The 72,089-nt window shown below is 37.9% G+C and overlaps 3 protein-coding genes and 1 non-coding gene across 8 annotated transcripts; all 4 read left to right on the top strand.

Moving 5' to 3' along the window:
* The first annotated feature begins 24,739 nt into the window (after positions 1-24,739).
* LOC134659105 (uncharacterized) lies at positions 24,740-31,874 on the top strand. The gene is made up of 9 exons (XM_063514712.1): positions 24,740-24,856; positions 25,536-25,665; positions 27,268-27,378; positions 27,568-27,703; positions 28,503-28,588; positions 29,507-29,716; positions 30,831-31,035; positions 31,298-31,383; positions 31,657-31,874. Exons 1-9 carry the CDS (start codon positions 24,770-24,772, stop codon positions 31,854-31,856), a joined length of 1,251 nt encoding a protein of 416 aa, XP_063370782.1. The 5' UTR covers positions 24,740-24,769; the 3' UTR covers positions 31,857-31,874.
* A 1,902-nt stretch (positions 31,875-33,776) lies between these two features.
* LOC134659106 (endoplasmic reticulum junction formation protein lunapark-B) lies at positions 33,777-40,362 on the top strand. 5 transcript variants are annotated; one of them, XM_063514714.1, is made up of 10 exons: positions 33,777-34,148; positions 36,129-36,364; positions 36,818-36,950; positions 37,439-37,526; positions 37,987-38,105; positions 38,449-38,511; positions 38,976-39,105; positions 39,460-39,600; positions 39,976-40,050; positions 40,236-40,362. In XM_063514714.1, the coding sequence occupies exons 1-10, from the start codon at positions 34,122-34,124 to the stop codon at positions 40,313-40,315; spliced, it is 1,092 nt and encodes a 363-aa protein (XP_063370784.1). In that variant the 5' UTR covers positions 33,777-34,121; the 3' UTR covers positions 40,316-40,362. The 5 variants fall into 5 exon arrangements, with proteins under 5 accessions (XP_063370784.1, XP_063370787.1, XP_063370783.1 ...); XM_063514713.1 differs by having other exon boundaries at positions 33,779-34,148; positions 37,439-37,556; XM_063514717.1 differs by lacking the exon at positions 38,449-38,511.
* Positions 40,363-43,943: 3,581 nt separating this feature from the next.
* LOC134659142 (NAD kinase 2, mitochondrial) lies at positions 43,944-70,465 on the top strand. The gene is made up of 11 exons (XM_063514771.1): positions 43,944-44,063; positions 52,580-52,697; positions 56,548-56,712; positions 58,923-59,024; positions 60,340-60,448; positions 61,522-61,631; positions 66,121-66,256; positions 66,563-66,696; positions 67,220-67,356; positions 69,237-69,362; positions 70,347-70,465. The coding sequence occupies exons 1-11, from the start codon at positions 44,015-44,017 to the stop codon at positions 70,463-70,465; spliced, it is 1,305 nt and encodes a 434-aa protein (XP_063370841.1). The 5' UTR covers positions 43,944-44,014.
* Trnal-cag (transfer RNA leucine (anticodon CAG)) lies at positions 54,888-54,971 on the top strand. Its single transcript has one exon. It is a non-coding gene; the product is annotated as a tRNA-Leu (tRNA).
* Positions 70,466-72,089: the final 1,624 nt, after the last annotated feature.

The following is a 72,089-nucleotide window of genomic DNA, read 5'->3' as shown; positions in this document are numbered from 1 at the left end:
AGATGGTACGCAGATATACAAAAAGACTTACCAACAACACCGTGGTATTATGGCTTTAAATATACCAACAGGAAATTCGTAACATGCCTTAACCGTTTGCGTTTTGGTCATTGTTTGGTCCCAGCACATCTCAAAAGGAAGAATATTATTACTGATGATAAGTGTACTTATTGTTTTAAAGAAAATGCGGACATAAAACACGTTATATTTGATTGTGAATCGTTTGCCATGCAAAGGCTGTTACTTGTCAGTGTCATTAGTGATGTTGCTGAAGAGAACTCGTTAAGTGTTCCCCGCCGCGTTCAAGATTTACTATCTAACCCTGTATATTTTATACCAGTATTTAACTTTATTTCAAATACTATGAAAGAAATTTAATTTAATTTGATTGTATATATTATTTTATGTCTGATAAATTGCTTGTGTAAAAAGTTTCAAAAGAGTTAAGGCTAATTGATAAAATTGTTATTCTTCTGTGTACTAATTCATCTCATGTTGTTATGGTTATTCAATTGTATTCTTTGTAGCTATTATTGTGTATTTTATGGTTTTTATGTAATGTTTATGAATACGACTGAAGGACTTGTATCCATGGTCATGAAATAAATAAAAAAAAAAAAAAAAAATAAATAAAAAAAAGTATATGACTTCTGTACGTCAATGACATTTGATGTCAATTGTAATCTTGTATTTACGTTAGAGAATATTATATATTCATTTAAATATTACTTACCTATTAATACGAAGCGTAATTCGTTTAATACCTGAAAGTCTTAGTGTCTACACCTACTTTGTTGCCGTTCGTTCCGTCTATATGTGTGCGATTACGTGCTGTTCTCAATAATCAAGAAACAAGCCATAATCTTCAAGAATAAAATAACAGCAAGACCAGCATTTAGTACTAACTAGTTTTTGCGGATTTGGAGACAAGAGATGAAGCTTACAGGCTATTCAGGCTAATACCGCTGCGGTCTGGTTATTGTTATGTGTATATATCGAGTATTATATAAATTTACTATAAAATAACAATGTTTTATTTCAATGACATTATGTGCGTAGGTATGTATGTTTCGGTGATTATAAGAATTTTGTCCACACAATAATTGTGCAAAGCAGAGACTGCATCATGCTTTCTTTACGGTATAAGCGGTATGGTACCGTTATTATTTATCAATACCGGTTCGTTTTGAAGGTAAAACTATACCGGTTGAAATACAAAGTACGGTACCGGTATAAAATTACAGCAGGGACAACCATTTTTATAGGTGTACAGTCAGCTGCAGAGAAAAGGTACGACCAGATAGATAATTGTATGCAGGGGTGGTACCTTTTCTCTGCAGCTAGCTGTACCTAAACCATCATTGACCGAGCGTTGGCGAAGGTCTCCGTTTCAACTTGGGCAAAAATGCTTTCGTATGTCCGAATTCTTCTCCTTTGCATATCACATTTCTCAACTGATTCTCGTGAAAATTCGGTAGTCCGATATAATTATTCGGTTTCTTTTTTTTTTGAACAATTTAAAATAGGCAGAAATTGTCATAAAGGACTTAAGCGCCAGTAGGGTCTGTGACACTTAAGACCACTGCGATTATTAGGTACTTACTGGCCCCTATTTCACTACGACCACGGTGCGACAGTTGTCGACATCACTGTTGCTGACGTCACAGGCCTCCATAGGCTACGGTAACCGCTTACCATCGGACGGGCGATGTGCTTGTTTGCCACCAACATTTTAATAAATAAATAAACTCCATTATATTGCCACTAAAAAATTCTTATTTTGCGAAGCTAATGACAATTGTCACAAGAAACACGGCAACTGTATCGAAATTGCGACACAGAACTCATTTCCTGTCAAGACTTACCGAAAATTCTTTGAAAAATCTTGTGACAATTGTCACAAGATTTTTTCGCGAGAGAAATGTCTGTTTTATCCGATATAATAAAGTTTTTTTTTAATAATAGGTACAATGACGGTGGCAAACACGAATACGGCCCGCCCGATGGTAAGCGGTAACTGTATTATTAAATTGTACAACGGGACTTAATCGCGTATCTAAGTTTTAAGATTTACCTCCGACGTTTCGAGGACGGCGTTGTCCCCGTGGTCTCGGAGAAGACTGGCTTAAGTTGATATCAGCATCTTCTAACCGCGCGAGTTTATCGAACTACCCGCACTTGGTCTTGTTTATCCGCTTGAACGTTTTGCGGTTCCGTTGTACAATTTAATAATGTGTAAAAATCGTGAAAGTTTAAATCAGTGTTAGCGGTAACTGTAGTCCATGGATGCCTATGGCGTCAATAACAGTGATGTTTTTGTCGTACCTGTCACCGTGGTGAAATAGGGGCCAGATTACGCCGCGCCGCGTGGAACGTGAGGTGCATTGGGGTAAATGCATACCATTCACTTAAGGAAAATAATCTCCCTTATAAGATCACTCGTGTGTCTGCCATTTTGTTAAAGCCAATTTTCACCGTAACTACTGGACTAGTTCAATTGAAATTTAGTACACATATGTCAAGTAAGGAAGTAGTAAGTCGGTGATCCGAAGATGAGTAACGTAAATAAATGAACTTTTAACTTTGCGGCGATTTTTGGTATCATGTGACATATCAGATATAATACATAACTATAAGTAGGTGAGCAAAAATGTACCATAACCTAACTCAGAATTGTATTACATAAATACATATACAAAAAATAGTTCAACGCCAAAAGATTAATGGAAGACCTATGTCCTATAATAGGTGAGTTGGTCTTAAACAAAAAATATGCAATAAAAATGTGTAACTGTGGAACCCATAGTGAATCCTACTCGTACATGATCGGTTTTTATATTATGTACCTATAAGATATTTTCTACTTTATACTTTATAAGTGTACCTACATAATATTTACTTATAAGCAGTTGTCACGTAAAATATTTGTAGATTTTTTTGGAAGTATGTGTCACATCATCATCATCTTCCTCGCGTTGTCCCGGCATTTTGACACGGCTCATGGGAGCCTGGGGTCCGCTTGGCAATTAATCCCATAAATTGGCGTGGGCACTAATTTTTATGAAAGCGACTGCCATCTGACCTTCCAACCCATAGGGGGTAAACTAGGCTCTTATTAGGATTAGTCCGGTTTTCTCACGATGTTTTCCTTCACCGAAAAGCAACTGGTAAATATCAAATGATATTTCGTACACAGAGATGTGACTTATTTGAAATACTTGTATTTAAAATGCAAATACAAAATGCAAAATACCTATTTTGTATTTTGTATTTAAATACCTTTTGAAGAAAACTATTTTGTATTTTATTTGAAATAGTTTTTGGGACCTATTTTCTATTTTCAAAATACAAAATACTTTATAGTAGGTAATGTAGGTAGGAGTTACAATCTCCTCTGATGTTACAATCCTGGCAACTCTCTCATTCTTTTAACATGAAACTGTTGAATCAGAGGGCCTACCGCGAACCACGTTCGACGTGTTGTCTCTCTGTCGCACTTGTAAATTCGTACGTAAGTGTGACAGGGAGGCAACACGTCGAACGTGGTTCGCGGTAGGCCCTCTGTTTAGTAACGTCGCACATGATCACAAGCGTAACGAGTGGTTAAAAAAGTGGAATCTTGGGTGTTGCGAGGGTTTCAAGGTACGAGAGGAGAACAAACTTTTCTGCCCTGATGAAACACAAACGAGACGTTTTCATCACACTAACGAGAGGCATTATACTAGCTGTAAAACATTACAAATCTAAATTAATGCTTTTAAAAATTGTCCGTTATAAACCATCATCCATCCATCCTTCCGGTTAATATGAGCAAACAACTAGAAATTTGCACTTTAGATAGAGGACTGATTGACACACTGTTTTCAAAGAATAAAGAGAGTCTTTTCAATTCGGATATTCTGAGTAGGTAATACTTTTTAATTCAGACTAGGTATTCACTATTCAGAGTACCTTTTATCGCAAAGTATTTGTATTTTTAAAAAGTATTTTGAAAATACCTATTTCGTATTTTGTATTTTAAATACAAATTCAAAAACTATTTTGTATTTTGCATTTGAAATAGTATATCAAAGAAGTATTTGTATTTTGTATTTAAATACTTTTTATAAAGTATTTTTCACATCTCTGTTCGTACATAAGTTCCGAAAAACTCATTGGTACGAGCCGGAATTGCAATTCGCACGCTCTTACCGCTAGGCCTCCAGCGATTTTTTTGAAGTATGTATAGCACAAAAAAAATATTTAGAAATGTAACATTTAAGGTAGGTAATTAAAATACGGTATAAACATTATTGGAGAAGACTTGGAGGAAGTGTCATAGGGATCTACATTCGATGCGTGGAAAACAAGTTCTTTTGTCTAATTATAATCCATCGGCAATCACGCGAGCGCATAAAACGAAAATCATTTTTTTTTCACTCCCTAAAACTCCCTTAACCTAATAACAGTAAAACAAAAAATAAAATATAGAGGGTTACCAACCAGCCAAAGAATTATAAGTAGATATATGCACTTATCCCAACGCACCTCACGTTCTACTCTGCACGGGGTTCATTGCCGCTCCTACCGCCGTAAGTAACTATCAACACCTACATTATCAAGGCTACGATCGAAGATAATCGCTTCAGCACTGAAATAATACCGGTGGAATACCGGTATAATATTTTTTATTTTAATTGTATTATATATATATATATATATATATATATAATAGTAAGTAGTGTAAGATATTAGGGGTACATTAGCCAACACTGTTTCCATATATTTTCAAATTTTATTTTGTCCGCCTTAATTAAATTTTGCACCCTGCCGGAACTTTATTTATTTAAATTCTCATTTAATTGATTTTGAGCCTTATGAAAAGTCGTATAGAGTAGTAAATAAAATTTTACATCTGACTTAATGACATCTGGTTTTATTCGGTTTAACTTTAGAAAACGCGTATCTCGACAAAGCCATAATGTAGAAAATTGTCAACAACCAAATGAATTATTAGAATTTAAATACGTCACGTGTGACATGAACAGACAAGGAAAGCAAGATTAAATGTATTGTTTCTCTTTCTTCTTTCAATGGAACGCTTTTCCTAAAAGGAGGCCACTAAACTCAAAACGCTATCTTAAAAAAAAACTTGATGGGTCAGTGACCTGTCCCAGTAAAGTGAGGTAGTGTGCGTGAAGTGCGCTTGTGTGTGAAATGGGGTAAATTGACAGAATCTGAAAATTTACCCACCTCTACCGTCACCTTAAGTTTATTTTAAGTTAACCTTAGCTATAAGTTTTAAATTTAGATTAAGATGTACTAACAAAATATGGACCATGTTTGTCTGAAATAAATGCATTTTTTTTTATAATAGGTATGAAATATCAAAATAATATAGAGTCAGACCAAGACAAGTCTGCAACGATTTTGATAGCACACGCAGTGCAAGTGTTATTTTTAATTTTTAACGTCAAACTTCTCATGAATCTAGTATTACCAACTATGCGCATCTGTGACGTTATATATGAAAAGGGACCTTATTGTCGATGGCAGTTACGCCATTATTAACGATGCTCCGATATAAATGCAATGCCGCGCGACGCCGTGCGGCGTAAGCGCCATCGACAATAAGGTCCCTTTTCATAGATAATGCCCCATATAAAATCGTATGGTGAACCAGGATCTATTGAGGGTGCGCCATGTTGCGGAATTTCACTGGAACAAATTTTTTCATACTACACTGAATTGTCACCCTATACATGAGAATAACAGCGCCCTCTTGACAATTATCATATACCTATTACTGGTCAGGCTATAAATAACACTTGTAGGTACGTCTTGCACTGCGTACCTACGCTATCAAAATCGTCGCAAACTATCTCTTGAGATCTTTAAAGTGAAAATGGAAATACTACATAGGTGGCAAACGTCCGCCCTATGCTATATGGAGACTCCGTAGCCTATGGACGCCTTCAACTCCAGCCCCAGTTGGACCTCTGGACTCTCTGGAGTTACAGGCGTCCATAGGCTACGGGGACTGCTTATCATCAGGCCGGCCACCGACGTGGTATAAAAAAAATACATTTGTTTAAAATAGGTATTTTATTTTATGAAGAAAGAAATGATTGCTGGCTATTACTCCACCGACAAGAGCAAAGCTCTTAATAGTATGATGAATTGATGATGATTTTACGGCGCGTTTTTGGCGAGGTCCTTTTAGCATTTTTTACCTACTGTAATATGTTTGTACAAAACTTTGTACTAAATGAAAGTTTAATTAATTTAATAGAGTCTCATGAACACGAGTCGAGGATTCGAGATGTTCCCAATCGTTATCAGATAGCGAGAGCAAACGCCCTGAGCACACACGAGATAGCAGGTGCCAGTGTAATTCAGTGTATGGCACATGTCTTTTCTTTAAGAGGGAAGTAGGTATAGCTACGGTAGTACTATTAGTTATTCTGTGGTATAGCTACATATTTAATTACACAAATGGGTCTACCGCGATATAATTTCATTGTTTTTACCTTTAATTCCGACGTTTCAGCTGAGTTGCACCAGCTGTGGTCACGGAAAGACTGACGTCCCAACAAATGTCAACGGAGATATTAATAAAACACCACTAAACTACCCGAAATTAGTTAATAAAAATGTTCGGGGTAGACAAAGAAATTGCAGCTACCCGTCAAAGTTTAATATTGTCCACGGCACGACACGCAACACTCACAGTATCCGCACACTGGCCCGAAGATATATCCCATGGTTTCAATATTTGAATCACTGGTCCCCAAGTAGACGATAATTTGTATCCGTCCTCTCGATTGAAATTTTTGGGGTGTTTTTTAATTTCAATGGCCTCTCTCACGATCCGCGGATAATAGCGTCGCTCGTTGGAGAGGACTTTGGGTTTATGTAGCTCAATCCAGTGATTCATTCCTGTTGTCAGCAAGTGCTTAGCTATTGCGGATTTGTTTACATGGCGATTTTTAACAGCTGCTATGTGTTCCTTCACCCTCTCTTGAACGCTGCGCTTAGTTTGGCCAATGTACGCACTTCCACAACTGCATTCTATCTTGTAGACACCCGGATTCTGGTACGGAATGACATCCTTTGGGCTGCGTAAAAGACTTGCTACTTTAGATAACGGCGTGTATACAGTCTTAATGGAGAATTTCTTCAGTACTGATCCAACTTTGTCCGTTATCCCTTTCACATATGGGAAAAAGGCTGGTTGCCTACGCCTACTAACCTCCGGATTATATCGCGGTAGACCCGTTTGTGTAATTAAATATGTGTACAAAACGCGAGAGTTTAAAGTAGGTATAGCTACTCACAAATAGTAGTTTGTGTTACAAGGGATAAAAATGATATATGTACATATTTCCGTCAAGGGCGTACATTGAATCGTGAATGAAGCGATGAATTCTACAATACTCACTCACCTCACCTCACTACGTTCGGGATTCTAAAGTAGAATCCTGAGCGTAATGAGGGATTCAAGTGTAACGCCCAAGATGAAATAATTTTGATACCGTGTGACACATACCTACTGCTTTTCACATCAACTATGAGGAAATTAAAAAAATCTTAGTGTTGACACAATCTGATGCTTAAACAGATTATTTAAGGTAAAAAAATAATGTGCAAAAAAAGGAAAAATAGTGTGCTAGTACCTACAGAAAAGTGTTACTTTGATCCCTCCTAGCAGGGAGGAAAAGTGCCACTTTGGTCTCTCCTAGCAGGGAAGAAAAAGCTCTTTTCCGGATAGGTGGTGTGAAAAGGAACTTTTCTCATACAAAGACACAGAATAAATAATAGTACTGATACAGAAGATTCATTCTCTAACAAAACGCGTCTTTTACGACAGATACTTACAGATATGATCGGCGCAAGCGCGAGCAGGCGACCCATGGCGATCGTTCCGTAGCGGTGCGCCGTGCGCGGCAACTACTATGGCTAGACACCAAAATTGGTGTGGGCCGCATCGCATGTAGGTACATACTTGTAGCGAGTGAGTCATGCCTGCTACTCACAAAAGGTACTATTTTTTCATACAATTTTCATTTCAGGAGATAATGTTTTCCACTAACTAGAAATATTAACACGTCACTTTGATTTTGATGTAGATCGCTATTCTAGGTTTTACTTATTGCAAATTTTGGCAAAAGTGAACACCTATAAACCTAGTTTTTTTTTCTTGAGTTTTTCATTGTGTCAATAACAATAAGGTTTTGATTGCTAAAAATTTTAATACATACAAAGAAATTAGAGCGAGTAGATGTTTTACATACAGTACAGTTATTACATATTATGTAGGTATATATTTTGGGGGCGTCCGTTAATTACGTGAGTAAAACAAAGTAAAGTACTTAAAACTTCTTGAACTTTACACGTCAAGTAATATTTTTTCTAAATTTATATCCCGACTATAACGGTTCCGAGTTAAAACTTTACCGAAAGAACAGTAGTTGCTGTAACTGAAGGTTGTTTAAATGGGTTCACCAATTCGTAACACACGATGCACATACTGTCCTACTCTAACCCACGGAACTCTAAAAGCTCTAAACAGTGTAAATAGCCTACTGTTCAGGCTCAACCTGCACGAATCCAACGACATTCGAAATTAAAACTAAAGTCTTCGCGCCAAAGACGAGGTTAACATTTTCTATAGCTGGCACTTACGTTTCTCCATTATGAATCTTAAGGACGGTTTTCCCGTAAACGGTCGAAAACCGATAAGAAAATATGAATAATGCTACAGGTGTGACGTAACAGGTGTGAACGTATATAACAACGAACAACTAACCATGTCCCGCCATTTTACTTTAGGCGCCATCACGTGCGTACAATATTGTAACTTTTAAAAATTAATTATTGTTTAATTAGTGTGAATTGAATTTAAAATTTAATTAGGCAATTAATAATTATTTTAAAGTCAGTTTAAAATAGTTTTGGGCGTAATTACGTAAGTATAGATTATAAAAGTGTGTCAATTGATCGTCACGGCATGTCAAATAAAAACTGAAGTTTATAATTTATCAATTTGTAACTGATAAAATTACGAGTATTTTATCGTTTAATTCTTTAATTGTTTGATAATTTTGTTTTCTCGTGCTTTGTGATTGGTCACATGATAAGATCAGAATAAAAGTACCGACTTGACTATGAGATAAACATGTGATATAAGATGGCGGACCTTTTCAGTTTCATCGCTGAAAGCAGCTTCGGTGGTAAGAATTTTCATTTTAAATTCGATATTTGGCTTGTTTTATTTAGTTTACTTAACTTTTTTGCTAGTGTTTATAAGTTATATAGATAATTAAAAAGTTAAATATATTAAAAACGGGTCACTCACGTATTTTAAGATTTTTAAATTGAAAACGCTCGACATGTAAAAAGTTATTTCTTACTTAGAATTCATTTTTCCTTAGTTTGGTAATGTTCTAGCTAGTTATTTTGTGTAAGAAGGCAACACAGCTTTAAGACACATTTACAGTACCTACCGATTTTAAAAATTAATTAAATAATAGGAATATAAACTTTAACAATATTAGTTCTATTTGGATACATTGAGTAAAAATTTATATTTTCAGTCTCTGAAGTTTTTGTAAGTACATATGTACATATTTTATTTTACAAAATATTTCGAAGTTTTGAAAACTAAAAATTAAATGTGATGTGGTGATCGCTGGATTCCGAGACTGAAAATAGTTTAAGCAATATCTTTTCGGAATTTTTAGTTCTATCTTAACCAAACATGTCGGCGAAATGAATTCCTTTCGGGGTCACATTGCTGAGACTAAATAAAAACGTAATCTTAGATTAAACCGCAGTAAACTCCGTTTGATAGCTTATCAGTTCGTTCTATTTACTTGGTTAAGTGGCTCTTATGGTACCTATGGCTATTTTCTTTCGAGGTGCGAAAAACAGTTCTCATTACTTCTTCGTTGTCTTTAGAATACTTGATGATGATGACGATGATGTGATGAGGAAGTCATAGCCCATTTCGGTCACAGAGACATTTAAAAAACCTAGTGATAAAGATAGTTTCATGCCAATTTTACAAATGAACTAATCATTTATTTACAAACAAGATATATACAGTGGTATTACTAAAAGAATTTAAAAGCTAGCCTAAATCTAAAATAGGCCTTGTACCAAGGATGCTGGCGACATTTCCTCGCTGCATGGCAACGCTGATACAAATTAATATATAATCATTTGTCTAAAACAAAATACGACAAAAACTGTTTATAAATGAGAGATTTCAAATACGAATTTTTCTGCTCTACATAAACCAACCACTACTCAGGTTTGAACCTACGACATTTGAGTACCACACATATAGGTATGTAGTCCTAAGTTGGAAAAAGAATTCAGTTCGTCTATAATATCCTGTGATATCATAAAACTGAGTTAGAATTTAAGTACTAAGTTTCATACATTTATTAAACGGATTACTGTATTTTTCGTACAAATTCCTCTTTTTGCTAGTCAGTTAAAATTAATAATCTAGCATATGTCACCCGGGTCACAGACTCTGATCAACACCTCAATCACCTCATCCATTCCAGGGGGGCTAGCCAAGATGACAATATTTGATAGAAAACGCCAATTGAAATTTAAATGATGCAAGGAAATAGTCAAGTGACTTTTCATAGCATCCGCACCTGTCATCCCTTTTTAGGGTTCCGTACCCAAAGGGTAAAAACGGGACCCTATTACTAAGACTCCGCTGTCCGTCCGTCCGTCCGTCCGTCCGTCTGTCACCAGGCTGTATCTCACGAACCTAGACAGTTGAAATTTTCACAGATGATGTATTTCTGTTGCCGCTATAACAACAAATACTAAAAACAGAATAAAATAAAGATTTAAGTGGGGCTCCCATACAACAAACGTGATTTTTGACCGAAGTTAAGCAACGTCGGGCGGGGACAGTACTTGGATGGTGACCGTTTTTTTGCTTGTTTTGCTCTATTTTTTGTTGATGGTGCGGAACCCTCCGTGCGCGAGTCCGACTCGCACTTGGTCGGTTTTTAATTTTCATCTTCATCATCATCTTGGTCAGACCCTCTGTCCTGATGGAACGAGAAACAAACATACACTTCTTGTTCTTCTTATGGTGCCGTCTCCTGCCGGAGGTTGGCTATCATTAGCGCTATTTTCACTTTTGACGCTGCAGCTCGAAACAGCGATGAGGGGGCCGATTTTTGAAATGCGACCGCTCGATTTCGTGTATTTCGTTCAGTAATATCTCCACTACTAGGCATGTAAATTCTACTAATAGAATTGAAAACGAGTGGTAAACACCACTAGATTCCTAATTTCTATCGCTCGTATTTCAAAAATCAGCATTTCGCTGTTTTCCACCTATTTTCGAGTGACGAAATCGAGCGATCGAAATTCAAAAATCGGTCCCCTGGTGCTCATCTTGAACCAGCACCTGTACGGTTACCATCAGTTTGTCACTGACATAAACGCCGTCGAGAACGTAATTTACTTTCTATACATCCCGTTTGCATTTGCACTAATATGCGAGTGCGAGCGAGATGTATAGAAAGTAAATTACGTTCTCGACGGCGTTTATGTCAGTGACAAACTGATGGTAACCGTACTGAGGTTTTTGAGCCACGAGGTACGTCTTCTTCCACGTTTTCGTCTTCTTCTTCATACATACACACAAACTGCTAAAATCATAACCCTGTCTTTCAGTCGCAGTCGGCTAAAAGCCTTAATGTAAATGTCACGCACAGCGTTTATGTAAGTTAGCGGCCTCTCCTAGTGTAACAATAAGTATTTTGTAACAATATGTGGTTACATACCTGTAGTAATTGGTTTCACACACATATTGAGGGTCTGAGCTTATTTTGGCGAGGCTACTTATAGTTTGTTAAAGGACGGTCTTATTTCAAACATAGACAGAGAGAATTTGTCTTACACTAGTATCTACTAGCACCCAAAAGAAAAGGATGAGTATAGTTTTTTCTGTTCTTATTTACTGACAATTTGGTTTGTCCAACTATAACTTAAAATTCTACATAAGGGTCAATTTCACCAAACGAGCATTTTTGTCTAATTCCCATGGAATTTTGAAATACTAACATTACACAAAAAAAAATATGCTGATAATTTGATAAAAAATATAATAAACATTAATTTTCTTATGGGGTAAAAATATTCATAAAACTATAAAAGTTATTTCAATTTAAAATTTTGGTCAGGGCACGGGAATTAGTGTGTCCATGGGAATTAGATTTTACTAGCACGGAAATTAGAACATGGCACAGGAATTGTTTTCTTAGCTTATTTTGGTAGTTAAAACTATTATTTATGTATATTTTAATCTACAATAATATACTTCAACCATACTGAAGCGGCATCGAACATATTTATCTACTTTAATTTTAGTTTCGGACGACAAATCTACGAAAGTATGATACACTAAAAACTACGTATTTGACTAATAGTTTCCTTGATTTTAATGGCAACTAATCTCTCTTTCTTAGTAAAATATATATATTTCAAAACAATACTTTGAGTAGTTGCGTAAACATGTCCGCCTTACATACAAAACTATTCATTAAAAAGTGTCATTATGTATCTGCATGTAGATAGGTACAAGGTGTATGATCTGCTTTATGGCCGTATAGGAAATGATACTAAGAAATAAATAGGGGCACAGAGAGAAGAAGTTATTGTGTAAGTTAATCTGAAGAAATCGAATATGCTGCCTTCATAAATTCATAACACAAACAATTGTTTAACCACATATGAGGTAAGGTGGGGTAAGACTATCACCGGGGTAAGACTATCACAGACAGACAGACATGACGAATCCATAAGGGTTCCGTTTTTTGCCATTTGGCTACGGAACCCTAATAAGGTATCTAATAGTATTACGGTTTTAATACCCCCCTGGCATTGTCTAAAATAACCGACTTGGTTTCACATTACATCTCAAAACTTTTTTTGTAGTAGAAGAACTGCGTTGCGAGACTTGCATCTTTTTACATGTAATGTTTTTGATAGGATCCCATCTCTTTTTGTAGGCTGTCCTTCTTTTCAGGTAATCATACCCATACCATACTGATACTATGTATACACATATCATAACTATATACATCTTTATTCATACTCACATCGTACATCGTAGTGTACCTTTACTTTCCCTACTAATTGTAAGAACTAAAAGGTAAATTTGTTATCGCATATATTTCTATAGGATTACAAACTTATTTATGCAGTTATTAGATCTTTAGAACGTGACTAATATTGCAGTATTATTAGATTTTTATTGGCTTAAAAAGCTTAAACCTAATTACGTTTCAAATTTGGAACTTGTGGGTATGCTAGAAGTACCTTAGAATAATGATGATCGTGAGTGATTGTGTCAGTGACAAAACTAAGGGATTTTAAAGTGCATTAATTCTTAGATTACATGTTCAAATTCAATGTTATTTTGACCGTGCCACTTTTTTTTGCTCGACTTGGCGGCGGCACTGCCGTGTCCCCAGATCCTTTGTCCTTCCCCGGGCCTCAAACTATCTCCATGCCAAATATTATCAACATGATATTGGTTCAGCGGTTTAAGCGTGACGAGATAACAGACAGACAGACAGAGATACTTTCGCATTTATAATATAGTAAGAATAGGATATATTTAATTTTTCTTGTATTAGAAAAGCTAATTTATAACAACTAATCTATTAAACGAGCAATTCTTGTATATATTTCGGGGATCTCGGAAACGGCTCTAACGATTTCGATGAAATTTTATCATATATGAGGGTTTTCTGGGGTGAAAAATCTATCTAGGTAGGTGTTATCTCTGGAAAAACGCGTATTTTTGAGTTTTTAGGTAGGTAGGTACCTATATGTTTTCCAAGCAAAGCTCGGTCTCCCAGATATTTAAACTTTATACGGCATACGCTGTCAGCTGTCAAATTTACAAAAACAAAACATTGCAAATGTGATTCATTTTGTTTCATGTAACCTTAGGTACAGGTATTATAATATGTAATAATTCCAGAAATAGTTTTATGTTTATATAATATTTTAATGTTATAATATGATCAATGAATAAGGTAAGGTAGGGCAAGACTAACAGTACAAGGATTCCATACAAGTGATAGTCTTACCCCGGTGTCGTCTTACCCCACCTTATCTTACGTATTAAAATTGCCCGGGTTATTCGGGTCGATCCTGTATGTAAGTACTATAGTACTTATACTAAAAAACTATTCACAGATTTTTGTGCATTCTTTAAGATTTCCTTAAATGTAAAATAGAAAGATATACGTCGTATTATTATTACATATAATATATATTCAATGCCAATATATATAAGTAATAATAATATGACGTAAACATTGCCAATTAACTTACAGTGCCCCCAATAAAAGATTTGTTGACAATATATGTAATACTTTCTAATTCCCGTGCCACTTAATCAGCTGTTTTAGGTAAATTTGTTATGGGAATTAGGGCACGGAAATTAGAATTCGTAATAAAAAAATTCGCCAAAAATTTAAATCGTGTTTGACCAAACTGTTATGTTATCGCTTACATAAAGATACATAAAGGGCTCCTAAATATGACAATTGCTATTGAAAAGCTATGTGGAAAATAAAATTTATAAGGGGCATCGAAATTAGAAAAAAATTGTCGCCCACCCGGATTCCGAAATACTTACGCGATTTGCTCGAACACGCCGCGGCTTGACTTACATCCGCTTGCTTTGAGAGACAGCCGAATACTGCCAGTACAGGTGAGGCGGGATACGAGGCGGTTCAAATACAAACGTCGGCTGTCAGAGCCCTTTGAGTTTTGCCGACGAAATTTTACTCGCGCGCTCGGACAAAATTTAAACATCGATCACGAGTTATTTACCACAATGAAGTTAATAGTATATGTGCTCAGTGATAGTAAATATCATCTAGTTTAAGTATTTGACACTAAATTAGTGATACTAATGTAGAATTTTTCGTAGGATTTTTCATTATGCTCAAAAGTAGATTCCGGACAGGGCACGGGAGTAGTAATTTGAGCCTTTAGGTATTTTTATGTGTACTCTAAAAACCAACTAATCAGTGAATTCATATGGAACTCGGTGTGAAAGTGTGACTTCTTTATGTAAAAAAAAATTGGTAAGTATTGTGTGATGCTAACCCGCGATTTTCATCACGGACAGAAAAAAAATCGTGTTCAGAAATTGACCCATAAACGGCTCAAAAGCCTTTCGAATTGTATGAAATTTCAAACAAATACACGTCACTAAAAATTCGTTAACAAATTAAGTGTTCCGTCTGTTTCGTGTTTGCACAGCTGATATGACCCCTTACTTGGAGAATATAGTCTTTATTGTTTTGTAATAGAGTTCACTATGATTTATGAGTGGATATGATCCAATTGTGTTAAAATACGTGTGTGTCTAAGATCGGATATGATTCAGGAATGTTACTCAACTTTAAAACATGTTTTAAGAACAGTGCTGCCGGTTTTGAATTGCTTCTGAATCCATTAATAATATAAATATTTCTTTTTGAGATTATAATTTCATGGTCTAACCTAACGTACTTTAGAAAGTACAAGCGGATTTAAAATAAATTTATTTTATAAAAGCAACATTATTGCAGTCGAGATGTCGTTGAATGTTCAATGTTGTATCTTTAGTTCCAATGTGCATGCAAAGTACATGGTATAGGTTTATTGTATGTATGTATGTATGTATGTATGTATGTATGTATGTATGTATGTATATACTTTATTGCACATGGAAATAAAAACACGAGAAACATAGTTACAGAGTAAATTAAATACAACAAAGGCGAACTTATCCCTGTATGGGATCTCTTCCAGTTAACCTCCAGTTTATTCGTATATCATTTAAGAAAATTCTTTTAAAATTATAAAATTGGGTGTTACGTGGTTGACACTTTTATTAATTATCACTAGTTAGTTATCATTTCAGAGGCTTGGCCTTTCAAATGTATATATTTATTCTACAGTATAATCACCTAACTCAGTGAATTACAGTAAACCTAAGACAAACTAAACGCTAAACATTACCCGTCTCTTGTGAAGCCAATACCTCTTGAGCAACCCAAAGTGCTTCAGAAAGTACAAATTCACTTAATTTGATTAAGTTAAAAAAAATTAAAGTAACATAGTTGCATATGTTATTGAATGTTCATTTTTTTGTATCTTTAGACTTTAGTTTATAAATGCTATATAAAAATTTGCGTTTCTTTTTTGCTATTCGTTTTTAATTTAAGGAATTTATATTAAATTTGAAAAAAATAGGGGCAGAACTGGCTGACGACTTTGTCACTAAATGTATATATTTTAGTTATGCAAGAAGTAATAAAACAAAGTTCCCACCTCCCACCAAAGGAGCAAAGTTCATCCCCACTTCTTAGACACATGGCACACCAAGAATAAGCGGGCATCTCGCTCGTTTCTTCCCAGAACGTGCAGAATGTGGAATGACTTGCCTCCTGGGATGACATGGGATTCTTCAAGAAACGGGTATTTAGGGTTCTCAAGGGTCGGCAACGCTTAAGTGGCTCCTGTGATGTTGCTTATGTCCATGGGCGACGATGACCGCTTCCCATCAGGCGGCTCGTCTCCTCGTTTGCTGACTACATAAAAAAAAGTTGATATTTGTTGAAATTTTGGTTGTACCAAATGATATTAACTGCACTTGATGAACATGCGATTCATTCAACTGTTGAATTGAAGTGGACGCGAAATCTGACAGTTGTATATGTCGAATAGGGGCAATCCCTGGTAATCTGTGGGCCCCTTTAGGTTTCCGAAAAATAATACACCACAGCTTCTTAGTGAATTGCAGACCGGAGGGCGGAGACAAACTAAACGCTGAACATTACCGATCTTTTGTAACGCAAATTCCACATAAGCGTTCGACACACTTGATTAGTCGGGGCCGGTACATTACCATGTCAATTGGTATTGTCTATGAGAGGAGCTGGGAATAGTAATAAGTTATGTAACTGACCCATTTTGTTTTGAAGGTGTAGCTGTAGAGTGTGGTTAAAGATTGAATTTTAGCTCCATGACCCAATAGGCGTTTAAATATGAAAAATTTCATACACACTTTCACAGTTAGAGATAATACCAATATCATATTTATATATGGTAAATGGTAAACGTAATTTCTAGCTATAAGTTTTCTTTTTATATGTAATCCAGTGACATGTACATATGCCATATGCCATACGATAAATAAATATATATCTATTGGTAAAGGGTATCAAATGATAAGGTGTTTAGAGGTGCAAGTCGTAAGGAAACCATATGTCAGAGTGTTACAAAATTTTATATAAACAACAAAATAAATATAATACTTTTAATCGATTTAATAATTGTTGATTTAAAATTTAACAACCGACTTTGAGTGCTCTTTTTGAAAACGGTATTCAGGTAGGTAATAGGCATAAATATAATAAGTAAAATTACTTTGGTTAATAAAATAGGTAAATGTATATATAACAGAAATAAAATACCTATCGAGCTATAGGCACGTTTTTTTCTAGATATCTTTGTTCATGACTTCTAAAAGACACGCATACTATGTTAAGGCGAATAACGTAATATAGGTAGTATGTATTACCTATTTGTTTTTTAATAACTAGGTCGAACTGTATTCGTTTTATTGTTTTAGAGTCACGACTTGCGATTTATGACTATGACTTGAAAATCTTGAAATAATTGTAGACTATGTAAAGAGCATCAAAGGTCTGGTGAAGATTTCAAGTAGGGTTTCGGTACATTCTGGGTATGAGCTCTCATGAATCACAAAGGGCGGGCCCCACTTTCCCCCCAAATCCTAGAGCGAAATGGATAGGAACCTGAGGGGCTACCGCGAAAACCGGAATTCGCAAATTGCGGGGATCTTTCTCTTTTACTCCAATGAAGGCGTAATTAGAGTGACAGAGAAAAATGCCCGCAATTTGCGAACTTCGATTTTCGCGGTTATAGCCCAGTGCTTCCCAAGCCGCTCTGTCTTGGGCCCTGTGTATGTTAGCCTCTAATGTGGCTTTAGTCTTTGACCTTATTTTATCCGTCCAATAATAATAGGTGTGTTCGCCAAATCTAAGAAAGAGTTGCGGCATGAAAGAATATCCACACTATACCTTCACATCCACACTGTTAACTGTCATGTCGTAAACCTTATGCCAAAGATATAAGGTTCATCGATGGTTATAATAACTATAGTTATGAGCTCTCTGGACCAACCTCGCGAGTTTATTATCAGACGCCGTCTAATAGTGCAAACTGAGGTAGCACGAACGAACGTATCTTAAGATTCTTAAGGCGACTTGTTACCTCAATGTCCTATAGTATGTTGAACATGTCGTCTGCGTGACAAACTTAACATTAAAACACTACATTCTCATAAGACTGATCAACTTTTAGTTAAGTTACGATATTAATTTAATAATAATTAAATTAATAAATTTCTCTCTTACATTACCTGTTAGATTAGTTTTTCCTTAACCTTCAGCTTACGAATTACGAATCCGGCTACCACATGATAAGCATAGCCTATTAGGGCCACAGGATATTGATAATTGTTAATAAGGGTTTTTTCTTTTAAATTAATATTATTCTTATTTTTATTCTTATACCTCGCTTAACTTTTGAAATTAGATTTAGTTCTATCATATTTTTTTTAAATTCGTTTTTGCAGCCTTCTTTGTAATTTACTTGGTACCTACCTGATGTTAATTTAACTACTTATATTTGTAACCTAGCCTTGTTCGCTTCTAGCTTAGTCTTTTACTCAAATCTTAGCAAACCTAGCCCATAACTAAAAACACGTTACGCAAAACAATCAGTCGTACTTAAAATTTATATGCAATTGTTTTACCAAACCAGAATCTGACAATCGTTTCTAAACCTTATTTATAACTAAATACAGTTCAAGTATTAGTTAAAGTTTATAACCAATTTATAACTATGTTTTCGATGTTCTTATTCATCAAAGTCTTAAGGGATTTTGTTTGTTTTTGTAAAATAAATCGTAGTATTTTTACAATAAAGTCTATATTTTGAGATTTGATTTGATGTTATGGTCAAATTCGGTATTTTGGGTAATGAATTTAGTTATGTTTAGCGGTTTAGTCCCGTAAAGATATTTATTTATTACTGTACCTATGAATTTAATATCTTTCGAGTTATAGAATGATTTTCATCACGATTGTGAGAAAATGAATACAATTTAAGTCAAAATAAATGATAATTACAAGATGAGTAAACATTTCTACAATTCACAACTACATATAGAAACAGCCATTAAATTGATCAAATTGAAAAACATATTCTAATCATAAATACATTAATTCGAATGATAGTATTTATGTTTAGGGCTTATACAGTAGCTGAATATTAGTGTAATGATTTACAAAAATAGTGAATGTAACTCGCATGATTAACTGAATAAAAAACCTACCGCGAATCACGTTCGACGTGTTGCCTCTCGCACTCTCTGTAAATTCGTACGTAAGTGTGACAGGGAGGCAACATATTGTATTGTATCTGGTTCGCGGTAGGCCATCAGCTGTTATGCGTAGGATACCCTTAACAAGAAAGTGTGATGAAAATACCCAGAGATCGGAACCGGTTTTTTGCAAAAACTTCCAAATAACCATATATATTCCGACTTATTTTATACGCTTAATATAGGACTCAGGTGTGTTTTTAGGTAACAACTTCGTATTATTACATTGCCCAATTAGAAATGAAATAATTAACAAAGAACGAGAAAATACCGTTTTCGTTCCCATACAAAAAATACTGGTATCCGATCCCTGAAAATACCATTCTCACTGCGAAAACTAGGTACAGAAACGTCGTGTCTTAAAGAATAAATTTTGACAAATTACCAAAACCGTCAAAACGCCCAACATCCCGCTACCGCCTTCTCAAGTCAAATTAACACTTTAAAATTTTTAAATATACATACAAACAGCGACATACCTAACGGAACTTCGGTGGACCTTATACGGTTGCAATAAGAATCACAATGAGTCAACAGAGGATGGTACAAACCGTGCTGCACCAATTTACACCACTCTGTTCCTTGCTTGGTGACGGTCAACATGGTACCGTTTCTCATGGGAATTAGTCGGGGTCACTGGACAGCCCAGCCCAATGTTGAAGTCTTTATATAGTTGATCAAACCAAATTGTCAGTAAATGAGAACAAAAAAAAACTACCCATCCTTTTCTTTTGGGTGATAGTACTAGTGTAAGACAAAGATAGTATGATTCTCTCTGTCTACGTTTGAAATGAGACAGCTATATAACTGTTTCAGCCAGAGGGGCTAAAGCGTACCGCGAAAATAGTAAATTGCGGGGATCTTTTTCTGTTACTCCAATGAAGGCGTAATTAGAGTGACAGAGAAAACTGCCCGCAATTTGCGAATGTATTTGTATAGGTAAATAGAGGTTAAGCAAATTTTGTCCGTAGAAAAGGCGCGAAATTCATGGCGCGACCAACTTTCTTAATATTACCCGCAACACAAGCCTCATTGAGGTTACTTTGGGACTTAGTCAATCTGTGTAAGAATGTCCTGTAATATTTATTTATTTATTTATATTTATTTATTTATTTTGAGCCTAATTGTTTTCCAGCGCGATTTCGTTTTTATTCATAATACGTAAGAAATTGCTGAAAGGTACCTATATTCCCCGTGTTTTTACCCTGTTTTCCGATACAGCAACGTGAAGAAAGAAGACAGCATATTCTGTTAATGAAGAGAGCTATCCGTCGACAGTATTGCCACTAAACACTGTCATGGAGTTGCTCTCTTTATGAACGGATGCTTTTTCGGCGTGAGAAGAGAACAGAGAGAAGATCACGCGGGACCTAATAGTTATCTTCTAGAAGTTTTCAAAGGCGCGACCACATTTTAAGGGGGGCGCGGGGCCTCGGGAAATTTGAACACGATTACCGAATAGTTCTCCGTCTCCTTGCATCGAAGCGAAGGGGGGCGTGGGAACTTCATTTTAGGCAGCAGGGGGGCGTGCCTAAAAAAACTGGGAACCCCTGTTCTAGACACCCACAAATTCTTCTGCAAACGCAACTTTGATTTGTTAAAATGAAGATTCAAAATACAATGCGGCCAGAAGGCCTTTTTAAAGGCCACTCGGCTGCTAGAATCTTGATTCATAAAAAATGTGTAACTTGTGGATATCATTCATAGTTAATTGTTAAGTGATGAAGAATTTAAATAAAGTCCACCTAAGCCAGTGGCCTAATCTAACTCTGCCTTTGCTATGACTGTGTGGTGATGTCACTAAGTATTAGAAACTTCATATTTTAAGGAGCAGGATTTTGGCGATTTTTGTGTTTTTGCATAGGTAGATTGGACGGATTCGACAAAATATATTTCGTTTTTTAGCATTAGAAAGAAGGTAGGTCTTGACATGTCTTTTTATTAAAAGTCACCATTGAAAAATAAGTCACATCAACTAGTTAGAATTATAAATCATATACGATCTTTTATATTCGTTTACTTTTATAAGTAATATAAACTAATTTTTTAAAGTGTCATTCATTATTTTTTAATAAAAAGACACGTCAAGATTGTTTACCTTCTTTCTAATGCTAATAACTAAGTACTAAACGAACTATAGGGAGTAAAATCCAGGTTAGAATGGCTATCGCGCGCAGTTAGTATCGGAACCGGTGTCGATGTCGTCGCTCGTTCCTCTCCACATTTACTAACACTCGCGCAACGGTAGTAAAAACTAAAAACTTGTGTGCCTGGTGAATGGATACGCCTCCTTTAGACAGATTTGATGTCTGGCTTCTTAATCTGAAGGTTATTGTGGCGCAAAAAGGCATGTTTACTTCGTTTTTAGGTCAGCGCGGGCGAGTAGCATGCGAGCGTTTGCTCAAAACCGACGGCGACACGTACCCTGATCGCATCGCCATTCTAACTTGTTCTGTGGTAAAATCCATCATTAGTCCCAGTACTCCCAGTGTGCTTGCGTGGAATAACGATGTAAAAGTTGATGGGATGTAATTTTTAAAAACAGCACGAAGATTGTAATATGATGTTATTTATAGGTACCTATTATTATTTGCAACGTCCGGACAACATTTTAATAGTGCGTTAAGTTGCTTTATTCTTATGATGATGCAGTTTAACACACTTGAATTCAACGACGAAGATGAAGAAGATTTTTACATAAAATTTAGTTTTGAAATCAAGTTTATTGTAAATACCTCCTAGCAGGTCTACTGTTTAACGTGTATGGCTTATGATTGCAGTTAAAGAGTAAAATCCTGTTTAATAATTTGATAGGCTCCAAAAATTTAAGCTAAACCGCGAAAATCTTTAATTTCAAAAAACTATCTCTGTCACTCTAATGATTAGAATAAAAAGAAAGATGTCCAAAATTTGCGAACTTCGATGTTCGCGGTATAGCCCTCTGTTAGGTACTCTTTTCTTTAACGAAAAAAAACATGACGAAAATCAATCCTTAATGATAGAAATATAAATTATGAACCATGGCTTGTTAATATAAATGTTATAATGTAATTAAATAAATGAGTAACTAAGTAGTTATCATATCATATGATTAATTTCATAACCAAGCCGTGTAAATATGTACGATTATTTAAATAGCATTTATTTGTCGACGTATGAAGATAATGTCACGGCAGAATCTTTACTGCTCCATGTTGGCAGTTGCTATCTTTAATTCAAACAAGATATGACTTGGAATTTTAGTCAGAATTAAAAATGTTACCTAATTAACTTGATGTAAGTACCTATAGTTACCTACCTTTCTAAATAACTATCATCATTGGCCTTAGCGTCTATAGCAGACGATTTATGGTGTAAAACCGGAGAGACATCCCATTACACCGCCTAGGACGGAATTAAGGAAACGCAGGGATGCCCAGCACCTGCCTCTCGGCTTCACTGTCTTATCCCCAGAGCTCGGAACCGGTATTGATATACCGGTTAATATCGTTCCTAAACCGATATTATTTCGTTCATTAATAAACCGGTTAATTGATGGAACGCGAACGTTAAAATTTAGTTCTCTTACCGGTTAAGTTGAGAGAACGAAATGTTTTCATTCTCGAGGAATGAAGGCCATTGTAAATTGCTGAGATTAACCGGTATGTTCGGTATTATACCACAGATTATACCCGCTGTTACATTACCCGCTATACTCGATAAGTTATCCCACAGGAAAGGCTAACTACTATATTACCCAGATAAAATTGTGTAAGTAGGTACCTATATCGGTAAGTAAAATAAATTAAATAGAAATTAGTGTTAATAAAATACGGTCAGAGAGTCAAAGAATTTCATATTCCGAGTTTGTCCTTTATGAAGGCCTCTGGGATGCAGGTTTGCCAGGATGCTGTAGGTATTTATATATGTCGGCGGCCGATCGTAAGATCAGGCATATCGTGAAACGTGAAAATCATTGACCCGTTCCCTGAGTCGACGGAGCCCCGCTACGCGGGGCTCCTATTTCTGGGCAGTTTGCCCTTCGGGCATCTAAAGCAAAGCAACCTAACGAACCTATCGTACCTATATATTGGTTTAATGTCACATCGTCAAAACATTACACAGGAACATTACGATCTGCCTGATCGTACGATCGGCCGCCGACATGTATACGAAGACGTATGTATTTGTTTAGTATAAAATCATCTTTATGCTTAAAATATTTCCAATTAGGCAACGCCGTGATTCTGTTGCCGCTGTTTGCCTTGTCTCTTATCAGTGGGATCTCAGCTATCAGGAGATAAGGATGTTTGAGTTGAACAAGATGAGTTTGATCAAGCATTATGTATACTTGAATATTGAGAGCAACTGCGTGATATGGGTGTGCCTGTTTAGGTACGTAAAAGTATAAAACTTTGCCTTTTAACATAACTTTGCCTTTTAACATAACTTTGCCCACTTCTTCTTCACTTTCTTCAGAAAGGGTATCTGTAACTACTTTTAAGTTATTTCGTTTTTACTGAACACAGTGAACGCGGTGGGAAAAGTTGTATACTTTTACGGTACTTATTATTGTGGGGTACAGTCATCAGCAATAGTTGCTAAGCGGGTGTTCAAAATGATCTTGATACGACTTTATTGTTAAGAGAATAAGTGTGTCAAGGTAATTTTGAACACCTCGCCCGCTTAGCAACTTCTGCTGCTGACTCTACAGTCTGGGAATTTGATGGTTTGTCACTTGTCGATTCTATGTAAAGGCATTAAGGTTACCTGTTAAGGGGACATTTATAGAAAAACTTTTAAATAGCTTTTATACTAAGACGTAGGTCTGGCCGTCACGGGCTCTTGCTGTAGTGAGGCTGTAGTCGATTTGTAAGACATTTGTAAAAATTTTGATATAAATGCATAAATTTACTCAAATGAAATATCAGACATAATTTCTAACAAAGTATTATGATCTTATAAGGCTAGCCTAGAAGCTTCTACAAATGGCATTCGATTTTAGGTAATTGCTAGCTAAGTAAGAGCAACGATTTCAATCGATCGATCAAATGCCGCAATGTATTATAAATAGAAATAGGAAATAATAAATCACATGCGATTAAGTATTTGAGCCGTTTGGAGAGGCCATACGCTAGTTTTTGATGAGATTTTTACTGATTGCACTAGGTACTTCACCAATATTATTCACTATAAACCGATAATCAGTCGATAATTATCAATTTCCCGTTTGATAAGATTATAACAGTGAATAAATCAGTACAATACGGACAGTGAAATGAACAAATGGCGTCTTTATTCTTGTTCGTTCCTTTGTTTGTGTGTTTTGGTGTAGTGTATAGTCAGATATTGTGTGAGGATGGATATTGTAGGGTGAGTACCTAATAATCTAGGTCATCTAGGGCACGGCATTGTCCTTGCCTAGTTAAAGGCACACCGGCATGAGTTAGACCAAGATAACTTGGCAACGATTTTGATTGCACAGACTGTGCAAGTGTTATTTATACGTCATTATTTCATAGAAGTGTGACGTATTGCACAGTCAGTGCTATCAAAATTGCTGCAGTTATTTTGGTCTAACTCTACCATCCTTTTGTCAAATTTAGACCGTCAAAAACGGCACCTATATCGTCGTGTAGCAGGTACCCCGTACCCCTAACACAAGCCTATATTAAACTAGGTCTATAATAATAGATATATAGATAGAATACTCTTTATTGGCACACTAATAAAGAGTTTTTTTTAAATAATGTGTTTTCTAGAAACAGATTTTTTAAAGGATATCAAACACGCATGTGACACCCCTGGACTTACAATTAAGTGTGCCTAAGCCAGTGGATTTATATAGTCAATAAGCTATTGTAAACACTGCCAATGGCGCGTTAGGATACCAATGTGGTATTAACGAGGGTGCCGAGTGGTGCTGGTCGGCAACGCGCATGTAACACCGCTGGAGTTGCAGGTGTCCACAGGCTACGGTGACTGCTCACCATCGAGCGGGCCGTATGCTTGTTTGCAACCGATGTAGTATACATAAGACCATATGTTACAGACGTACGGTTTCGAGGTAGGCTGCTCGGCCGCCGCGCAGCACTGCAGCGTCAACAACGCGACACATGCGGGCATCTGGCTGTTGTCGCCGACGACATGCAACTGCTGTGATTACTGCCTGCCTTTTATAGGTAAGAATCTCTCTGTAATAGTAGTTTATGCAACAGTGATATAATAAGGGTTCTTAAAATTCAAGGGTCGAAGTTACAAAACGAGACGTAGTCGAGTTTTGTAAAAAAAGACCCGAGAATTTTAAGAACCAATTATGAGCTGTTGCATACATTACTTTTTCTATGACAGCTGCAGCAAAAAAAAAAAAAAAAAAAAAAAAAAAAAAAAAAAAAAAAAGTTATTATTAAAAAAAAGAGTTATTATTAAAAAAAAAGCATTATTATTAAAAAAAAGACATTATTTAAAAAAAATTGAGTTATTATTTAAAAAAAAAAGAGTTATTATTGTAAATGAAAACATACCTCTTTCAATCAAGATGATCGGAACTTGTATCTTTAAAAAAAATAAAGCAGTTGTATTATACTCATAAGATGACTGCTAGCAGTCATCTTATGAGCCTATAGACAAAGCATTCAAATGACATTGCTTTAGATATCACTGTCAGTCATTTAATTGACACATTTAAGTGCTGGAGTAGAAAATAGTAGTTTATGCAACAGTGATATAATAAGGGTTCTTAAAATTCAAGGGTCGAAGTTACAAAACGAGACGTAGTCGAGTTTTGTAAAAAAAGACCCGAGAATTTTAAGAACCAATTATGAGCTGTTGCATACATTACTTTTTCTATGACAGCTGCATCAAAAAAAAAAAAAAAAGTTATTATTAAAAAAAAGAGTTATTATTAAAAAAAAGAGTTATTATTAAAAAAAAAGAGTTATTATTTAAAAAAAATTGAGTTATTATTTAAAAAAAAAAAGAGTTATTATTGTAAATGAAAACATACCTCTTTCAATCAAGATGATCGGAACTTGTATCTTTAAAAAAAATAAAGCAGTTGTATTATACTCATAAGATGACTGCTAGCAGTCATCTTATGAGCCTATAGACAAAGCATTCAAATGACATTGCTTTAGATATCACTGTCAGTCATTTAATTGACACATTTAAGTGCTGGAGTAGAAAAAGTATTTAAGAGCATTGGGATAGCTCCAAAAGCGGGGTACTTTGAAAATGGCATATCTATAATAAAAAGGCGCTTTCATCTGTAGCAACAGCAAGCTACCTTGGTAAGCATTGCAATGCTATACTGCAGTATAGCGTAAGCTTTTCTAACGTTTGAAGTGCTACTGTCGAATACCCAACCGAGTAGCCAACGTGCCAATCGCTATCGCTCCGTAGCGATCGAAACGCAACTACTGTCACACTAATATAATGGAAGAGTGATAGAGAGACACCAAGCGATTCGATGGCGAAGCGCAAGCGATTGTCACAGAGCTTAAGGGGGCTCAGCTAAATGACAATCGGTGATAGAAAACGTCAATCGAAAGTGAGATAATCCATAGAAAAACTTGGCGCGTACCGTTGCATCACAGTCTGTTCGGAAAGGACGAGTCGTGGAATTGGAATGTATTGGACCCCATACATTCCACGACTCTTCCCTTTCCGCACAGACTCTACATTTTTCTTTCGATTGGCGTTTGTCGATGTATGATTGTCATCTTGACTAGGCCCCCTGCTCTTGAATACATGAAGATGAAAGAAAGAATATGTAATGATTTCAGTGGAAGGCGACCACTGCAGTTTGGGCGGGCCCGGAACAGGAACCACGGTTGGTAGATGTGGCGATGGGCTCACCTGCGTCGCTGAAGAGGACGGCAACTTTTGTAGAAGAAGTGAGTACTAATTAAGTACTTACTCCTGTGGCGCAACGACCCGAAGTGGATCTTGGCCTCCGACACCAAGACCGCCATGCTACTCTGTCCAAAGCCGTTTCTGTCCAGTCGACGGCGCCGAGTTCAGAGGTCTTTCTGCACTTCTTGAAATGTTGAACATGTACATTAAGTATTTCGTTTTTATTCCAGTGGAATCCGAATGTCACACAGCCCAGGACGAGTATGACGAGCGCCATGAGTTAGGGCAGATCGGCTCTTTGGAGCAGCGACCAGGATGCGATGGCAAGGGTCGCTATCAGCATTATCACTGTGTGCCCACGCAAACGTAAGTGTTCAGACCTATGACCGCTAGGTGGCGCAAGCTTATAGCTAGCCACAAAAATTGGTATGGGACGGATGTACTTAGTAGGTACTTGTTGCGACGCGGAGCGGACGCTCCGGCTGTGGAATGAGCTCCCTTCCGAGGTTTTCCCGAGGGTTTACAGTATGGGGTTCTTCAAAAAAGGAGTGTAGGTACAGGTTTTTAAAAGCTCGGCAACGCGCATGTAACACCTCTGCAGTTGCAGGCGTCCATAGGCTACGGTGACTGCTTTACCATCAGGCGGCCCGCATGCTTGTTTGCCACCGATGTGGTATTTAAAAAAAGAACATCACCCTAAAGCTAGGTTATGATTCATTTTAATAATCATTAAATTCATTCGTTCATATACAATCCTCTGCTGGATTGTATATGAACTTTCCCCCTTTTGTTAGGAGTGCCCTGCGGCGTTGCAAACGGGGCGGTACGCAGGTACCGTCAATTAAGTCTTTGCCGAAATCAACAGAAAGGGGAAATAGGTTAGGTTATTTGAGGGTTGAAAACCATTAATAGAATAGAATAGAAAAAAAATATTCAGAAAACGCTTAAATTTAGGTATTACATGAGACATTAGAATTAATTTATTATTAAGCGTCACTGAAAAGGTCTCCACTCAGCGTAATGTCAAGATACCACCTAAGGACCTCGACGCTGGTCTTCCGTGGAAACCCTTCCGAAAGAGCGCAACTACACGCTAAAGCTCAATAGGTAATACCTACTGTACATCGAAAATTAAATCGTAGTAATGTACGTTTATATTTTCCAGGTGTTTTTGCCAATCGGACGAAGGAGAGCGACTGTTCGGAGAGGTCCTTCATCAGGGAGCCGTGACTGAACGGAATATGCATTGTGGTTTGTATACTTTGTGTCCTCAACCTCACCTCAGACCACATCCCGCGGGTCCCTTCTCAACTCAGGGCTTATCGAGAAATTCTGGATTATAAATTGAACCTAGCCTTGGGTAGAGTCTGTGCGGAAAGAAAAGAGTCGTGGATTGTATTGGGCCCCATACATTCCATATGACTCTTCTCTTTCCGCACAGACTCTAATAGAAAGACATGAATTAAGCATAATACGTACCTATTACGTATGGTTAAGGGTCTAGTAAAATTTCGAATTTTTTAAGCAATATTGTTATCTTGTTCCACCCATCCAGCAATACCGCACCGCATCGCGACCTTGTAGTGTGTTACGGTTTTAAGGTCCGAGAAAGAGATATCTGTTTCTCGCTCTCACTTATGGGTGCGACGCACCAAGGTCGCAGTGCGGTGCGATAGTGTGTTACCACTTTAAGAGCGCCATCTACAACTTTTACCGGCTTTCCCCAAAGCACTTATGACAGTGTTGCCAGTTAATATTTGTAAAATTATAACTTGCAGTTGTTTAATAGAAATGGCATGCAAGGGAGTCAAGGGACTACGAAGGGCGAAGCAATTAAGAATATTAATTTGAAGTACAATTGGTGAAACCAATTTGTCAGTCAGTAAGAACCAGGAAAACTATACTCATCCTTTTCTTTTGGGTGCTAGTACTAGTGTAAGACAAAGATAATATGATTCTCTCTGTCTATTGTTTGAAATGAGAGTAATGAGACATCAGTCCTTTGACAAACTATACATGGATTATGGTGGGCATCAAATAAATTCGACCAATCATAGTGTCGTTGTTGTGTGTTGCTTTATAGAAAAGGCAGAGACCAAAGAGTAAGTAAAGCAGAGACTACGAAGAACAAAGCAAGAATAATTTGAAGTAATTTCTGTTATCTTCCAGGCTGCTCCCGTCTCCAAGACAAAATCAAGAAATCCATCTCTCCCGGGGTCAAATTGCCGGTGATAGGGCTCCGCTGCACGTCGGACGGGAACTTCAACCCTGTGCAATGTTTAAATAACGACTGTTATTGCGTGGACGAGATCACGGGAGCTATAAAGGGGGATGAGGTGATCAATTTGGAGACTGAGCCGATTTCGGAGTTGTCTTGCTGTGAGTACACGTGTTGTGACCAAGATAAATAAATAAAGTAAGTAGAAAAGTACGAAGCCATGACACATGAACTAGGTCCCGTAGCCAACATGCCAATCGCTAACGCTCCGTAGGGAACGAAACGCAACTGTCACCCATAAGTGAGAGCGAGAAAGAGATATCTGTTTCTCGCTCTCACTTATGGGTGCGACGCACCAAGGTCGCGGTGCGGTGCGATAGTGTGTAACGGGCCTAATATGGAAGAGTGATAGACAGACAAAACGATTCGATGGCGAAGCGATAGCGATTGTCACCTTGGCTAGGTCACCAGGGCTGCATCCGTTTAGTGTACATACCTTTTCCATTTCATTCTATTCTATACTTGGTCAAGCAGATCTTGTCAGTAGAAAAAGGCGGCAAATTTAAAAAATGTAGGCGCGAAGGGATATCGTCCCACAGGAAATTTGAATTTCGCGCCTTTTTTACTGACAAGATCTGCTTGACCATCTATTATTATAGGTCATATTCTTGAGTCGGTACTTTCGAGCAGGGATGTTACGGAGCTCCGGTTCCGTTTCCGTTAAGTTCCGGAAGTTTCGGAAGTTCCGCCGATTGGTATTACACATCCGTTTCGGTTCCGGTTCCGTTACTTTTAAAACGGAAGTTATATCGGATGCACAGACCACGGTTTTCTGTGACCTACGTAGATTATTAATTATTGTAAAGATGAAATTATTTTTATAAATAAGTGTAGGTATGTAGGTAGTTTTATTATTGCCTGAAAGCCGTCACTTCCGATACTTTTAAATGGCGGACCCGAATAAATTCACTAACTTCAACCTTTATTTGGAATATGTAAATAATGTTATAAGTATAAAAGGCTCATTGAGCTAGTTTTCGTCCAGCTCTAGTTTTCGTCCACTTGACGAAATTTGAATATAAACTACATTCCTGCACACATTTGGACTTATTGCAATCCTTAATGTCTAAACAATATATCTATCTATATAAAAATTACATTTCGCAAGTAGCAAAGTAAGAATGAAATAAATTATTTGCTAAACCCTCAAGTGGACGAAAACTAGAGCATGGACGGAAACTAGCGCCATGACCCTAATTTTCCCTCTGTCGGCAGACGACGAATCTCTCGACCTCTTCCCGTCTAACTCCGGCATCCCCCCCTACAACTACACCTCCCCCTGCCTCGAGGAAATGAGAGAGAGGATAGCCTTCCTGGAGGAGAGCGAGCGGGACGGATTCAACGTCGACTTCTTCAGCAGTATACCGGAGTGTTTGCCTGATGCGACGTATGGGAGGGTCGTGAGGACGTTTAACGGATCGTAAGTACTTTTGGTATGACACCTGTCCAATTTATTGGTCCAATGTGCATTGCGTCTCACTCTCATTAAGCACGTATTTGTGTCATGTGAGACACAAATACGTTCAATTTCGCTTAAATAATCACGAATTCCTTCCGCACGGCATATTCCTTCGCCGTCTGGCGTTCAAAAGGATAATTTGCCGCCTTTTTTAGAGACGGAAGTGGATTACGATTACATTTTCTCTTGGTTGGCAGTACTGATTTGCGTTTTGTTATTGCAGTAAAGTTTGCGTGAACGAGCGCGGGCAGCCAATAGAGGGGTACGAAGCGATGCCTGGCACAACGGCGTATGAAGAAATGAATTGCAGTAAGTTCTAGGACTGATTTGCCGTCGGAACTTAGAACTAAAGGCTTCGTCACACATGCGCGTATTCCGGGTGGCGCGTGAGCGTTTTATATGTAAAAGCGGGGCGCTCCGCTCACGCGCCGCTAAGAAAACCCGCCTGTGTGACGTGACGAAGCCTTTAGAGTCAGACCAAATAATTGTGCCTCCACATTTTGTCACTTCAAAGTGGAATTTGAGATTGTTATTTGTTACATCCGGACGTGAAATAAAAAAACAAGTTTTATTTTTTTTCAGACTGTGCCCTAACTACTCTGTTAATGGCCTCTCTAAGCGAGAAGCCAGTATGCTGCAGCAACGGCAACTTCCGGCAGATACAGTGTCGCCGCGGCGCCTGCCGCTGCGTGGACGATGACGGGCGGCAGGTCGGCGTGGAGTCTACGGACCTGGCCGAGCTGCCGTGCTACGGGGGAAATGAGGGGTGGAAAACATGCTAATAAACGTTTACTGTATAAGTACCTATTTAAAATTGTTTTCTTTCCTCACACGACATAAAGTCGTAACACACTATCGCACCGTACGGTGATCTTGAACAGTGCGGTAATGTGTTATGGCTTATAAAATAGGCTAGGTACAAAAGAATTGTTGATTTGCTCAGGATATGGTGAAATAACCATGAAATAACTTATTACTGACTGTGTGCATGGCGGTACCAAAGGCATTGCCTAGGGCACAGAATAAATAATAGTACTAAGTACAGAAGACTCACGACTCTCTAACAAAACGCGTCTGTTACGATTGGCACAGATATGGCCGCTAGGTGGCGACAGCGCCACGCGCGGCTTATGGCTTTCCCCAAAATTGGGGCCGAACGGATGTACTTTTAGCTACCTGTAGCAAAGCGACGAAATCGCGGTGAGACACGCCTGCCTAGGGGTTGATTTTTCAGTTTCCGTTACTTAAAACACTAAGCACGTGACCATCACTTTGTTTGACTTTGTAGATATAGCCTGTCAAGCCATTTTCGTCAGTAGAAAAAGTGGCAAACTTAAAAAAAAGCGCGAAGGGTTTTCGTGGATACATAGCAGAATGTGCAAGTCGCAAAATGAGCACTAGTGCAAATCGCAGAAGGTGCAGGTAGTAAAACGTGCAGATCGTAAAACGAGCAGGTCGCAAAATGTGCAAATCGTACAAAGTGCAGGTCGCAAAATGTGAAAATCGTAAAAAGTGCAGGCCGCATAATGTGCAAATCATAAAAAGCGCAGGTCGCCAAATGTGCAAATCGTAGAAAGTGCAGGTCGCGAAAGGTGCATATCGTAATGTCGTTTGCTTTGTGTGTCGTCCCTAGTTTAACTGCATGGTACAAAGTCCAACGGGCATATTTCAAAGCACTGCCTCATAAATTATTTGCTCATAAAACAAGGTCACGATAAGGTATCAAAATAATAAAAAAAATAGCAGGTTTGTTTCAAAATATTTTAACATTCGGCAATCAACAGAAGCCTTATTGGCAACGATTACCTACGCTTTTTGGACCTGTAGAATCTGAGCTCTATTTCAAAATCTACACATTTTGCGACCTGCTCATTATGCGATCTGCTTGCACATTTTGCGATCTGCTCATTATGAGATCTGCACATTTTGCGATCTGCTCATTATGAGATCTGCACATTTTGCGATCTGCTCATTATGAGATCTGTACATTTTGCGATCTTCTCATTATGAGATTTGCACATTTTGCGATTTGCTCATTTTACGTAGCCTGCACATTTTGCGACTTGGACATTCTGCTATCCCATAGAAAATGTGAATTTCGCGCCTTTAGTGCTGTTCAATCAATCAATCAATCTTTGGGTAATATGGCTCCATCGATACTGTCGATGATTTCGCCAACGTCGAAGTGGATCCCTCGTGGGATCGAATTAATATTATTTGTAATAAATAAACTTCAGCCAGTGTACGGTATATAAAACTATAAAATTATGGCCTCTAGGGCTCTAGCCAGCCACGGTTAGAGGTAGAAATACCAAATGCTCGTAGAGCACGACGTTGTTCGGTTGTATTATGAGCTCTTGTAAGGCGATAGCTGGACTTTACAAGGGCCACGTGGGGCTACCTGGCGTTGACGCCAGAATGGCGATTAAACTCGTATCAAGATTAATTCTTCATTATCCGCACACTTCCATATTAGTTTACTGTATAATAAGCTATCAGTATTACACTTTAAACAACATTAATGGGCAAAAACAAAGAAATTAATCACGACCCGATGTGACCAAGATGGCGGTCGACAAGAAGCCCCTTTAGTGCTGTTAAACAGTTGGCCAGACTGTACATGTTTATATATTTTTATCTGTGCGCAGTTGCGTTTTGTAACTGCTTTGTGAAGTGCTGCTTCTACGCTGACTTGACATAAAAAATATAGTTGTCAACCATCTGTCAAGTTGCTAGAAAAGTGAATGTTATTTCACGATTTCGCGTCTTTTTGTTTCGTTAAGCATTCAATATGTTCGAAGTCAATACTGAAAACGACTCCTCTGACATGTAGCCTGTTCTGCAAACTGTAATAAACGCACGCACCTTCAATTGTGTCGGCATTGTAGGTTATAAAGTGTACCTATTTCGTTGTTTAGTATCGTCATCACTTCATTGGTTCAGCCGGACCTATTTTTAGATTGTTATAACTCTTTAACGAAGCCTATGTTTCGAGTGTTAATTAGAATTTACCTTGATTAACGTGTCGAAGTGGTTCGCCGGTGAAAATGGGTCTAATAATTTCCAGGTTTCGGGTAAGTACCTTGGACTTGTATTAATCATTATTTTTCTATTTGTAACGTTGCCAGAACTATTTTGATGATTGAATATATGTCTAATAATCCCCTGGCAGTAGATCAAATACTCGACCATGACCTATGAAATATTATTATTCAATTTAGTTTAGTTTTTAGGTCTTATTTATTGCAGATACCATGTGGGTTAATACCATTGCCCCCTCCATAACATCTTACTCTCACTTTCATTATAAATGACACTTTCAAATTAGATGCCTAGAGTCCGTCTAAGGTAACTTTGCACCAACTTGAACAGGTCAAAAGTGAGGAGTGTCGTTATAAACATATTTTCATAGAAATTTGACATTAATGATGACATGTTTACACTTTGTCATTGCCAAAGCAAAGCAGACTAAGCTCGAACTGGTTTAAACAAAGAATTCTTGTATATATTATATTTATATATTTTGGGGATCTCAGAGACGGCTCTAACAATTTTGATGAAATTTGCTATATGGGGTTTTTCGGGGGCGAAAGATCGATCTAGCTAGGACTTATCTCTGGGAAAACGCGATTTTTTGAGATTTTGTATGTTTTCTGAGCAAAGCTCAGTCTCTCAGATATTTACAATTAAAATGAAAACATGGATAAGGAATTGTCAGTATTATTCTCAATGGTATTGACTTGTTAAGTGAAACAATGAATTCAGTTTATATGAATGCTTCAGGTATTATAATGAGCTTTGATTTATTCCAACGCCCTTCAAAACAATGCAGCATACAGTTTGGTTTACATTCATTCACAATTGTGGAAAAGTGTGTGTATAATAACAATATATCACTACACCTTATAAAACAAGGTCCCCTGCCGTGCCTGATTTTCATGCGGATTTCACCTATCGATAGAGTGATTCATGAGGAAGGTTTATGTATATTTTGTTACCCGTGCAAAGCCGGGGCGGGTCGCTAGTAGATATATAAGGTCAATTTAATGCGGCCTAATCGATTTGCGGGAAATTTTGTGAGCAGGCGCGTTTTTCAAACAATAATTCACGATTGTTTACGTCATTAACAACAATTGATTTCAGTTCTGTCAGTCAAAAGCAGATTCTACTTCTTACGGTAAAAAAAAGAAAGATATGCTCCTGTCTGGAACTTTCTGCAGACAGATTTGATATCTTTTAACACTAATTATATCAATTCTTGGGATTAGGTTGCCGAGCGGACTCTAGGTTCCCACGTTTATGAATAACGCCATTAATGTTTACCACATGTTTACAAACAGAAAAATTTAAATAATATTTTAAATTCCAATTCGTAGAAAGAGGATTATTCACCAAGGATACAAATACAAATTCTTCCTACATGTAACTCCCAAAAATCTTTGATAATAGTTTCTAATACAAGACACTAAAGTTCAGAATCATTCAACAAGCTCCCATTAGTCATGCTCCAAATAATGCAGACTTACTTTCAAATTCAACAAAAAATAGACGTCTTTAAATAAAAAGTCAGATTACCGTATCGATTTAACTCTTATTTCCATGATATTTAGGTCTAATTTTGAATGACGTTTTGTCTAGACGAGTCTCTTCATGTAAAAAGTGTCATTCGTCATCTCAAATTATTACTAAATTGGTTTGCATGTTTCAAAAGAGCGTGGGTGAATGTTGTCTTCATTTTTTTCAGTTTTTTTTTTGGCCACGTAAATAGTACTTGTGTTAAAATACAACAAATTTGTTAACCCATTAGTTAATTTAATTGTTATTTTTTTAACACATTCAGTGCCAGCGACTCGCTAGGGGAGTTCACTATTCATAGGCGCTTTCGCTACATACCATTTTTCCCGTGTTATCGGCTACGCTCGTAGCCGCGCTGGCACTGAATGTGTTAATGTAGGGTAGGGCTAGAGTTTCCCTTAGATTTCCTTATATTTGTATTTCCATTACAGTAATTTATTTTTGTAAACCTTGTGTAAGACAAAAAAATATTGTTTCAGCGCAAAAAGACCACAACAGAAGTTCTAGAAAAACTCGAAACCAACATAAAACGAATCGAACAAGATGGCCAGAGCAAAGAGCAGAAACACAAGCGGGTCATCGGCTACGTCATGGCGTACTCTGTGGGCTTCTACGTGTTGTTCGCGATATTGTACTACTTCATGTATGTGGGGAAGAGTCAACATTGGCTGAGCTCAGTGTTACACGCTTCACCGCTACTGGTGTTGCCTGTTGTGTGAGTATTTTATATTTTTAACCTTTTTTTAAAGTTTTTTTTATCAGCTTTAAACGTAATGCGTACTCTGTGCTCTGTGGACCTCTACGTGTTGTTCGTGATATTGTACTACTTTATGTGAGTCTTACACTGTATTACCTGTTATGTAAGTATTTTAACCTTTTTTTAAAGTACGGTATAATCCCCATACCCAATTTATACAATGGATATGTACTTTTGCAGCTAGGTGTACGTCATGGCGTACTCGGTGGGTCTCTACGTGTTATTCGCGATATTGTACTATTTTATGTATGTGGGAAAGAGTCAACACTGGCAAGCTGGCCTCTTTATTGGGGTTATCCTGTGGAGGCTGGCCTCTTTACTGGGGTTATCCTGTGGTGTATGGGTTTTAACCTTTTTTTAAAGTTCTGTATTAGCAAATCAAGATAAACAAACCACTCTTTTACATTTCAGTGTGATCTTCCTACGCACCGCGATATCGTGGTACTACAACTGGACGATCAGCAAGAACAGGATAAAGCTGAACAAAATGAAAGAAGAGAAGAAGAAGATACTCGAAGAGGTCATGAACACTGAGACCTACAAGGTAACCCTAAAAAAAGTGAACAGCGGCGCTCGCTTTGCCGTTATGAGATACATCAGTTGTTTAATTTCAATTAGCGTGAAAATTAGGCCCACGAAAATTTACGACAAGTGCGCCGATGAGCAGCATAGCGTAGGTGCGTAGTATACAAAATAATTAAGACTACGATTCAAAAGTATTCTGCGTCATGATAACTGAAATAGATGTCATATACGAAGGAAAAGTGACTCAAGACTTCAGTGCCTGACACAAGGATCTTCAGCTGCGGCCTTGGTCTCTTTTTCTTTTGGTTACTATTTCAGTTTATAGTTTTATTCATCTCTAATTCTGTATTTCTGTGTTTCTTCTTAAAAATACAAATATTTAACAAAAATAATTGACATGGTTTCTCTTCTTGACTAGTAACGAAGATTTATTTTAATTTTAAGAAAATGTTAAAAACAATGAATAAGCTATGAAATAAATTAAATAAATGGTTAATACCATTCCAGGTAGCGAAAGAGATCCTGGACAAGTACGGGAGCCCCGATGACCAGTCTAAAGCCCTGAAGCCGTTCACGCCCTCAATCAACGTGCCTGGTAACAGCGGTAACCCTAGCACGCCCCCAGGTAGCCTACTTAATATAGCGCCCTCTGACCCTTGCTAACTGCTTGCTCCCTAGTAAACTCCTGAGTTCCAGAAGCAATTGTTTTGGTTTTGAATTAGAAAACTACGATTCAATATAAATACAAAATAAAATGTTGAATATGTACAATATAATGTACACAGACAGAGCCTTAGGGTTAACGGCGAATGGAAATGTTTCAGCTGTTTTACTGTCTTTATTAAGTAAGTAAATAAATAAAATCAAAATATATCAATTAAATTATATATCCAATCATATTTACTTTGGCTGCTTATTTAGTTTTTCCTTGTGTTAAGTTTCATAATTCCAGTGATTTAATGGATTTAAAAAATAAATATAAGGCTGAACGAAAATTCAGAACACAACTGTCCATTGCTAGAAGGTTTACAAATAGTTACGAATAATATTCACAGCAACGCCCGGTCAGCTGAGACAACGCCAACTCGCGCTGACCTCAACTCCGATCAACCAGAACAGAGAGCTGATGCCTATGAACAATATGGGGTCGACGTTCAAGGGGCCCAGGTTGAGGGTGAGTTTTCCTGTATTTTTAAAGCTTTTATTTAACTTGCCCTGTTATTTTGTTAGTTTGGGTCAAATCTTGGAAGCTAAATATGACCCACTTCACGAATTACGTTTGAGCTGAAATGTTGCATACATATGTAAATGACAATGCAATATTATGATGACATGGAGCTTATCTGATGATGGAGACAGGAGGTTATGTTTTTCGAAGATAATGAGGTGACATTAGGTTAGTCTTAGTTGTGGGTGTAATATTAAATTGATTTATATTTGTCATCTTTTATATGACAATCTGCTATTAGGTACTGTACTGTGCCAATCTCACCGGTTATCTAACCAATCTTTGGCAGATGTCGGACAAGCAAGCCAACGGTGTGCCCTCTGTTCGTTTTGCCGACGAGGACAACAAACCAGTAATCAATTTATCCTTATGATTGCTCATTTGTGTATATTCCATGTTTGCAAATGTATATATTCTTCTTTTGAACCCCTTTTGGTGTTAGATTAGATTAGGAACATAATATGGTTTGCAATTTAGGTACATATAAAATTTCTAATGGAATGATTTGTCAATTTAAATATAGGATGAAATTTGATTCGGTATGTGATTGTGATTGTAGATACAAATTTGATTTATTTTAGGACAGGTTTTTTAAAACAGCAGTATTATTATTTATATAATGAAAATCATTTGAATGTGACTTGCGTCAAAATTTGTGCACTGTGTAAACTTTCACCGTGTTCGTTTCATGTGTTTATATTGAATAAACTAAATCCGTTCCCATTCATACCCAAACAGGTGGCGCCGATCAAAAACACACGTGTAAAACCATTGTAGTTTTGCAAACATAGTTTAATAGTAAAAGTCTATTTTCAGTCTGACCAACTGCCTCGCCCGTTGTTGGACAAGAACCGCTCTGCCCTAGACAAAGTGGTGGATTACCTACTGAAGGACGGCCCTAACCATCGCATGGCTCTCATTTGCAAAGAGTGCTCTTCTCATAATGGTAAGTAGTTTTTTATGCAGCCCTCTTCATGAAACTTATCGTTACTAAAATACAACAAATCTAATTTAATAGAATTTAGTAATAGTAAAGTACCACTCCAAAGTCGATCGCCATTTTTCTGTCTTAGTGCCATTGCACCATCCGCACTTGACAGACTGATCAACGTCACCCGGCGTGCCTCGACGCGACGGTTTACTACGAAACTTACCATACCATAAAATTTAGCGAACTCTTTAACGATGACAAACAGTTTGGTGCAACCGACCCTTAGACATGAAGGCTTACACAAAATGGTGATCAGACCCAGATTCAACTTTTTCAGAAGAACTGTATACATTTTTACCAACTTCGCAGGAATGGCAATGGTAGAAGAGTTCGACTACGTCTCGTTCGTGTGTGCGTACTGCGGACGCCTCAACCCTGCTCGCAAGCAGCGCCCCGCGGCCCCACTGCTGTCTTCACCAAGAGCACTGCCGGACATACCGCGCCGAGTGGGTCAGTTTACCCTATTAACCTTATCTTAAAGTTGTCACATGCAACTATGCCACAACCCGGGTATTGTCAAATAGTTGCAAAATGGAGCATGATGCGTGTTTTACTTTTATAAACTACCGATAAGCAACATTTTTACCTTTTAACCTAATGTTATAACTATGTCCACAAAACATAACGTACCAAATATTAACAAATGTTAGGATGCTATCCTATTACCAGATGTAAAAAAATACCACTCACAGCATACTTTTTACCATACGTTTTAGCTCTTTTATAGTAAAAACTAACGAATATCAACTTCCATTCGTACAATAAATACATTGTAAAATACACCATATTGCACGTATCCCTACATATATCCCTTTCATATCACAGGCGGTGACGACTCTTCCATATCCAGTTCCAGCGACAGCGATGATGACAAGAAAGTCAAGATATCTGAAATCGGAAGTAAGTAAACAGTTAAACACAGATTGACTTGGTAGCCCTTATCTGGTTGTAATAAGATTGTGAATAGTCAATCAACAGTCAACGACATATATGAGATGTCCACAATGTGTACATGTAATTAGACATGTACATACATGTATTGATCTTGTTATGTTTTTTTTTAATAACCTATTTGAAATTTTCAGGTTCAGAAGCTGAATCGGATCGGCCCCCCTCCTCGTTGGAAGGGACTCCGAAATCCACCGCGGAAAAAAAAGAAGACTGAATGAATAAAAACTAACTTGTTCTTTAAAACCTTCTCTATAAAGAGCGCGAAATTGTACGAAAAAATTGAACGGAAAATTGTGTTTTCCTGGTGGCGAATTGGCCTGTAAAGACACTATCAGTTTAAAAGTGTTTGTCTCTGACAGGTTGGTGGTTTTAACCTTTTAACTTTTTCTTAAAATTAGACTTTAACCGGTAGTATAAATGTTCTTAAAGTTAAAATATTGCTGGAAATGACAAGGCAGTCTTCTGTTCTGTCTAGGTATGTGAAAAAAGATAAGAATAGGTAAAAAAAGACGTATGTTTTGTGTACCAGCTTTGGGGTCTTGTCGAAATTGTGAAATTTTTATTTTAAAGTGATACTATCAGTTATGTTCAGTGTGAGGTACGTTGTAAGAAAACGGCGTTTAGGACCTATTGTCGTTAGATGTAATTAAAGTAAATAAAATTATCTTATGACGCTGATTACCTCACAAGATTGCATGAATTTTTAACATTTATATTTGCTCTCTTAGTAGAGGCTTTCGTAAGTTGCAAAATAAAGTGCCTAAATTATTTCCGCGCCAAAAGTGGCTTCGGCTATCAAAATTATTTTATAGATGCGTAATGATGCTTCCAGACAGTGATTTAAAAAATAAAATTGTTCCCAAAATAATGTAATGTAATTTTGGATGGTAATAAGGCTAATAAAATAGTATATAAAATTCCTATATTACTACAAGATATGTTTGGTTTATGATTAACAAAATTGAAAAGAAAAATTGCTTAAGATGCCATTTCATATCTAAAACTGTCATCTCTCTTTTTTATAAATTAGTGGTAAAAATGGAATAGAAAATTATGTTTCTTTTATTATTTATTTTTGACATGAGGCTCTCGAGGAATCTATTCGTGCCTTGTTAAAAACAATTGGTTCGTTTAGAGGTAAATTACATGCAATAATTAACTAAAAGAGTAAAACGGTATTGCTAGTAAGCCTTTCCGATATCCATTTTGACATTCAGTTCAGAATAAAAATGTTGCCAACTCATAATTTTATTTGCATTTGGTTTATCTCTATTTTGGGTAAAAAACTTAATGGAAAGGTAGATTTTGTAGCAGTATTGTTTCCAGCAATCATTTGTTCAAACATTAAGTATGAAATACATTTTCTGTTAAGTCTTTCCTATAGTTTAACATTTAACTCGATACGAACGAATATTTATTCTTATTTATTTTTGTCATTTAATAAGTTATTTTGAATCTTCATAGTTTCTAGTTTAAGCTGGTTTAAATAATTAATTTTAAACATAGTTTATTTTTAAATATATTTTTGGGCCCGCTACTTAAATGAGCTTGGGGTTATGATTGGATAATAATAAGGCTTCAGAGCCAGTATCGCGAAGATAATAAAATAACTTTTTATACATCTATGAGGACAGGAACTCAACACAATAATGCTACAATATTACTGTTAGTGGCACAAAAATAACGTTTTTATTTATTAACGTTTGGGTAAAGATTTGTTCAGTATCAGTCATTATGGACAATATGGACAACTCTTACAAATCTTGTGTAAACTTTTCTATTACGAGTAGCGTTGTTTAAATACCTTACTTTGTTCGGTGTCCTGGGATTGGAAATGAACAAGTAATGGCAGCAATAAAAATAAAACCAATTATAACCCCAAACACTTTAAATTATGTACTAACAATTCCTATAACTACCTGCATTTTACTCAGTCGATAAAATTACTAACAACATTAGAAATTCTTTAGTAACGTTATTTTATTTTTAAAGCTATTTGTCAATATAAAAACAAAGTAAAATCTGACATTAATATGGTTTTCGCCCTTTTAGTTGCAATATTCGACATTGTAATAATTTTATTATCTGCTTTTCTTATGCAATTGCTTGATCTTGACTTGGTTTTTCTTGTTAAAATCAAATACTTTGTGTAGCATGAAATGGACTTGAAAGTCAAATGACTATTTTATCCTGCCAGAAAGTAGCTTAAAAATAAAATAAACATTACTTTTTAAAATATACTCACGCTTTTTCTAGTCACATTTACTTGGTGATCCGAAAGTTGCATTTAATAACCAAATGCATTGAACACATAATCATAACTGTCATTAAATATTTATTAACATAAAACATCTTTTTTGGATCACCAGTCAATTAAATTAAAATAAATCCTATGATATGTAATTTTTAACATAAGGTTAAAAATTACCATTTTAACCTTTTTTTAAATTGTCCGATTAATCATGAGCAAAATGTATTTTTTAATTGTATTCCCAGACATTCCCTGATGTTTTTGGTAGTTTAGTGTTTGGCCTTAGTACAAGCCCTGACAGCCAAAATGTTTGTGTTGTAGTATAAACCAATATATTTCCATTTGAACAAAAAATTCAGTACAGGTAAATCTACGATAGTTGGCACGAATGGGTCGAATGAGTGATTAAATGGAAAATAAATTTGTTCATTCTCATTCTTCAAGCTCACATCATTCGCGTCATAGGTCCTACCGCCAACATTGAAAATCGTTATCTGCCTCTACATCGCTCTTGCAAATTTGAGCGATAGAGAGGCAAATGACGGTTTTAGACTTTTAGAAGTTGGCGGTATGCCCTCTTTCGTTATTTTACCTGTACTAGTCAATATACATGATAAAAACTGTGGTAGTGGTATCCTAGTGTCCAATAATCAGGTTTTACTAAGGAATGAATCTTCGTTGTGTGTAAATAATGGAGGCGATTGAATAGTGTTGTCGAATTTGTTATTTATGCTTGTATTCATTAGGTATTTTACATTGAACTAATATACAAGTACCCAGTTTGTTTGTGTTTTATTTGTTTCTATTAAAACAGTTGCTGATGATAAGTTAATTTTAAGAAAACAAAATATGCTTTTCGTCTGTTTAGATAACATATAGTTTGTCAAAGGACATAGACAGAGAGAATCATACTATACTTGGTCAACCAGATCTTGACAGTAGAAAAAGGCGGCAAATTTGAAAAATGTAGGCGCGAAGGGATACCGTCCCATACAAAATTTGAATTTCGCGCCTTTTTTTACTGACAAGATTTGGTTGACCAGCTATATGTCTTACACTAGTACTAGCACCCAAAAGAAAGGGATGAGTATAGTTTTTTTGTTCTTATTTAATGACAAATTGGTTTGACCAACTATACACGGTTACATTGTCTCATATAATTATGAAAATATATATGTAGAAAGAAGTGTACATGCAGAAACGAAACGCAACTGACGTTGTAGAGACGTTTAAAAAAAAGAAATACGTCTCTTAAATGTCAAAAGGCCGCTGTTCGCTTTTGTCATTGTCATTAGGTGGTCAATTGGTCATTTTATTTTCTTTATCTCATTGAGTATTGAGGGCTATTGCGATTTTCTTTATCTTTAGAAAACAACTTATCGGCATACACTAGACCGTGTTAGTGTTAGCGCCACGCCTCTATAAACGATTAGTATAATAATATCAATGTAAACGTCGGCAGTTGATAACCACCTTTTACTTGATAAACAAGTTCCTTGGCAAATTTTATCTTATTAAAAACAATACTTTGCACGCGCCGCAAGGTCAGGGTGATTTGGCCATTATTTTCGATATAATCAGCAAATAATCAGTGAACGATTTTGTGTTAGTGTAAGCTTAACTTTGATTTAAGTGAACTATTTTATAACTAAAAGTTTTGCAATGTCAGTGCTAAATAACATCAGTGTTTCTATAAGTAAAGGATTGAGACGTAAGTAAACATTAATATTTAGTACCTTTTACTTTTCCATACAGGTAAATAATTAAATTTTTAGTTTTTGTACTTTTTCGGGATTAATTAGGGTTCCGTACCCAAAGGGTAAAAAACGGGACCCTATTACTAAGACTTCGCTGTCCGTGCGTCCGTCCGTCTGTCACCAGGCTGTATCTCTCTTGCCGCGTCTCTGTTGCCGCTATAACAACAAATACTAAAAATAAAATAAAATAAATATTTAAGGGGGGCTCCCATACAACAAACACGATATTTTTGTTCTATTTTTTGTTGATGGTGCGGAAACCTCCGTGCGCGAGTTCGACTCGCACTTGGCCGATTTTTTTCTTTCCAATTTTACTTTTACGGCCGACCTTAAGGCGGAGACTAGCGCTTGCTAATTTATTTATTTGAGCGCCCTTAAGCTTATTAAGGAACTATTGAAAAGGTTAGTAGAGGTCATTAGTCTAGCGGTACAGCGAGGAAATGCTGCCAGTATCGATGGCACCATGTCGCAGGCACAGGGGGATATTTTTTAGTATTTTATTTTAAGTTTAGTATTACTTATTTTTAGAAGGTCTATTGCAAATTTATTGTTTACCTTTATATCTGACCTTTTAAGTGGGAAAGCATAAAAAAACAACGGGTTGGGTTGCACTCCGGGAGTGCAGACAGAAGTGAAAACTCAATGACTAGTCCAAAATGTCTGCAGCACTATGTATAATTGACCCATCCTCCTTTCTATTGAAAAACTTTAGTTCTGAAATTGCTGGTCAGTGAACTTGTTTAAAATTCGAAATTCAAATTTGTAGTGTTAATTGTTTAAAATAAGTAGTAAATAAGAACCTTAACGAAGCCCAAATCAACCAAGAGACGACCCAGGACCGAGCTGCCTGGAGACGCATGATACGGAGGGCCGACCCCAAATAAAATGGGAAAGGGCCAGGCAAAGAAGAAGAATTGTTTAAAATAAGTATAGAAATTGTAAAGTTACCTTGCAGAAGTTGCAGACCTCGCATCTAAATTTGGTCATGATATTTTGAGTTTTATTCACCAGTACTAGAGTTCACTTTTATTAGCGATTTCATCAAGATGTAGCTTTATTGAATTATATTTGAGTGATATAAAGTTAGAATGTAACTGTGAGATCCTCATATTTCAGCCCGTACAAGATTAGAACCTCTTTCATGTAATGTCATTGAGTTTTTCTTTATTGATTTATGCCATCTAAATGAGTGGCCATCTAAACCTTACGGTCACGTGATCGCCTTACGCTGTCTCGAGTTTATCATTTTTTCCCCACCTCAAAAAGTGCCCAGCACCCCTAAAGAAGTTTTCACCTCAAAACCCTGAAAAAAGTATTAAAACAAATTGCAAAGTCTGGCATTACATAGGGTAATTTGCTAGTAACTGGCCACCCTAAACTAAAATGGATTTTAATCACCTATAAACAGAATTCATTTTAGTATAAGGTGGCTAGTCATTGAAGGCTGGCCAGTTATTGAAACTTTATACTAAAATGAATTCTGTTTATAGGTAAATAGAATTAATTTTTAGTCGCCCGTTACTGGCGAATTACCCTACCTACTCAATGTGTGTGGGCTAAATCACAGTTATTAAACATGATCATATTAAGTGTGTTTTACTGTAATTAAATTCAATGATAACAAAATGTTCCTAATTCACATTTCATAAGATAAGATAATTTATAACAACTATTCTAATTAAAACTATAAGTATATTGGAACAAAATTATTGTTTTAACTAAACTTGTACACTTGACTTTGTTGTTTATATGGGGCATTATCGATGAAAAGGGACCTTATTGTCGATGGTTTACGCCACACAGCGTCGCGCAGCATTGTATTTATATCGGAGCATCGTTAATAATAGCGTAAGCGCCATCGACAATAAGGTCCCTTTTCATAGATAACATCACATATATCCTCGTGCCGCCCAATGTACATTAGGGTGTACACTCAGTTTCGATGGAATGTCAACCTTCATTAAAAACAAAGTAGGTGGCGTTTCATTTGTCTCGTAAAATTTTCGAACAAATGAAATTCAACCTAATTGAAAATACAACAAGATTCAAACTTCCTTGGCTATAATGTTGTATGGTGGCCGCTGGGTGGCACGAGGATATGCGAAATTCGCCTTTATACAGCTAATTAGTGCCTAATCATCTGTTATCTACCACAATGTTTAGTTAAATATCAAATGATAGTGTATTACAATTACCAGAATAATTGCCATTTCTAGAAACTTCTGTTGAAATTAATCAACTTATATTTGGATTCTTGTAACTAAACATATTTTAATTCTGTACCATACGTGCGGTCGGGTTCACAAACATCAGGTTTACCCAGTGCCGGATTAAGATACTTTGGTGCCCTAAGCATTTCTAGACCATGGTGCCCCCTCTCCCTAGGGTCATCAAGATTACATTGAATTTTCTTGGTAAATTGAGTGACGGTCATTTTATCACGGAAATTGACAGTGCTGCAGCAGTAACTTTGCAACAGGAATGCTACTGCAGTCGCCATCCGAATGTCACCCTTCTCATAGTTGGCTGCATTACATAGTATAAAACAAAATAGCTTCCCGCTGTCTGTCTGTCCCTATGTATGCTTAGATCTTTAAAACTACGAAACGGATTTTGATGGATGGAGACAAGAGGAAGGTTTATGTACATTTGTTAACTCGTGCGAATCCGGGGCGGGTCGCTAGTAACCTTTAAAATGATATTGAAAACGCGAGCGTAGCGAGCGCGAAAGTTTTTCGATAGAAAAAACGCAATTCGATAGACAATTGTACTTTTTACTGGACGAGGCCGAAGTCCTAGCACCGCATAAGGCTGGACGTCCCGAGCGTCCGACCGCGGCACGTTATCATAGGTAGGTACTTACAACCAATTACGAAGTGTGAGCAAGGCAGAAAGCCCAGCTGCTAGAGAGGAAAGCTTGGATTTGGATCAAGCCCAAGTGTAATTGAGGCAGAAAATCGACTTTGGCGTGAGATGGAAGGCTTCGCATAATATATAAGACATAACGCCGAACTGCAAAAGAGTTGAAAACGAATCTATAATCTATGTAATCACGACTCTCCTTCCTAGTGCTCGCTCTTTGGAATCACTCGAAAGCGCAACTTGATAGGATGCTTTTAGTTTTCGGCTTTCGCGGGGCCCCTTATAACACTTTGACAATTAAGTCGCAGGATCGCGGCTATGCACCAACTCGGCCAGGCCGACAAATCTGCTTAGTTTTTGCTTTTTGGTTAATCCGGCACTGGGTTTACCGGCCAACATTCCAGAAATATACTGCATGTGAATATATAGCAATCCAACGCGGCAACGCAGTGAGCGTGATGGGCACCTTTGCGTCGGGGGCAGCCCGGGACGGGATTTAGTAGGTAGTTATTTTTTACATATTTAGTTTGTGTTTATATTTACGTTGGAATTATATGTATATCTTGCGTGTACATATATTAGGGGTTGTAAGTGCACAAATCACGCGAGGTGTTTTCGGCTACTTTTTGACCCCTCCCTCCCCCTTGGTGATATTTGGTAAGGTTTTTGGTTAACCCCCCCTCCCCCCATAACCTCACGTGTATTTTTACATTCGACCTAATTTTAAGTTACGCGCTCCAAAATTTCGTAAAATATGATAATAGCGAGCTATTTTGAAGTGCGGAGTGAGATTTATGTTTAACGAAACCTTAGAAAAAGTATCTACTCATGATGTGGTATTTTTTCTTAATTTCGTTCACTGTAGAAAAATACACGTGAGGTCTCCTTATATCTCCCCTCCCCCAACGTGATCTGTCGTGATTTTTTCGTGACTCCCCCTCCCCTATCGAACCTCGCGTAATTTGTGCACAATACAAGCCCTTATTAGAATGTTGACTCGTAAAGATGTTTGTGAACTCGATTGTAAAAACAGCAACACTCTTAACTGTCCATCAGTGGACCTTATGCCTTTGTAATAAGGTTTATAAACTGTCAGTTAACAGTGTAGGAGATGGTACAGTGGGCCAAGAAAGTGGTCTACCAGTTTTGACAAAACTTTCTGCGAGTTCTAATGATCGCTAAGGTTGACAATTGTCACTGACATTCATGTCAAATCGACCTTGTTGTCTCGTGACGTTCACACGAACCTCAACCTCTCTAAAGTATCATCTGCTTTTGCTAAACGTTTCGGGGACTACAGAAAGGCAGCTACCTACAACGCCATTCTCAAGCACTGTGATTTAAAAAACGGCACTGTACACGAGGCCAAAAATACTACTTTTAAATTACTTCAATAATTGAATTACACAGAGACAGAAGCTATTTTACAAAGTGTCACTTAACTGTAATTATTTTACCTTAGTTTATTTTGATTTTAGTTTTAGTATTAAATATAAGCTTTAATGTTACGTGATATAGTATATAGTATGACTTGGCTTACGAAACTAATTCTGTTGTAGAAGTTGTAACTGGTTCCCCGCGATATAGGTGTAACCTAGTGCGGGGGCCCCTGGTAACTATGTTTGTAACACTTTTAGAAAATAAACTATTCTTATTCTTATTCTTAACCGTAGGGTGGTATACCACATACCACATTTTTGGCCGACTGTACAACCAAAATAGTTATTGGTAATAAATTTTTGGTACAAGCTTTTATCGCTGACTGTACTTTTCTTTCCACAGACAACTAATACTCATCAAGATAATTCTAAAAACTCCAATATGCCCCTCCCTCTCTTCTTGGCTATCGGACATATGAACTTTTCCAGCTTTTCTCTGTAGCAATCCCATCATCCAACCTTTTTTTACATCAAACTCTCCTTGATAAAAAAAGGAATTTATGCTTCCCTTGTTTTGTGGTTTTACAACAAGAAAAATCTACATGGTAATTACATGATGCCTTCATATTAGTCTTAAGATATATTTTAATATAATATGTAAGTATGCTAGTTTTAAGGTATTTATCTATGGGCCAATAGTTGCCTGAAAATAAAGTTTTTCATTCATTCATTCATCTAAAGAAGAAGATTAAATTATGATAGTTATTGGCTTAGATAATGATGAAACATAAGGATGTTTCGTTGAAATAACTAAAGATAACCCGTAAGTATTTAATTAGGAAGTGTTAATAAGGAAGCAACTGTTTCCTAGATTATAGAGTTGAGTGTTTTATATCTATTTCTCCAATTATTTGAGTACATTTCATTTAATATTCTCAGTTATCTCTTTGACATAACAGTGCGGAACTACTTATTGTACTAAGGTCGCTTCTTGTTTATAGATCAATTAAGATAAACATGTTATTATTCCACTTATCATGATGCTAGTAATAGATAGACTAATAAGGAAACTAACTATTCTCACCACTTGCCGAAGACTTGCCTTAAACTAGCTAGTTTAATAATGGTCTCCGACTCTCAGACAAAAGTGGATTCAATTTCCTTTAAATGCGACGTTAAATGTCGACTACGTAATAACTCGCGTTTTTGTAAGAAAACTGATGTATGGATTTACCACTCTTTCTTTACTTATATTTCTCTATGGCCATACGTGTGGTAACATGCGTAGGTCTGTGATCTGCTGCAATAGCATGGCGCAATATTTATTCATGAGCACTAGGTCGCCAATGATAAACCCTAACATCATTAGATGAATGTTTATATTGTTCAAATGTAAATAATAATAAAATTATAATAACAGTAGGCTTTTAGAGGAGGGTTATTAACAGTTTTAACTACCACAAAATTTAAAAGGAGCACTATTTTTTTATCAAAAATGATGTTAAAAAGTTATAATTAAATGATGTTGAAGGTTGGCTACCCCTGGGCTAAAATGACAGTGAGGCCAGAGTTCTACCTATCACAGAACTGGAAGCTTAATTGTGAATAGAGACTAATATTTAGGTATAATTGGTCAAGCAGATCTTGTTAGTAGAAAAATGCGCGAAATTTAAATTTTCTATGGGACGATATCCCGGATGCCGATTTTTTGACATCCGCGGATGCGGATGTCAAGATAGGTACATAAAAACCGGCCAAGTGCGAGTCGGACTCGCGCACGGAGGGTTCCGCACCATCAACAAAAAATAGAGCAAAACAAGCAAAAAAACGGTCACCCATCCAAGTACTGACCCCGTCCGACGTTGCTTAACTTCGGTCAAAAATCACGTTTGTTGTATGGGAGCCCCACTTAAATCTTTATTTTATTCTGTTTTTAGTATTTGTTGTTATAGCGGCAACAGAAATACATCATCTGTGAAAATTTCAACTGTCTAGCTATCACGGTTCGTGAGATACAGCCTGGTGACAGACGGACGGACGGACGGACGGACGGACAGCGGAGTCTTAGTAATAGGGTCCCGTTTTTACCCTTTGTTGTTATAGCGGCAACAGAAATACATCATCTGTGAAAATTTCAACTGTCTAGCTAGTAGCTATCACGGTTCGTGAGATACAGCCTGGTGACAGACGGACGGACGGACGGACGGACGGACGGACGGACGGACGGACGGACGGACGGACGGACGGACAGCGGAGTCTTAGTAATAGGGTCCCGTTTTTACCCTTTGGGTACGGAACCCTAAAAAACATCAAATATTACATTCTAGTAATTTTTATTTCAAAAAACCGGCCAAATGTGAGTCGGACTCGCGTTCCAAGGCCTTCCCAGGGTTCCGGGTTTCAAATGAGCAGTCAAGCGTGAGTGGGACTTAATCACTCACGCTTGACTGCTCATTTCTAATAGGTTTTTTTGGCTAATGACTAAATTACCTAGCAGTCTAGCACTTACGCCGATGCCAAGACGTTCCAGTACCGACCTGTTCCACATCCGCATCCGCATTAAATCCGCATCGATTTTATGCGGATGCGGATGTTGAAATTAATGCGGAAGTTCCGCGGTACGGATGCGGATGCTGATATTCGCAACATCCCTGGTCTGGAGGATGTCTTGTCTGTGTGACAAGACTGACAAGATCTGCTTGACCAAGTATATATGGTAAATCGTCAATTACTGGCCATTGTTTAATAACTAGCCACGTTATACTTAAAATGAATTCTATTCATCTATAAACAGAATTAATTTTAGTATAAGGTGGCTAGTTATTGAAGGGTGGCCAGTTATTCACACCTTACACTAATATGGATTCTGTTTATAAGTGAATAGAATTCATTAATAGTACTTATAAGGCGGCCAGTTATTAAACAGTGGCCAGTAATTGACGATTTACCCTACGGTGTTTATATTATTTTATTACTTATTGCCTATGTTTACCTAGATAGAGCATAAATAATAATATATGTTGTCATACTGTATCTACGGGTAAATAAGTTGAAATAACACATGATAACAAAATAATGTAAATATTGTGTGTTCTTCACCTTGCATTATAATTGCACATATACACACATAGCAACATAGAGCATAGCATACAGCATACCTTATTACAAGCTTTTACTTAACTTGCATGTAGTACCTACCTATATAACTATTATGTATGTTTGTATGGGTCAAATCTTGCAAGTTAAATTTGACCCACTTCCCGACTTCCAATGAAGCTGAAAATTTGCATATGTGTAGAAGTCGGATGACAATGCAATGTTATGGTACCATCGAGCTGTTCTGATTATGGAGACAGGAGGTGGCCGTAGGAACTCTGTGATGAAACAACGCAACCTAATTGTGTTAGGGGTTTTTAGAATAGACTCGATGAGTATAAGTTGCCTGTGGAAAGAAAAGTACAGTCAGCGATAAAAGTAGAATAAATACTACGTAGTAGTTATAAATAATATTATCTAAAAATAAACTTCCATGGAGTATTCCTCTCTGATAAGTATCTCGAAGAGGAAACAGACGGTCAGTGGGTCACGTCACCACGACCTTGTTTATATCGCTTTTATCAATGTATTTAATTAGATACACGTTTCAGATATCGAGATATCATCGATAGGATATACTGTACGATAAATAATCAACCTATACCTAAACAGTCCTTGTAGAATTATTAAAACATTCTATCGCGAATTTATTTTTAACTCCCGACGCAAAAAGCGGGGTGTTATGTTATAATAATATGTTTGACGCTAATGTCTGTCTGTCTGTGGCATCATAGCTCTCTTTTTTACCTGAAAGCGAGGTTCTTAGCTATGTTTCATAGAAATCAATCCAGCAGTTTGAAGAGTATCAGCTCCTTTCCAAAACGATGTAAGGTATTTTTGGTATAAAATGGATTTTTTGGCACATTTTAATTTTTTACCTTTATTTCCGACTGATAATTATCTCCGATTATTATTCTGCGTCGAAATGTCGGAAATAAAAATACCAAAATAAATTCGCGATAGACCCGATATAATACTCGTATGTTTTAATATATGTGTTCAAAATGCGAAAGTGTTAAATGCTTTTATACAGTCAGCAGAAAAAGTTGCTAAGCGGACGAGGTGTTCAAAATTACCTTGACGCGTTCTAGTACTTAGGTGATCTGTATTTAATAATGACCGTATCTTTCTAGGTCTCCGGAAATCGAAACACCTGAATGGGGCCATTCGCAGCGCCAGCACGGAGCCCCCTAAGCTACATATGGACAAATGCCTCATAGTGTCTAAGGTCACCCGCTACGAGTATGAGAAGTGAGTAGTATACTACGTTATTTATTTATTATAAGTGTCCCACTGCTGGGCAAAGGCCTCCCCTTCGATCTCCATTCGTCTCGGTCTTGACCAATCTCCGGCCATTCGTTGAGATATGCGTCCAGGTCGTCCCGCCATCTCGGTCCAGATCCTCGCCCGTCTTTCGGCACCCATACTGTGGCTATTTTGGCCCACCTCTGTGGGTGCATACGGCAGACATGGCCGGCCCAGTCCCACTTCTGCTTGGCGGTCTTAGCCCCAAAATCAGTAATGCGCGTTTTTGAGCGCAGCGTAGAGTTACGGTTTCGGTCAATCCGTTTTCTCCTAGTATACTGCGCTCCGCTCCATAGCTCTTTGGCAAACCTTCAATTTGGTCTTTTGCGCCTCGGTGAGTGACCACGTTTGAGCACAATTTCTTTGTCCAATGTGTGTTTGGCTCACATTTTGCTTGAGAGAGAGTGAGACGCCATGACATTGGACAAATATTTTGGACAGATGGAATACCACCGGCCTGAGTGGACGCTCGAAGCGGAGCGTTCGGCGGGGCGTGCAGCGTGGCGTTGGGCTCACAAGTAATTTGCAGCGTGCACTAAGGCCGCTCCTATACGCTTGCATTTGTTTAACATGCACGCCGCATGCCCCGCCCCGTTGCACGCCCAACTCGAGCGTCCACTCAGACCTTACACTAAGCTACATATGGATAAATTTCTGGTTGGAAGTACGAGTGACAGTATAGACGCATTTTACGATGTCTACGTTTTTGCATAAAAAAGCTTTACAATTACAGTCTGTTCAGAAAGAGAAGAGTCCTGGAATGTATTGCGCCCCATACATTCCACGACTCTTCTCTTTCCGCACAGACTCTATAAGCTTAAAGGTGCCGAAATATATTTTTGCATTGTTCTCTCGACGACGGCGAATAGTCCGACAGTTCGAAACCGGAATGAAACAAGAATGAAAGGTTATCAATTTATCAATAATTCATGTTTTCCTGGTCGCTGTGTTTACCGGGTCCGCCGAGATATCGGGTCACAAGCCAGTACGAACTGGAAAACATTCCACTGTGATACATGACGTACATCACGTATAGTTAGAGTGATAACGTGTGCCCCGTAGCCAACATGCCAATCGCTAACGCTCCGTAGGGAACGAAACGCAACTGTCAACTGTCACTGTCACACTAATATAGAAGAGTGATAGAGAGACATAAAGCGATTCGATGGCGAAGCGTTAGCGATCGTCACCTTGGCTAGCCCGCCAGATTTAGTGCGTAATACGCTTATAGACCTTATAGTTATCGACATCAGTGCGCCTAATTTAAATTTCATTCGATAGCGTGACGTGACGTACGCGTTTGCGTTAAGTGTCATTTTGTATTAGATTTTGAGTTTCTAAAACGTCCCGCTTGGTGCGCTTTTCAAAATACCATACAAAAATAGACATAACGCAAACGCGAACGCTCGTCACGCTATCGAATGATATTTACACTGAGGTTCAGAGATGAGTTGAGGTTAAGCACAAAAAAATATGTCATCTAATGACAGCGTTATTTTGAAAAACTAAAATCACAGCTTATCATATATTTTTGGGACGTTGGCTTGTAAAGTAAAGAAGTTTGTAAACTGGACTGTACAGTCGGCATCATATGGATTAACTGTAAGTTCAAAAGTAAAATGATATGGATAGTAAATAGGCCAAGTGAAATACCACTTTTTTAAATAGGGAATATTACCCGAAACTCTGCGTAGGGGCCGCCACTATTACAATCAGTCACAGTCTGAGGATCTACCGCAAATGAGAGAGTCGATATTTGTTATCTAACCTCTCTATCACTCTTGCATATTCGAGCGATAAAGAGGCAGATAGCTGAGTTTCGATTTTCGCGTTTCCCGGTGGGTCGTATTTTATTGTCTGTGAAACATTGTCAAAAAGTAGTTTACGACACAGTATATGTACTTATAAGTTACTCTATGGTTTACAATGGGTGCTAGTTACAGTAATAACATATACTAATTTATGGGTGCTAGTGCTTCACTCTGGCGGCAGAGCATTGTAGTAATACCCCTTATTATGGAATATGGATTATTATGGATATAAAAATAGAGCTTCCATTGCAATAATTATGAGGGTTGATTGATTGAATTCATTGTCTATGTGATCCCGTACGCTATTTTCATCGATACAGATCAAGTCAGGATGGCCGAGCGGTCTAAGGCGCTGCGTTCAGGTCGCAGTCCACTTCTGTGGGCGTGGGTTCGAATCCCACTTCTGACAAACTTTTTGTTTTTGTTGCAAGGAAAATAAAAGTTTATAATTATTTTTTACATTTAAAAATAACTACATAGTATAAAACAAAGTCGCTTCCCGCTGTCTGTCTTTTCCTATGTATGCTTTGATCTTTAAAACATATGGTACCAGGCGCACGATCGTGAGCCATTAAATATAGGTTAGGGAACCTATATTTAGTTAGTCGTATGGGTGATGCCATCAACCTGTCAAGTTGTCAAAATCGTTGGATCAAATTTTAGTTTTGTAAACTATGAACGTCACACGTCTACATAAATAAAAGGTCATTGGTCGCAAGTATATTATATGTTAAATACATAAATACCCACTTTGTTAAAATGACTTTATTATGTGTTTCGTTTCTGACAGCGACAGCGGTCAACCAAATCTAAAACGTCTTTAAGTTATAAATAGCGGTAAGATAACGGTCTTAATTCTCTTAGTTGTAGCCAATAACAATAATCTTCCTTCACGCGCTGTATAAAGGTCAAAAGTTAAAACTCTTAGTGTAAGGCCTGAGTGGACGCTCGAAGCGGAGCGTTCGGCGGGGCGTGCAGCGTGGCGTCGAGCTCCCAAGTGATTTGAGCAGCGTGCGCTAAGGCCGCTACTATACGTTTGCATTTGTTTAACATGCACGCCGCACGCCCCGCCCCGCTGCACGCCCAACTCGAGCGTCCACTAAGGCCTTACACTTAGGGCCACTTGCACCATCTCACTAATCCGAGGTTAACCCGTTAAATAGTTAACCCAGTGTCAAATTGTACTGGTAACCATGGTAACTCCCAAGTTTAACCGGTTAACCCCGGGTTAGTGGACTGGTACAAGTGGGCCTTAGTTATTAAATTTACTTATCTCTGCGTATAGCTTATATGAGAGCGCTACGTGTAGAAAAACGGAAATTTGGAGTGGATGCAATAGTACAGTGTGCAACGTGGGGGTAAGTGAAATATTGTACGAGAGTCTATATATATTCACGACAGCCGCAGGCTGGAGTGAATTAAAGACTCAGGTGACAATATTTTTACCCCCGGAGTTACACACAATGTTTTTCATCACGCTTGTGAAGAAAAAACTAAATTTTAAAGGAAATAATTCTTAAATACGGTGACATTTCAAACAGTCGTCCGCCATATTGTCTTGTTTCTCATGAACCGTGATAGATAGACAGTTTAAATTTTCACAGATTAATGTATTTCCGTTGCCGCTATAGCAACAAATGCTAAAAACATAATAAAATAAATATTTAAGTGGAGCTCCCATACAACAAACGTGATTTTTAGGGTTCCGTACAGCAAAAGGAAAAAACGGAACCCTTATAGGATCACTCGTGCGTCTGTCTGTCTGTCCGACCATTCCCCCCCTTTTATCTCTGAAACTACTGGGTCTAAAATTAAAAAAAAAAATTACACAAAATAGTTCTTTACGTATAGATGACAGGAAAACCTATAAGACATGTGCAGTCAAGCGGGAGTCGGGACTTAGTGTACGGAAACCTTGGAACACGAGTCCGACTCGCAATTAGCCGGTTTTTTTTTGTTTGTTTTGACATAAATCTTTGTTACAGACACAGTCTCGACAACATATCCGACGCTGAATTGGAAGTTGTTCTTCGGAAAAGAGGGTCAGACTTCGACGCCTTGCTGCAGAACCATAGAGAACAGAAGGCTTTCGAGCAAAGTGTGGCCAGGAGTCTCACGGAGATGGGGCGCAAAGTAGAAATGGCTAGCAGGTGAGTAGTGACCATAGAGAAATATAGTAAGACAAGTGCTCACTCCATACATCAGTTTTACTATTAATTTCAGTGTCTACATCTAGCATCGAGTAGCGGAACTATCTTCTAGTCTTATGCTGTTAAGATAAGACTTTCCGGTCGGTGCTACATCTATTGTCAAGTAGCAGTACTGATAGTTCCGCTACTCGATGCTAGATGCTAATAGTCTTTTTGGTACTAAAACTGATGTATGGAGTGAGCAATCTATGTATTTTTTCTCTATGGTAGTGACAAAGAGAATAGATAGCATAGAGGGGTCCTGTCACAGTAAATTTTGTAGTCACAGTAAATTTACTGCCATCTGACACGATTAAAACTCAAAATGAAAATGTATAAAACTATCAAAAAAAATGTATATACATTATTTTATTATTTTTATATAATTTTGACCCATGTTCTTTCACTGATACCCGTGTGTTAAAATTGTTAAATTATGAAACGGTGTCGTCAACGCCATCTATCCGAGAATGGCTTTTTGTTGATTTCCGAGGCACGTTTTTTCCGTAGACTTTATTCATCTTATATACGGAGTTACATATTTCTTTGGTAGTGAGTAAGTATAAGTTAGCATAGAATAAGATAGCATGAACTATAGGGGGCAGCACAGGTGCCGGCAGATTTTTGGCGCGAGGCGTAAACGTGGAGTTTATGTTTCCGATGTAGCCCACAAGATGGCAGAACCTACTATGCACAAGAAAACGTACGAGAACGGTAGATGGCAGCACTTGCTTTGGCAATGTACATGTTTATGTTTCCGATTCAGGCCACAAGATAAAATAGGAATAGGAATTAATATTTCGTTCCTTGTTCTGAGTTGTTGTTGTTTTGACGACTGCTCTGGCCTAGTGGGTTGCCTGTTAAGCCGCGGTCCTGGGTTCGAATCCCGGTAAGGTCATTTATTTGTGCGATGAGCACAACACAAGCCTTCTTGAGCTTACTGTGGGACTTAGTCAATCTGTGTAAGAATGTACTATAATATTTATTTATTTGTTCTATCTTGTTCTTGATGAATACCGTCACTTAAAAATTTGGTAAATACAAACAAACTAGGTATTGTATGATATTAAATAGGTCACTTTCGTTTCTTGATAAGAAACATGACTCGCTGATTGTAATTTTAAACTTGAAAACTTTAGGTCCATGGGGTCCCAGCGCGCATAAGTTGTTCGCAGAAATTGCGAAGCGTCTGGTTGACGTAACTGGTGACCGAAGAGCTGGCGGCTACCTCGCACAACGTATCAGCATTGCGATACAGCGAGGAAATGTCGCCAGCATCCTTGGTACAATGCCTCAAGGGCCTATTTTAGATTTAAGCTAGTTTTTAATTTCTTTTAGTAATACACTGTATATATCTTGTTTGTAAATAAATGATTATTCTAATATAGATATCCAAAAAAAAAAAATTTAAAACAATTTGCGTGCTATTATAATCTTATAGATTATATTATAATCTTATAGATTATATTATAATCAACATGTTTTTGTAGATAGATTGGAGTATCTTTGGTACATGATAGTGTTACTGATAATACATTATTACGTCATATTGTATTAATAGTGTACAGTGTATATCGGAGCGGCCAAGGTGATCACAATATCTGAACACGCACTCTAGCGTCGTGACAATAGAGGCGTGTTCAGATATTTGTGAGCGCCTTAGCCACTCCGATATATCTGATGGTAACTGTACCTACTTTATTATCTCATTATAGTACCTACAGAACCTACAGTCAACAGTAGTAAGAGTAAGAGAGTAAGATCATGTATTGTACCAATGATTATTAACACCAGGGGGGCTAGCCAAGTCGTTGATAGAAAACGTCAATCCAAACTTAAACAATGAATGGAAATAGTCACGTAACTACATTTTTTCTCTTTGTTTGGCGTTTTTCGATGCAGGATTGTCATCGTGGCTAGCCCCCCTGGCCCACGCAGTTACTTCTTTTGCTATATACCTCGTGTAGGGCTGCGATATAAGCATACAAAATAACAGAACTTTGGGAACAAATCAAATTAAATATTTTGATTTGGTTTTTTAAGTAGTCACACTACCTATATCGTCGGTTCGAATCCGGCCTTCACCATTGGAGGGCTTCGTCGCTTTTTCTTTATTTAATATATGACATTTATTTCACTTTATAATAGTGACCTTATTCGTGTGATTTCAGATTGACGTACAACGAGGATCTGATAAAATGGTGCGACGTTGTCGTCCCGTGCGGCGGAGACGGCACCTTCCTTCTAGCAGCTTCTAGAGTAAGAGATGCTAAGTAAGTCTATAGGCCAATGGTTGGCACTAACCAGTCATTGACACGTACACTGCTTCTAGAGTAAGGGATGCTAAGTAAATCTATAGGCTAAACCCAATGGTTGGCACTGACCAGTCATTGACACGTATTAGATCTGATAAAGTGGTTCGACGTTGTCGTGCCGTGCGGCGGGGATGGCACCTTCCTTCTAGCAGCGTCTAGAGTAAGAGATGCTAAGTAAGTCTATAGGCCAATGGTTGGCACTAACCAGTCATTGACACGTGTTAGATCTGATAAAGCGGTGCGACGGAGACGCCACGTTCCTTCTAGCAGCTTCTAGAGTAAGAGATGCTAAGTTAAGTCTATAGGCCAATGGTTGGCACTAACCAGTCATTGACACGTACACTGCTTCTAGAGTAAGGGATGCTAAGTAAATCTATAGGCTAAACCCAATGGTTGGCACTGACCAGTCATTGACACGTATTAGATCTGATAAAGTGGTTCGACGTTGTCGTGCCGTGCGGCGGGGATGGCACCTTCCTTCTAGCAGCGTCTAGAGTAAGAGATGCTAAGTAAGTCTATAGGTCAATGGTTGGCACTGACCAGTCATTGACACGTGTTAGATCTGATAAAGCGGTGCGACGGAGACGCCACGTTCCTTCTAGCAGCTTCTAGAGTAAGAGATGCTAAGTAAGTCTATAGGCCAATGGTTGGCACTGACCAGTCATTGACACGTGTTAGATCTGATAAAGCGGTGCGACGGAGACGCCACGTTCCTTCTAGCAGCTTCTAGAGTAAGAGATCCTAAGTAAGTCTATAGGCCAATGGTTGGCGCTGACCAGTCATTGACACGTGTTAGATCTGATAAAGCGGTGCGACGGAGACGCCACGTTCCTTCTAGCAGCTTCTAGAGTAAGAGATGCTAAGTAAGTCTATAGGCCAATGGTTGGCACTGACCAGTCATTGACACGTTTTCGATCTGATAAAGTGGTGCGACGTTGTTCAGATCATCTTATACGACATGCAAGACATAGTAAATTCTGATCTGTTTAGACGACAACGGTTTCACTCACTATAATCACTCGTGCGTCTGTCTGTCTGTCTGTCCGACTATTCCATGCTTCCTGCATTCCATTCTTTAACTCCGAAACTACTGGATCTAAAATGTTGTAAAAAATACACAAAATAGTTCTTTACCTATAGATGACAGGAAAACCTATTACAAATGTGTCGTCAAGCGTGAGTTGGACCTAATGGACCCTTGGAACGCGAGGCCGACTCGCATTTGGCCGGTTTATTTTTGTTGTATGTATTTTTTTTTTCTATTTTGCTTCAGCAAGCCGGTGATCGGGTTCAACAGCGCGCCGCATAAGTCCGTCGGGCGGCTTTGCCTGCCCACCTGGTGCTCGAACGATGTCAAAGGTGCGCTCCACGCTTTGAAGGAGGTAACTACCTTCCTAATCCAATCGCCGAGTTTGTTGCCGGTCCCATATTGGGATACCCTCCTCCAATTGAGGGGGGATTTAAATCTTCTCGGGGCAGAGGTCTAGGGTTGGAGCCGGTGTAGCTTTATTTGACGTTCATAAGCGCATTGTAATATGCCTACTTGAATAAACTATCTTTTATCTTATCATATGCGGAACTCTAGTTTCGAGTTGGAACTTGCTATTAACCCTTTAAATTCAAATTCAAAATGTTTTATTTGCAAATATAGGTAGTACATACAGTGATGGTAATCTTACAATAAGTGGTGTCGCTATATTTGACCAACAGGCATGCACAAAACATGTACATATGTAGAAATTATTTAAATTTTAAACATATTCAAAAATTTGAATAATAATTATTTGATTTGTTCCCAAAGTTGTGAACATATTGTATGTTTAAGATAAATATCATTTAAGGGTCATGATTTAATTTAAAATAATGGGAGAAGGCTGTATCAAGGCCACAGCCGCAATGGCTTACGTTGTGTTTGCGTTTGTTAGAATTGTTGTTATAAAAATATAATAACAATTTTTTTTTTACAAAAAACTTATTCCATTTGATCTCCTATTTATCGAGTTGATGGGTGCTGAAGTTGCAAACACTAATTTCATCTAATGCGGTCGCCAAATCAAAGCCGGACTATTCGGTATTATTGCTACATAACTGACGACATAATTTGACGACTGGTCTGGCCTAGTGGGTAGTGACCCTGCCTGTTAAGCCGCGGTCCTGGGTTCGAATCCTGGTATGGGCATTTATTTGTGTGATTAACACAGATATTTGCTCCTGAGTCTTGGGTGTTTTCTATGTATTTATGTATTTGTATATTATATATATCGTTGGCTGAGTACCCACAACACAAGCCTTCTTGAGCTTACTGTGGGACTTAGTCAATCTGTGTAAGAATGTCCTATAATGTTTATTTATTTATAACTTTATTAAATGTTTAACGATGAAAATTGTATTAATTATTTGTGCAACTTTTTACGCGTATAGTGAAATACTTAGTTGTTTTCTCACAACTGTTCAGGGCCGGTTCAGATGGATGCGGCGATCGCGGATACGAACGACTGTCACCTGCGAAGCTAAACTATTGGACACTATCACACCAGTTGATCTACATACGCTACATTATAGCAGGTAGGTATTTTATTATAACACAATATCTGGGAGACCGAGCTTTGCTCGGAAAACACATAAAAACTCAAAAATTGGCGTTTTCCCAGAGATAAGACCTAGCTAGATAGATTTTTCACCCCCGAAAACTCCCATATACCAAATTTCATCAAAATCGTTAGAGCCGTTTCCGAGATCCCCGAAATATATATATGTCGATTAGAGATAAACGATCACGTAAATTAAAGATGCTCAATGTACGGCATAGGTAAAACGATAGATTTCATAAAATATTAATTATAGGAATGTAGTGAGGTTGACTGCGACACTTTTCCAATTCAAATCTAACTGACCGTTCCACTCAGGATGCCATCTCATTTCGGGCCACAGAACACCGCCTATAGAAACCTAATATTGGCCATTTTGTTCCCGACGCAAATCACCAAACTGTGAGGTGCGGGAGGGGTGCTCACGGCGTTGCGATTGGTCGTCCCAAACATGGCGCGCTAACACGTGTACGCGTAGGGATGGGACATGTTCATTACAGGTAGTGGGTACTGCTACCAGTGATACCGAAATTTATTGTGGTAAAATTGTTACCAATTTAATGCCAATTTAGTATACTTAGAGTAAACTTACTTAATAATTATATTGATTAATTTAATATTTCATTAACTAATTTAACAATGTACCTGAAAATTTTAATTAACATATTAGGGCATTTCTGTTTAAAGTACTCAGAACTTGAATTTTAAAGTTTATAATTTTTATATTATTTCCACTCAGAATCGCAATCTCTTTCGATACGAGAAAAAAGTGTCGCCAAAATCTCATAGGTACAATTATTTTCTTTTGTCCGTTTTATTAAGGTCATAGAAGGTTGTATTGAAAACATATTCAAATGGACCAATAACATATGCCTATTAAAAATCAACTCCGAGTTCTCTCGCACTTCTTTGAAGTTCATCATCAGGTCCATCTCGTGACATGAGACCTAACTGCTCACCTAGAGGGTTCTAAAAAACCCATACAACATATGTCTATTACAAACCAACACCGAGTTCCCTCGCACTTCTTGAAGTTCATCATCAGGTCCGTCTCGTGACATGAGACCCTAACTGCTCACCTATAGAGGATTCTAAAAAACTCATACAACATATGTTTATCACAAACCAACACCGAGTTCCCTCGCGCTTCTTTGAAGTTCATCATCAGGTCCATCTCGTGACATGAGACCTAACTGCTCACCTAGAGGATTCTAAAAAACCCATACAACATATGTCTATCACAAACCAACACCGCGTTCCCTCGCACTTCTTTGAAGTTCATCATCAGGTCCATCTCGTGACACGCGGCCTAACTGCTCCGTTGGCCTAGAGGATTCTAAAAAAACTTACACAACATATTACCTATATATTATGTCTAAAATGGTACAATACGGTATGACGAAGCACGAAGTTTCCGCAACTGACGAAACCATCATCGTCACATCACTAGTCGAAAGGGAAAGGGATAGCGCATTGCATTTTCAAGTTGACGAAAAGGGACGGACATACTTCGCCTCTGCTTACTGACCAGTATAAAATGAACCCCGCGGACAAGAAACATTATTCAATGAAATAATGAATTTGACTTTCCTGTGGGATGTTATTCCATCTGTTTCGTAAGTAGAAGTCTTAGATGACTTGCCACACCATTTTACGCTGCAATATCCCATGATTTCCCAATGAATTCAATAGTTTACGATTTATTTTCTTAGACTCGTGCATACTGCTAACAGGTCGTAACCTTGGGCGCAACTGATCGGAGCGGTGCGCGAACAATCTTATATTTGACCTATACACCATACGGGCGATGACCGCGAGTCGTCCTATAAGGTCGGTCTATAGGGGTTGGTCTGTGTTTCGGGCTGTCCTCAGAATCAGCCAGGAACCAATCCATTAAAGAAGCTGTTCAGGTCATTCAAATAAAAGTCACTGTATCGCAGTCAAACACACTCAAGCATAGATTATTTCAATACTTGACATTCCATCAAACGCAGCCGTCATAAATCATAATAGACGGTGTGCGACACGGCCATTCTGACCTTTCACACGTCCTCGTGGGAAGAGTACTATGCAAGTCAAAACTCCACAGGAACAATAAGTCCACTCGGCTATCACTGATCACAATCATAAGTGCAAACAGACTTTACATAAGTTCGCAAGAATTTCATAGCCGCAAAGTTCAAGTGCAAGTGCAAGTTCAAGTGCAAGTTCAAGTGCAAGTTCAAGTGCAAGTTCGCAATAACCTTATTTGCATAGAACATTATTATCAGCAAAAATGGAACAAGTTGTTCGACTAGTAGTATTCTGTACATCCATAATTGCATAACCCGCAATCTTTTTTTTTTTGGTTCTGTCTTATTGCGTAACCCGCAATCTGAAACCGACACACAGTCGTCAACCGACACAGTCGTCAACCGACACACAGTCGTCAACCGACACACAGTCGTCAACCGACACACAGTCGTCAACCGACACACAGTTGTCAACCGACACACAGTCGTCAACCGACACACAGTCGTCATTGCGTAACCCGCAATCTGCAACCGACACACAGTCGTCAACCGACACACAGTCGTCAACCGACACACAGTCGTCATTGCGTAACCCGCAATCTGCAACCGACACACAGTCGTCAACCGACACACAGTCGTCAACCGACACACAGTTGTCAACCGACACACAGTCGTCAACCGACACACAGTCGTCATTGCGTAACCCGCAATCTGCAACCGACACACAGTCGTCAACCGACACACAGTCGTCAACCGACACACAGTCGTCAACCGACACACAGTCGTCATTGCGTAACCCGCAATCTGCAACCGACACACAGTCGTCAACCGACACACAGTCGTCATTGCGTAACTCGCAATCTGCACCGACACACAGTCGTCAACCGACACACAGTCGTCATTGCGTAACCCGCAATCTGCAACCGACACACAGTCGTCAACCGACACACAGTCGTCATTGCGTAACTCGCAATCTGCACCGACACACAGTCGTCAACCGACACACAGTCGTCATTGCGTAACCCGCAATCTGCAACCGACACACAGTCGTCAACCGACACACAGTCGTCATTGCGTAACCCGCAATCTGCAACCGACACACAGTCGGCATAGATTATTTCAATACTTGACATTCCATCATAAATCATAATAGACGGTCTGCGACATATATATAAATAAATAAATATACAAGAATTGCTCGTATTAGATATACTGGGTGCCTAGTAATAGGGAATATTACGCGAAATTCTGCGCAGGGGGCGCCACTCCCACAATAAGTCACAGTCTAAGGGTTACCGCAAACGAGAAAGTAGAAAATTTGTTATCTAACCTCTTTAACACTCTTGCATATTCGAGTGATAAAGAGGCAGATAGCTGAGTTTCGATTTCGCGTTTCCCGGTAGGCCCTTTGTAAACCAACCGCCTTGATGTATCAATGTCTGTTTGATTGTCTGTGAAAATTTCAAAAAACAGTTTAAGGTACAGTGTGTATAAGTTACTCTATGGTTTACTAAAGGCGCTAGTGCTGCACTCTGGCGGCAAAACATTGCAGTAATACTCCCTATTAATGGATAACCTTCTAACCACCGACAGGACACCTTAGGCTGGTTCAGAAAATGCACTTAGAGGTCTAGTAAAAATGTCATGGTTTTCGAGATCTTATCTCTGGGAAAACGCGCATCGTTGATTTTTTATATGTTTTTCGAGCAAAGCTTGGTCTCCGAGATATTAACTAATTGATCCATACTAATATTATAAATGCGAAAGTGTCTGTCTGTTTGTCTGTCTGTCTGTTACCTCTTCACGCTTAAACCGCTGAACGGATTTAGTTTAAATTTGGCATAGAGATAGTGTGAGTCCCGGGGAAGGATATAGGATAGTTTTTATCCCAGAAGTCATCCCTAAAGGGGGTGAAAAGGGGGGTGTAAATGAGAAAATCAATGAAACGCCTGTTAATTGGTGTAAGCAACTTGTTGGTATATTCTCCCAGATATATTAAATAAATTACCTAAGGAATTAGTACACATTTTAGAAAATAGAAAATCATCGCAACTCAATAAAATTCTAAAGGAATATTTCACAAATGATAATGCTCTGGCAAATATACTGGCAAACAAACTAAAATAAACCCATTAGTTAAATTAAGAAAAGTAGATATTTACATTTCGAATTACTCAATGTATTATTAGGTAACATCAAAACGCGAGTTTTAGTGACCGCGCACATAATCTCATACTAGAGATTTTGCACACAAATGTATGTAGATTTAAGTACTTTTTTAGCGAAATAAATAGATTTAAATTTTTAATTTTTTTAATTAAGCATGTTATGCTCCAAAATATTGCCATTAGTTTCATCCAGGCGCTATACTTACTCTAACTGCTGTAACTAATTCCACGAAGACGAAGTCGCGGGCAAAACTAGTATGAAATATATTTCTGATATTGTATACAGGTACTCAGCCGTGTCCCAGGCCCTGGACAACCCGGAAAACCCTCAATCATCAGCTCCCCACCGGGAGCAGTTCACCACAGCGCAGAGGAATTCGGTGCTGCACACCAAAGTGCTGCCGTTTCTGGCCCTCAACGAGGTAAAAACGGGGTCCCTTTGTTTCCCATAAAGTTTTAAGTCAATGTATTGTTTGTCATATTATCGTTAGTCCTAAAACTGAAACCGTTAACTTTTCAGGATTTTAGTAAGGTTATCCTGTAGATAGGTTTGGTTAGCTTAGGTGTGTTATGGTAATCCTAGGTAAGCATGTTCCATCCTAGACTGCATCAGCACTTACCATCAGGTCAGATTGTGGTCAAATACTTACCTATTTTAATAAATAAAAAAAAACCTGAAATGTTAGTCATTGTGAATACCTACGCTCATCCCTCTCTATCCTGAACAGGTGTTCATAGGCGAGAGCGTGACGTCGCGAGTGTCGTTGCTCCGGCTTCAGATAGACAAGGGCGCGTGGACGCACACGAAGAGCTCGGGGCTGTGTGTGAGCACGGGCACGGGCAGCACGTCGTGGCATTACAGGTATCTCACTCTGTTGCCATTGGAGAGAGCGGGACGTAAAATAATAAGTTATCTCACTCTGTTACTATTGAAGAGAGCGGGACGTAAAATGAGGTATAGCATTTAGTTCATACTCAGTGATTGATTGTCGATCTGTGATAGAAAAAGATTTTATTTAATTTTTTTTGGTGTTACATAAAAGCAAATAAGACTTTTTTATGGTTCAGTACAATATAATCATTATCATGTGATGAATGAACCAAAGATTTTCTTCATATATACTCGTATAAGACTGGGCGTATAGTCTCACAGTATTAGCTGCGAGAGAGACTACCCGTCCCTCTCTAATTAATACAGTCTTTGGGCCACAAACTTACATATGATATGTGTACCAAATTTCATTTTAAGTTAATCTTGGTCAAGTATTTTCGGAGAAAATAGGCTGTGACACACGGAGAGACAGACGCACGAGTCTATAAGGGTTCCGGTTTTTCCTTTTGAGGTACGGAACCCTAAAAATAATCAATAATATATTTTGTTCTAGTATAAACTGCCTCCGCACCCACTCTGTGCTGGAGGTGATGAGTATCCTCTGCAGGGAGGGCGTCGCGGTCGACACCACGCTCGAGAAGGCGAGGGAGGTCGCCGAGAAATACAACCAGAAACTCATGTTCGCCGCCGGTTGGTATACTATTCCTTATTCATAAACTGCCTCCGCACCCACTCTGTGCTGGAGGTGGTATATTATTCCTTATTCACAAACTGCCTCCGCACCCACTCTGTGCTGGAGGTGGTATATTATTCCTTATTCATAAACTGCCTCCGCACCCACTCTGTGCTGGAGGTGGTATATTATTCCTTATTCACAAACTGCCTCCGCACCCACTCTGTGCTGGAGGTGGTATATTATTCCTTATTCATAAACTGCCTCCGCACCCACTCTGTGCTGGAGGTGGTATATTATTCCTTATTCACAAACTGCCTCCGCACCCACTCTGTGCTGGAGGTGGTATATTATTCCTTATGCCTTATGCATAAACCGCCTCCGCACCCACTCATAAACTGCCTTCGCACCCACTCTGTGCTGGAGGTGGTATATTATTCCTTATTCACAAATTTCAAATTTCAAATTTCAAATTTCAAATTTTAGTAAATTCTTAGGGTAACATCTAAATTTATTGTCAATAATAATGTACTCGCATAAAACAAGTCCGGGAACGGATACTACTAAATCTCATGCACAGAAGCACGTGCCAGTACACACACAACACGCAACATGAGCATCATTACCTAAGTTAAGTAAGATTTATAAGAATTAAGCGTTGTACAGTCTTTTCATTTTTGTAAAAGGTCCTGGCAGAATATCAGCGATGTGGCTTGCCGCATCACCATGCTGAGCCAGCGCCTATTCTCTGCCACGACACATGGTTTTGTGTTTGTTTTATTTTTCATTTACTTTAAGATTTTGTAAACTAATTTTTATGTTAATTTTAAGCTGCATGTCTTCTGTCATCTATGTACCATGTATGTTGTGGAAACGAATAAAGTTTTTATCTATCTATCTATCTATCTATCTAACTGCCTCCGCACCCACTCTGTGCTGGAGCTGATGAGGATCCTCTGCAGGGAGGGCGTCGCCGTCGACACCACGCTCGAGAGGGCGAGGGAGGTCGACGAGAAATACAACCAGAAGCTCATGTTCGCCGCCGGTCGGTATACTATTCCTTGTTCATAAACTGCCTCCGCACCCACTCTGTGCTGGAGGTCGTATATTATTCCTTATTTATAAACTGCCTCCGCACCCACTCTGTGCTGGAGGTGGTATATTATTCCTTATTTATAAACTGCCCCCCCACCCACTCTGTGCTGGAGGTGGTATATTATTCCTTATTCATAAACTGCCTCCGCACCCACTCTGAATGAATCAATACTTTAGGACAATCTTACACAAGTCGTCCTCATCCCACAGTGTGTTGATAATGAAAAACGCAGGTTCTCGATTATAAAATTATATTTTCGGAAAGTTACATGCTCAACTTATAATTATATCGAATTAATTTTTAAGTGCCCTTTCTTTCCCCTCTCTCACTTCGCCCGGACTTGGACGGGTCTTCGACATACAGTAAGCTTAATAAGGCTTGTGTTGTGAAATTTTGTCTCTTTCTTACTTTCACAAATGACCTTTATAGAAAATAAAACTTTATGTCAATCATTGTAATAACATATTCTTTAAATTACTTTCTTGGTAAATAATAAGTTGTTGTAATTCTTGGTGAAAAGCAAAACTCACTAATTACTAAAAAATATTTAAACAAAAATCAACCTTCTTTTAGTACTAATACGGTTCACTTGGCTATGAACTTGTGGTGGTAATTAGTGAGTTTTTCTTGACACCTGACGATATAAAGAATTACAACAACTTATTATTTACCAAGAAAGTCATTTTTAAAGAATATAATAATTTTATAGGTAGGTATACAAAGAAAGTTTTTTTTTTCATGTCAAAGATGTCATTTCTATATTAAAAAAAAACTCATTGCGATTTGTCCTGTTGTCTACAGACTGTGACAAGCTGGCCTACTCCGTCCGAGAATACATAACGTTTGAGGATTGGCCGGTGCCAAGAGGCCTTCGGGTTCGCGACCGCGCCGACACAGTACGGGTGAAGTCACACTGCGTCGATGCTGGTAAGTATAGTATGAATTATCTGAGATGATTGTTTCGGGCTCGGGCCCTAGTCTATTAAACAAAAGGTATTGTTTCCTTTATGCAGTGCTTACACCTGTTTACTGCTAATAGACCCTACTTAAGTAACGGGAACAAACCCGTTTAAAAAGCAAATTTATCATTATATTTATATGGTTCAAATTCATGAAACAACCCATTTGGAGATAATACGTTTTGTTATCTCCAAAGAAAAGACCACCCTGATTGTTCTCAGAATGAGCTGTCACATAAATTTGAACCTTAATACTATCACGATAGTTGCTTTTTAAACGACATGGTTACTTTGGCACGTGCTGAAGACCGCTCTTAAAAGAAACAAAGGCTTTTGTTTAACAAATTAGTGCTCGAGCCCGAAAAAATCATCTGAGATAATTCATACTATACCATCATTGTTAACTGACAGTTCATAACCCTTATTACGAAGACGTAAGGTTCATTGCCAGTGCGTGATGCTGTAAGTATAAGACAGCCGAGAATACATAACGTTCGAAGACTGGCCGGTTGATGCTGGTAAGTACCAACACCATTCATAACATAATGTATGTGTTATCTATTTTGAGTGGTGTAAGTATTACTGCAATGTTTTTCCGCCAGAGTGCAGCACTAGCGCCTTTCGTAAACCATAGAGTAACTTATACATACTGTGCCTTAAACTGTTTTTTGACAAGCTTTCACAGACAATAAAATATGACATCGAAACATCAAGGCGGTTTATTTACAAAGGGGCTATCGGGAAACGCGAAATCGAAACTCAGCTATCTGCCTCTTTATCGCTCGAATATGCAAGATAGAGAGGTTAGATAACAAAATTTCGACTCTCTCGTCTGCGGTTGTGGGAGTAGCGCCCCCTACGCAGAGTTTTTCGCGTTTCCCTATTCAGAGTTACGTTACAGTCGTAACTCTACTATTAAATAACAACAACCAGTAATTGGCACCTGTTCCAGGTCTGGTGATCGACGGGAGCGTCTCGTTTCCTTTCAACGACGGCACGGAAGCCCTACTCGAGATACACCCCGAAGACGCCCTTATGACTGTACACATGGATGATTCGTTGCCATATTAATGTATAGGTACCCTATAGATTGGAACCAGACTTAGTTAAATAAAAGACTAATTAGGTGTCATTATACGATGCGTAAAATACAAACAAGTTCCGGTAAAGAGCTTTCCTCAGAAGTCGATATGACTCTGAATTGAGTTAAAAATTGCCTTTTATTTTGTAACCGGTTACGACATTTGCCAACAAAATTTACATTTTGTGGGCAAACATCGTATCTTAAAATATCCACAGGGTTTTTTAATTTCACAGAAAACACATCCATTTACATACTAAACACACCAGATCCGAAGTGGAAAACTAATTCGTAACTAGTTACTAAAAAGGAATAATTCAATTTAATTTCGCTACCATTTTGGTCATTTTTGCGTGAATACTAATACATTGCATCAAATTCAGAAAAACAAAGTAACGCTGGCAATTAAATAACATTACTATAATTAACAAACATTTTTCTTACTTAGGCCTGTCCCCGTACCGCATTTCTGCTTTATGATTTCTTTGTCAAATCAAACCCAGGAATGTTCTAAATATTTAGATAAATAAAAGTTTATATATAGGTATGAAATTATTTATAAATAAGTGTAATGTAATGTCAGCGAGTATAATCCACAACAAATAATTATTATATTTACATATAAATTAAATTAAATGAAAATATCTTGATTATTTTACGCCAAAAATCCTGATACAAATGAAAGCATCTTTGTGAAAGTACTCGCTGTTCTAAATTATCTCCACCTGTGATTTGTGCTTACGTTTTTTTTATATCCTGATGCAAGACTGAATTATTTTGCATTGTAGTTAGTTTATTGTAAGTTTATTAATTTAAGATGTAAGAAGATATTGCGAGCGCAGCCATAAGTCAAACTCACACTCAACTGTTGCACATTATTTTATATTACTACTAATAATAATATTGTTACTAAAAATACTCGCATCACTGAACGACTTATTTGCTTGATAATTTTACTTTTGTTCAAGTTTGTAAGGCACATAAAAAACAAAATTTTAGTGTCCGACCGAAGGTTCGGTTTCGGTTTCGGCCAGTTTCGGCCAAAAAATCATGTTTCGGCCGTAGTTTCGGTTTCGGCCAAAAAACGGCCGAACCTTTCGGCCGGGCCGAAACATACGCAATGGTACTTCGTTCTATGAAACTAAACTATGTGACAAAGACCAAAAGTTGTGGAACAAGTAGGACAACAATATTAATATATATACTGATTTATATATACAGAAATTAATCGGTTTATTATTAAACACAATTCCACTAATGATGGGGCCACTGAACGGTCGACGCAGTCTTAAGAGGCTGTCAATACCTAAAACGCGCACACTGTCTAATTGTATCGTAGTAAATGAGATAGCACTGTCGCATGTTACTGGACCTGGGCAAGGGAATAATAAGAAAACTCATCATCTTCCTCGCGTTATCCCAGCATTTTGGCCACGGCTCATGGGAGCATGGGGTCCACTTGACAACTAATCCCAAGAATTTACGTCGGCACTAGTTTTTACGAAAGCGACTGCCATCTGACTGACATTAGAACCGTTTAATGGTGATTTTAAGACCAACCTTTGCAATTATTTTCTATCGAGCCGATGTCGTTCAATCATGTATCGAGTGCGG

This window comes from Cydia amplana, chromosome 24 (genome assembly GCF_948474715.1).
Source record: "Cydia amplana chromosome 24, ilCydAmpl1.1, whole genome shotgun sequence".
NCBI lineage: Eukaryota > Metazoa > Arthropoda > Insecta > Lepidoptera > Tortricidae > Cydia > Cydia amplana.
Note: the sequence above shows the minus strand (reverse complement) of the source record. Positions and strands in the feature narration are given on the sequence as shown.

Coding starts and splice junctions, on each gene's coding strand:
- LOC134659105 (XM_063514712.1), top strand. CDS start 24,770: ATGGCGTCTTTATTCTTGTTCGTTCCTTTGTTTGTGTGTTTTGGTGTA. Junction 25,666..27,267: donor TTACTGCCTGCCTTTTATAG/GTAAGAATCTCT, acceptor TAATGATTTCAG/TGGAAGGCGACCACTGCAGT. Junction 27,379..27,567: donor CGGCAACTTTTGTAGAAGAA/GTGAGTACTAAT, acceptor TTTTTATTCCAG/TGGAATCCGAATGTCACACA.
- LOC134659106 (XM_063514713.1), top strand. CDS start 34,122: ATGGGTCTAATAATTTCCAGGTTTCGG. Junction 38,512..38,975: donor CCGACGAGGACAACAAACCA/GTAATCAATTTA, acceptor GTCTATTTTCAG/TCTGACCAACTGCCTCGCCC. Junction 39,106..39,459: donor AGAGTGCTCTTCTCATAATG/GTAAGTAGTTTT, acceptor CCAACTTCGCAG/GAATGGCAATGGTAGAAGAG.
- LOC134659142 (XM_063514771.1), top strand. CDS start 44,015: ATGTCAGTGCTAAATAACATCAGTGTTTCTATAAGTAAAGGATTGAGA. Junction 61,632..66,120: donor CATACGCTACATTATAGCAG/GTAGGTATTTTA, acceptor TATTGTATACAG/GTACTCAGCCGTGTCCCAGG. Junction 67,357..69,236: donor GAAACTCATGTTCGCCGCCG/GTTGGTATACTA, acceptor TGTTGTCTACAG/ACTGTGACAAGCTGGCCTAC.